This window comes from Dermacentor silvarum, chromosome 2 (genome assembly GCF_013339745.2).
Source record: "Dermacentor silvarum isolate Dsil-2018 chromosome 2, BIME_Dsil_1.4, whole genome shotgun sequence".
Taxonomy (NCBI): Eukaryota; Metazoa; Arthropoda; class Arachnida; order Ixodida; family Ixodidae; genus Dermacentor; species Dermacentor silvarum.
Window position 1 is genome coordinate 139471559 of NC_051155.1, and position 52151 is coordinate 139523709.

General features: G+C 46.8%; 1 protein-coding gene across 1 annotated transcript; it reads left to right on the forward strand.

Moving 5' to 3' along the window:
• The first annotated feature begins 9933 nt into the window (after positions 1-9933).
• On the forward strand, positions 9934-27455 carry LOC119441114 (twist-related protein 2). Its single transcript, XM_037705806.2, has 2 exons — positions 9934-10815; positions 26949-27455. Exon 1 carries the CDS (start codon positions 10019-10021, stop codon positions 10763-10765), a length of 747 nt encoding a protein of 248 aa, XP_037561734.1. The 5' UTR covers positions 9934-10018; the 3' UTR covers positions 10766-10815; positions 26949-27455.
• Positions 27456-52151: the final 24696 nt, after the last annotated feature.

Genomic DNA, 52151 nt, shown 5'->3' on the forward strand with positions numbered 1-52151 from the left:
GGCTATCCCCGTTTGCTCTCTGATCCACACCACTCTCTTCCTGTCTCTTAACGTAAGGCCTAACATGTTTCGTTCCATCGCTCTTTGTGCAGTCCTTAACTCTAGCTTCTTTATATTAGCCTCCAAGTTCTTGCCCCATATGTTAGCACCGGTAGAATGCAATGATTGTACACTTTTCTTTTCAATGACAGTGGTAAGCTCCCAGTCAGGATGTGGTAATCCCTGCCGTATGCACTCCAACCCAGTTTTATTCTTCTGTAAATTTCTTTGTCACGGTCAGGGTCCCCTGTGAGTAATTAACCTAGATAAACGTACTCCTTTACAGACTCTAGAGACAGACTGGTGATCCTGAATTCTTGTTCCCTTGCCGGGCTATTGAACATTATGTTTGTCTTCTGCATATTCATCTTCAACCCCCCTCTCGGTTAAGGTCCTCGATCATGTTGTAATTCGTCCCTATTGTTGCTGAATAGGACAATGTCATCTGCAAATCGAAGGTTGCTCACTCCTAAGCCTTCCCAGTCTAAGAGCTTGAATACTTCTTCTAAGCATGCAGTGAATAGCATTGGAGAGATTGTGTCTCCTTGCCTGACCCCTTTCTTGATAGGTAACTTTCTACTTTTCTTGTGGAGAACCAAGGTATATATCTGTAGAATCCTTGTAGATATTTGCCAAGATATTCACGTATGCCTCCATACCCCTTGATTACGCAATGCCTCTATGACTGCTGGTATCTCTACTGAATCAAATGCCTTTTCATAATCTATGAAAGCCATATAGTGAGGTTGATTGTACTCCGCAGATTTCTCGATTACCTGATTGATGACATGGATATGATCCATCTTAGAATATCTCTTCCTGTAGCCCGCCTCTTCTCTTGGTTGACTGAAGTCAAGTGTGGCCCTGATTCTATTGAAAATTATCTTGGTGAATATTTTATACAATACTGAAAGCAAGCTAATTTGTCTATAATTCTTCAATTCATTAACCTCTCTCTTCTTATGGATCAGTATAATGTTGGCGTTCTTCCAGCTCTCTGGTAAAGTTGAAGTCGCTATATCTACTGGCAAACGTATGTACTCCTATATCCCCTATTCCTTCCGCCTTTCATTTCCCCTTCAATTTCCGCCAGTGCAGGGTAACAAACCAAAATCTTTCCGGGTTAACCTCCCTGCCTTTCCCACCCCATTTCTCTCTCTCTCTCTCTCTCTCTCTCTCTATGTGCTCCTGTGTATGGCTCCTGCATATGGCTCTGACAACCTCGTCGCACTGCTGCTCGCGCCGAGTTGCATGTGGACGAAATTAGAGATTGATAGCGTAGCACGCGGGATGTATATTGCTACAGTTCTGGATGCTATTTGGTAGCGTTTAGCGTGCTGTAAGCAATCTGTGCCAAGCAAGGCGCGGCTTATCAAGTGTGCAGGAGGGCTGGCAGCTGAGTGAAAGTGGGTGCCTACTAGAACATATCCAACCAGTCCGAATATTGAACTAGACGATGAGCTCTACAATGTCAGATATCCGACCTTGTCAGACTTCTCGGGACAATTATAATCTTACGATCGCTGGATATTCAGACAAGCTGACGCCTAAAATCGAGGTTTCAGCTAGGTTTTAAGAATCCGGGATCTAAACGCTCTCTCAGGCTCATTTGTCCACAGTTCGGTATATGCTACAATACTGTTATCCAGAGAGCTTTGAACGCATCTTGAGCAAGTGGGTGATTCATACCATGCGGGAATCCTCTGGAACGTATGGACTGTGAATAAGGTACACATAATGAGAACTAGGGTGCTTTCGTACATATATGCGTCCTTCTGTGTGTCTTCATGCGTGGCTTTATGCGTACTCACAGTCCGTGTCTTCTACGCATCCCCGCACAATATCGATGGACAGTTCTGACCGCGGGGCCGTTGGCAAGGCGTCCACGGCGCCCATTCTCTGCAATGAACGGCATCTCGACGACCACAGGCGCCACCTAAGAAGTGTCCTCCATGTCGTCCTTAATCATCTTGGTAAGCGCGGTAATTTTCACGTTTCTGTATAGCGTAAATATACGTCAAGTCATTCTCAGATCTGACTCCGTTTCACTGAGCTTTGCAGCCGTATAGCGCCTGGCGGACAGGGTCGTCGCTATAGCCCGTATACAGCGAAAAATCCTATAGCTCGTCGAAAGAAATTCGTTGCAAGGAAGATGGAGCAATAGTTAGAAGCAGTCTCTATAGCCAGGACAAGTATATAGAAAGTACTTCATCATCATCACAGCGCTTCTACTACGGCCTGTATTATGATGCTGCGTATACAAGGATTGTTCACGGAGCTCTGTTTGAATTCAAAGAAAGAAACGCAGGTTCCAAGCGATTATTCCTGTACGTCATAAACTATATAAATTACGCCGCTTCAGTGTCAGTTTCATGTTCCTGCCAAAACCTGCTCGCGCCTGCTGCACTATCCCTGCACTAGCTCTAGAGATTATTATTAGTGTTATTATTTGGTTTGAAAACATATATACACTTGAACGAAATAAAAATAAAGCAAGAAGAAGCAGGCTGGCATTTGCCACCGGAAGGGGCACAGCGCGCGCCCGCCTACTCTTCAGGAAGGAGGGGACAGAAACATAAAAACGGAAGCGAAAGAGAAGGGAAGGAAAGAAAATGAAAGAACAAGGTGACAAATCGCAAAGACTAAAGTAAAACAGTGACAAACTCATGTAAGTTCAGGAAAGGCTGTGAACTCATATACTGAACGATGGCTGCACTATATGAAACGAATGGCCAAACGACGAGCGGATGCAGGCGCCATGTTGCACCGGTTCGTTCCACGTGGAACGAATAGTGAAACGCAACACCGTCCTGGGGACCATGTTATGTATACACAATCTTAATTAAGGATTCCTTTCATATTCCATACTTTTTCCCCTTCGTCATCGGCTGGTATGACGTCAGGTCTTCGCTATATATTTTCTTGATCAGCCAGTTGCTGATGGGATCGAAGGAAATGAAATCTTGCATCGTACGACCGCTGGCGGGGCCTCATCATTTTCTTTGAGTAATGTTTGCTCTCCGCGGCACTGACAACTGCCGCTGAGTGTCAGTGCCGTGCGCTACATTTTATTGCGATAACAATGATAGGGGCCCTCCAGGCGAATTTCCACAGTCGGAGTCGGCATCGCCGTGATGTTCCATATAAAGTGTAAGTGCGAAACATGGCACCTTATGCTGAGGTGCGAGCGAAAGCTTGCGAGGGTGAGCCGAGAAGGATGGTGGCTTGGGGCGGCGGTTTCTTCTCGAGTTTGCAAGCGAGGAGGGTGGGGAGGGTGCGCGCCGTCTTCGCCGTGCGCAAGAGGGGGGGGGGGGGGGGAGATTGGGGCACGTCAGTGCGCCCCTCCAGCTTCGGCGGCTGGGCGCGGCCGCGCGCGTCCTATTTTGGAGGCAATCTACGCTGGGTCCCAAGGCTAGTAGACATGGGATAGCTGATGGCTTCGTGTGCGCTGTGTTCTCGCGCGCCTATAGTTCGGGTTGAAGCGAGAGGTGGCACGAAGGGAAATTCGCTCGCCGCTTCTGCCGCTCTTCATCACGCAAGCGTTCTGACAGCGGGTTCCTGCGGTCATCGAGTGAGATGTGTTCATGTTTGCCTGTGCGCGCGTGGCAACGTGCTCGTTAATTTAGTTAGCAAGCGAATCTTTACAGCAGTTTATGCAGCTGATAAAACGACTAATCTTACTTCTGTCTAATAATTGGCTATCGCAATCAATGCTTCGCCTGTTGGTCGAAACTGTGACTTCTGACTCTACTCGAAGCTATCAAATTCAAGGTCCAATGAGACCAGAAAGCATTGCCACGCGTACACTGTTTTACGTTTTGCCAGTTACCGTTTTCAGCGGATTGCCGCTGTTATCAAGTCACCGCTCAGAGCAAGATGCGCCTACTCATTGTTCTTGAACGTTGCCGTCAAACCAGTACCGAAATAGACATACGTCAAATCCTATTTTGCGCATGACGCGAATAGTGCTGTGCATTCTCGAGCGCGTGTGAGCCCCAGTGATTATACTCTAGAATTTATAGTGAGACATGCATAACTATTGTGGATGGACTGGAATGGTGAGATTACATGATAGCGTTGAACCTCACTCATGACATTATGTTGTTACGATGGGTTGGGTTTATTTAATAATGAACTGATGAAAGCAGGAGAAGGGTTGCCGAGCCGCTCCGTCCTTGCTGTCGCTTTAGCGTAACTACATATATACTATGTATAGGTTACAGCGTTGCTTGCCTTTCTGGTCACTAGTTCCCCCCATAAACAGTTAGATACTGCCACTTTTGTCAGCATTTCTGGTTCTTCACCGTCTAGCACTGACAGTATGTATTAGCTACATTTAATACCGATTATACGTATTACCACGTGATGCGTTTGCTTTACTTTCTTATCCTTCTCATCGCCACTGGCGTGCAGTCGTTTTCTTTTTTTGTTTCGGTTCGCCTAAGACTGATGTTGAACTGTTATCGCCCCATCTGAGTGTGTCCACAGCGCGACGCTTCTAGCTCCTTCACGAAGCTTCGCCGTGCTTATTGTGAAGAACTATCTGCGTCATGTGCAAAAAGAAGCGGTCGAAGTCCGCTTCGATACCGATTCGACGATTGCCGGTTGTGGTAGTCGCTCAGCGTTGCTCAATCTGTGGGCACTATTTCACCCAGTAAGCTGTTTACCATTGAGCCGTCGTTTCTCCGTGCTTCATCACTATACACCGCGACAGTACATACGAAACACAAAATTAATTCTGTCATCCGGTTATGGAGGTATTTTGCTTCACGTTTATAAGACATTACTATTAACCATTTGAGAGCTCATAAACAGTATACTAATTAACTGAGGTGATCAATGAGCCTCAAGCAAAAAGGTACACGATATTCTCGTGACATTATCATCGTTCTTTGAAAGCCGCAATAGTAGTCGCTCTGACCTATATTATACCATGCGCAAGAAGACCCTTATGCAGACAGACAGACAGTCTGTCTGTCTGTCTGTCTGTCTGTCTGTGGCGAAAGGTGACCTCGTATTACTAGTTCATCTGGCATCTTTCTTTACTTATCTTCATTTTCTTACCCAAAGACTGACGATTGCTCAATAGTTTCCCCGGCTCGCATACGCAGCAACGGCGAATATCCGTCACGCGGCAGATTGTCTGTCGCGCTAAAGCGCTGCATCATCTGTCACATACTGGTCTGTTCGCGTTTCTTCTTTGGCGCACCGCGCCGTCTTGTTTTCTTTTGAATGCCGACTTCTCTTTTCTTTCTCTCTCTCTCTCTCTCTCTCTCGTTTGACCAGATAATTAATTAACGACGGCGGGGGCAGCGGCGGCGTGCGGCCTTTTCCGCGGGCGAGGCTGAAGAGAAAGTGCGAAGCACGGCCTCGGCTCCCCGACCCTTTCTTCGTTTGTTTCCTCCCCCTCCCCGCCTTGCCCCCCCCCCCCCCCTCCCCCATACGAGATCAGCGGCGCCGGCGACCACCAATGGACCATCGAGGAACGGCCAGTGGGTCATCGTGAAAGCGGACAAAACGCTCCGTTCTCCCTCCTGTATATAGTCAAACTTGGAAGGTGCTGCAGTGGTGGGCGTGACAAAAAAAAAAAAAAAAAAGGGGGGGGGGGGGGGGGAAGAACGGAGTGAAGGCATCCGTGCGGGCTTTAGGTATCGTTCCCTCCTCCACTGTGCCGCCGCGCCGCTCTCTTCCTTTCTCCGTTTTTTTTTTTTTTTTTTTTTTACCCCCGCAAAGTGAGCACCTACAAAGGGCGAAAACGCCGAAACAATAGAAGGGTCATTCTTCGAATAACCCTTCTTCCTCCTCCCGTCGCTCGTCACTTCTCTCTCGCAGTCGGCTTCAAGAGCAGCGCAGCCCCGAGCCGACTCGCCAGCCCCGATCGGGAGTCTCGTTAGCCACCCTAGATGCGCTGCTCTGGTCGCGCGCCGGCGGCGCCCGACGGCAGGCGCGACGCCCGGGCAGCGGCGGCGCCGCCTTCTGACATTCCGCGAAAGTTCTTTTTTTTTTCTTTTTCTTTTTTTTTCTTTCTTTTTTTTTTTTGTGTGCACGGCATCCGAAAGCCGCCGCGGTCACTGCGGCTGGCCGGCCCGTCGCCTGCCTCGCTCGTCCCTTCGTATCGCACACTTCACTGCTTTGACTCACGCCGCAGAGATAGTGATTGAGCATCGTATCTGTGCCAGAAGTATTTCTAGGCCAAGAAACTTCATAGATGGGGTAGCTTGAAGAGACGACTGGAGAATAAAGGAGAGTCAGTGCATTTCAGATGTGTGACGTACGTGTGACGCGCAGAAGAGGTACGCGGTGATCTGTTCGAACGCGTTATTTGTTTACGCGCAATTTTCGTCCCGCAACAAAACATTAAGTATATCATATTTTAATGCAATCAGTTCAAAGCACGCTCGAAGCCGTGCTCTAGTGGTGCAGGTTACCTTGAGCAGGACTCCTCGAACTATCTCGGAAATCGAAAAGGGATGGTAAATTGGTATCATAAACATCAGCTGCACGCGTCGGTCGTAGAACTACAGGCCACACCGTGACAGTCTCGTCGAAATCTGAGCGTGTTAAGAACTCTATGGTATAATAGGTTGAGAAAGCGGGCACTCCACTTTCCGGAGAGAGGCGTTGCAGCAAATTACGAGGCTTATCCCACGTCTAATGCCAACAGGCACGAACTAAAGGATGCATGTAAAAAAAAACGGATAACTAGAAGTGCGTGAATATTCGAAATGTCGAACAAAAATAATCCTCAGGTCTTACGTGCCAAAACCACAACACGATTATGAGGCAGGCCGTAGTGTGGGACTCCTAAATATAACCTCGACCACCCGGGGTTGATTATATAGCGTGCACCCAATGCATGGTACAGATGCGTTTTTGTATTTCGCTTCTATCGAAATGCGATCACCGTGACCGGTGTCAGATGCCACGCCCTCGAGCTTAGCAGCGCAATGATATATGGTGGCTAGCAACGCCATAGCCGCTACACCACCACGACGTGTATAAATTTCGAGTACGCATCAAACAGTTTCTGCTGTTATATTCGTATTCGAGTTGAGACTTCTTTATTTGAATTTGTCGAATATTCGGATTCAGAAACGAATATAGTTAAGTGTTGGTATCTCGTATACTCGACCGGTTCGAATATAAAAGATAAAACGAGGTCCGGTTTCGTTACATTTTGCTCCTTCAACGAATACAGCTAACACTCCGTACAGCTCGTCTCTAGGAGCACGTACAACAGTACGATTGTACGTGCATCATGGTGAATGGCTATTCCCGTGTTTCATTAGTAGGGAAATTTTAGGATTTGCGCACCCAAATTTAGGAGACGCAGACCATAGTGCTGACAATTAGCGCTTCCTTGGGCATGGGTCCTGCTGCTCCACTAGCGCCCCAAGTACCCGCGGGCACCGTCCGTGGATGGCGTCCAGGCCTCCACGACGGATCTATATGGCAGGACAACACCGGCGATCTTGCTCGGGTCATCGTCATGCTCTCACAAGCCAGCGCCTGGAGTAGCATGTCATTCGAACAGCCAGGCTGACATCTCCAGCGTATCATTAAAGCTTGTATCTCTCCCTCGCACACAAAAGCTCCAAAACATGGCGAGCTCCTTCGTTTCCAGCATCGGCTGCGCCACACTTGCACCGCATACCGAGACAGAGGTTCCCGAGTTCCACGGTTTTCTGGAAGACCCTGCCATCTGGGTCCGCACCGTGGAATCTGTTGCCCTCCAACACTCTTGTCCAGAGACTCGCAAGAAATATCTCACGGAAAAGCACAGCTCAAGCCTGGCGTCGCTTCTAAGGGAGCACGTATGCTACAGGCTAACCTGGAGTGCGGCGCGGACATTTGCATTTGCAGCACTCCCAAGCGCATATGACGCTCGGTTCATGAAAATGCGGTCACGGCGGCAAGCTGAGAGTGAGGATCGTTGCGGCGAATCGAGCGCACTGGCGAAGCTTGATTCGTCTGCGGCAACGCTGCGAAGATACACCCTACGAGTGAGCAGACGGTTTCGCTGCTTGCACGGCATGTCAGCATGCAGCCGGCCGCTCTTCAATGTCCAGGACCTCCTGGCGTGCTTTCTCAACGGTGACCGTTCCGAAACAGCCAGTGCCGTCCACCAGAGCCATGTTCGGCAACTTCTCATTCCCAGAGCCATTTGCGGCAGCAGCGTGGCCGAGTGTAATGAAGAACAGCAGCTCAAAGTTAGCTGTACAATCAGTTTAAGGCTATGCATGAATCCCTTATAAGGCGTTCACAAACAGTTTTTATCTCCCAGTCGGATTTGTTTTTTGGCTTGTATACTGGCCGCGATTCCACACACCTCAAATTATTTTATGCAAACTCTCCCCGTCCAAATTCGTGAGGTGACGCCTGTTTATTGCAACACCAATTCCATTAAAGTTCAGTTCGATGATATTTTCTCGAAAAATGCAAAGGCACTATCTCACCGCATGCGAACCTTTTTCTTGAATGATTACTTCTTGCCCTAACACCCTAATCCCTAATACCCTAACATCCTTACCGGTATAGTATATAGATCACGTTATTCCTTTTCCTTGACAGTAATACCCTCGATAGTAATTGCACCACATTATTTTCCCTTTTCTCATTAGGTTATTCTCTTTCTCATTAAAATCGAGGATCCGGGTAACACTCTTCAAAGTCTATATAGTTAACTGCGACAGTATGGGAACTTGGTTCATTCTCAAGGCATCCCTAAAGTAGGCACTACACAAGATACCTCTTAGTGAGTTGTTCTATATACAGTATGAGTGCGTCATGGGCTTCTTCCGCGTATGCGCGAACATGATAATTCAGCGCACTAAGTTGTGAACGTGCAATGACCTATCACGCATCATTCTGTGCTATAAACTGTTCTAAAATATCTGAAGCCAGCGAGCATACCTCCTAGACGACCCTCTCTGCAATGGATAGTTTTCAACGATTAAAATAAAGGACCAACGTCGCGTGAAGCGTTCTTTACGCCATCGAGAAAGTCGACAGGCAGGTCGTACAGTAAACATTGGAAGGTCGCAGTTATTTCCTGTTAAACTGGCAGGGAGTAACACGGGACAAAAACAAAGTTAGATCAATAACGAAACAAATTATGATGCACGCATCACTATTACTTCATTCCGATGTAATGCTCGTTGGGTCTGTTATAGATACGAATGACTTTTGCTCGTAAATCACTCCCTTCTCCTTCTTTTCTTCGGCTGAGCATGTATATATAAGATGCACAACAAAGCAAGTAATCGTAAATAAGAGGACCCGATAGGTCAACGTCCCTTAACTTTGCCTCAAACGCAGTTACAACCCTAAATCTTTTATTTGCTAGAGAAACAACGCCTTCAGGGAAACCACTGATACAACGACGCCCTGACGCTAATCTCCTGCCTTTTTCCTTATCCTTATCATCCGTTTACTTTATCAGGTTTTCTCCTCTCGCACTTTCCCACAAGTCCGTGGCCGTAGAATATAGTCCTCGACGCCGATAAAGACGTATTCCTGGATATCTTCGGAACAGTGTTTGGACGTGGCACTAAGTTGACCAACAAGCGGTGCCTTGAAGGACTGCAAGCAAGTTGTTGAAGTTAGAAACGCAACCGCAACCACCGCAAATGAAAACAAACTAGCGCGCTCGCGTGGGAGGCCGCGCGCGGGCCCAGAGAGAAAGAGGATGAGGAGGAGGACACCGCACGGGAAAGTGAGTAAGGGGGAGAGAGTTCCTTCGTGAGTGGGGCTTGACTTAGCGTTGCCGCGCCCCGAGCATCCCCATTGGTCTTGGACCACCAACCAAGCCCGGCCCCCTTCAAGTTCTCCCGCTCTTGCCGAAGGACCCGGAGTTTTTAAGAAGCCGGGCGACGTCGGTCCGCTATAGTCGCGTGCCACTGCCTCGCCGTCGGTCCTAGCCGGCCTCCACGAGATCCGTGTTTTTTTGTTTCTTGGGAAGCCACCCTGTTTCCGCGACATGCCTCACACGCCGAGCGTGTTTCCTTCTGCGGTGCTGGAGGACAGCTGCCTGCCCTCGCCAGCGGCCGATACCCACTACGCCGTCCTGCAGGCTTCGTATCAGCAAAACTTGTCTCATCAGCAGCATCACCAGCACGGCCACGTCCCCCACGTCATCGTCCAGCACCCGGTGCCTCAGCTGGTGTCCAACGGCGACGCGTGCCACCCTCGCCTTCACCAACAGCAGCATCGGCTGCCCTCCCCGAACGGCGCCGAAGAGCGATCGCCCGTCGGAGAGCACCTGCAGGGAATCGTCAAGCGCCAGCGCAAACCGTCGCAGCAGCAGCAGCAACAACAACAACACCACCACCACCACCAGCAGCACAGTTTAAAGAGGAACGACTCGGACGGCGAGTCGTCGTCCTCGTCGTCGGACGGTTCGCGGTCGCGCAAGCGTCCCTGTCACAGCTTCGAGGAACTGCAGTCGCAGCGCATGCTGGCCAACGTGCGCGAGCGGCAGCGGACGCAGTCGCTGAACGAGGCGTTCGCGTCGCTGCGCAAGATCATCCCGACCATGCCGTCGGACAAGCTGAGCAAGATCCAGACCCTCAAGCTGGCCTCCATGTACATCTCCTTCCTGTTCGAGGTGCTCAACAGCGACGAGACCGAGAGCAAACTGAGCAGCCAGTGCAGCTTCATCGCGAACGAACACCTCAGCTACGCCTTCTCCGTCTGGAGGATGGAAGGCGAGTGGTCCACGCTCTGATCGCCAACGGCACCGCTGCTGCTGCTGCGGCGACGTAAATTATTTGCAAGGTGAGTGTGTGTGTGTGTCTGCTTCTCGCATGTTTGGCGTCGCTTTGCCTTTTTCATGCCGGTTTGCCACTCAACCGAATTCGATAAGCGAAATGTGGGCTCTTCGAGTGACGCTATAGGCGGCCAGGTTTAAATAGTGGGAAGGAAATATGTTGATTAAACTATAAGCGCTGAGGTGCGTCTGATGCGGCGACCTGGTTATTTGCTGTTGCTGTCAACGCAAAATAAAGATGGCCGATCCCTGAAAATGTTTAATCGAAAGCGTGTGTCGGCCGACCCTGACAACAGAGCACGATATGCGTCCTCGCAAAGGGTGTCTAACGGCGGACTGATATTACACGTACACAATGTAATCGAATGTATGGGTTGACAGATCCTGTTAACGGTTTGATAGGGTGTATCTTTTCGGCCAGTTGGTATTCCATGATTAGCAAATGATATTGTTTAGCGCGGGAAAGGGGAAATCGAGATGAGTTCTAGAAGATAACATAAGGGTTAAATGCAGTTTGTTTACTCGCACTAAACGTATGCATATGGTTGAGAAAAGAAAAGAAAACGCGCTTAAAATCTTTTACTCTTCTCAATAACGCTATCGCATTATATAGTCACTCAGGTGTTGCATGATGGCCTATATAAATCACGCTATATTGCCGCTTCTTGTGCAACCTTGTTGACCCACGTACCCGCAGAGAGAGAGAGGAAAAGAAAAGGGGGGGGGGGGGGGGGCAGGAAGTATATATGCGTTTTACAGCTGTAGTTTTCGTATGTATATAGATTAAACTGTAGTGTCATTTCTCCAGTTTTTGATGCGTTTGCCTTGGTCACCTATATATAGGGTTGCTGCGCATAAAATAAGTCGAGCCCGTGGTAACTCAGAAACATAAACTTTTTTCCCCACGTCATTGTTATGAGGATGCTCTATACGTTCCTTTAAAAGCCGCACCGTACTATACACCTTGTACAATGCGTTATACATTTATCGGCAGCGCTCGCATGCGAGGCATGCGCGTTACTGTATAGTATAATAGTCCGTTACCGCAAGCACTGCTAGATGCGGTCATCTTCATTGCCGGTACTGAGATTCGGACAGCTATCTGAAACGTATAACATAACAGGACGTCATCGTTCCATGCGGATGAATGAGCGGAGCTTTACTTCTTTTTTTTTTCTTTTTTTTCTTTCTTTTTTGCGGGTTTCTTTTTTTTTTTTTTTTGTACGCAGACATTGCTTGCGTATTTTTGAACGCGGCCAGTCGCAACGCGAAGCACACTCAGTGGCAAGTTGAGACAGCAGCATCAGATGTCCTCCAATTGGTACACGTTTACATGCGCCATCGAATCTCCGCGTCTTGGCCTTCCTGTCCGTCCTCCTCCTTTGTGTCCTTCGCCTTGCTCAGGTGCTTCCTCTGCGTGAAACTCTCCAAGCTACTGAGGGATCTATTGGTTCATAAAGTGCGGTTACACCGATCTACATCTGTGAAGTGGTCTATATAGTGGCTCATTCCTTCCACGGCGTATCGACTCAACACAGAACGGAGGGGACAAGCAGAACGGGGTATTGTGTATTGACGGGCCGGTATACGTTGGACATATGATCCGAGAATTGCCTGTGTTATTGCCTTTTCGAGAGAAAGAGGGAAGAAATAAAGAGAAGGAAGGGGTACCAGAGCTACCCTATACCCTGGGCTTGGCTACCCTACACTGAGGGAGAGGAACATGGAATGGAAATACGAGTGATAAAGGAAGAAATTCACTGGAACACTGTTCCCAACGCTCGTCGGTCCAAAAGACTGTAAAAATTACACTCTTATGCATTATGAAGGCCGTTGGTCTTCGTTTCAATCTTTTCAGACTACTCGTTTGTGCTGTGACCTGCGAAGTTTTTGTTCGTGTGGTGCGTGACCGCGGCGTTCTCATTGTTGCCAAGCAACTAGACCACCTCCTCTTTGTGTTGATGACATTCTTCGGGTCACTGTTTCTTGAATCACGGAGGGGAAGAAATGCAGGTGCATCACACTCACTAAAAAGTTATACGTATTTTTTTGAAGAGCATGTCTTGCCTTCTTGACTTGACGTTCAAATGTTAAACGCTTGCACGGAAGGGCATCAGCCGGTCTCGGTAACGCTGGCAGCCGCTTCGTGTCCGTGTATGTCACGGCCATTTCCATCCATAGACCGCCTTTTTTTTTCTTCTACTTTTTTTTTTTTGAGAACGCCGGTGATCCAGCTCTGGAATTTAGACAATGCCAGCCAGCTCGATGATAACCCTGTGGCCAGGTCGCGACTTTACAGTTACTAGTAGGTACAGGGGGGGCGTGGCACTGCGGGTCCCGTGACTTTCGCGTGGAGGGACCGCCAGTAGTTTGTGCGCAGGCACGAATACAAGCGGGTGCGAGAGAGAAAATCTGGGGGCTTTTGCTCCTTGAATTCTGACTTTGCCTAGGTACTACGGCGGAGAACTTTCCTTGGTCCTTTTGATGATCCACATATAATCTCACTATCAGGGAGGGAGCAGTCTACCTGGCTGGAGCAGTATTTCTTTTTCTTTGGGGTCTTGCTACGCTGTGCTCCGCAACACCGACCGCCGCTTCGCGTCGGCGCCCGGCACCGGGGCATAAACGAGAGCAGTATCCGCTTGTGCCGACAGAGCCACCTACAAGGTACTAAATGTGTTTCAACACGTAGAAGTGCTTTCGTTCACGCGAATCTCCTGAATGGTGCAGTATGCACTGATAACCAATACATGAGCACGGAGTGCTTTGGAATAGAAGTTATCCGATTCGTCGTCAATCTCACAGGTTCAATGATCCCCTCGCTACTATCGTACGATTTCCTGTTATACCGTTGGAACGAAAAACGCAACAAACTCACCAGAAACATCATAGGAGCACATGAGCAAAATTTGTGCACGGCGCCATCAACGCAAACGCACATGCCAGCTAGCCTAGGGACAAACGCATACAAAACGAGCAACGCAAGTTCTCCGCCGTAGTACCTATAGGCAAAGTCAGATACGCAAGGAGCAAAAGCCCCCAGATGTTCTCTCTCGCACTCGCTTGTACTCGCGCCTGCGCACAAACTACCGGCGGTCCCTCCAAAGACCGTCTCGTTCAAAAGCCTACATGCCGCACCACCACTACTGCACGGCTTTTCGCCGCTAGAACAAACGCTAGAATAATAAAGCGCGGGCGGCGTGGCCCAGACACCGCCAGACATTTAACGCGCCTTGTAAAAAGTCCCTAAACGATTCGGTCTCTAGGCACCTAGGAGCTGCGCTCGGCAAGGTTGCTTCGTCGCTGCGTCTCCACGATTGCCATGGCAACGCATGTTAAGCTGAAGTCACGGGACCCACAGTGCCACGCCCCCGCTGTACCTATACTAGCAATTGTAAAGTCGCGGCCAGGTCAGGGCCACCGGTGGCAATCGTGGCCCAGGTTGATTTGCCTCGATGAAGGGGGCAAAGGTCAGGGCTCATGTCTTGATGAGCGAGTTAGCTGCAGTTGTATGTATAGCGCCTGCGCGGCCATCTTCGGCATATTGGTCCCTATATACCGATGCACTAATTAGCATCACATATCCTACAACCAACTCGTCCCAGCAACCAGTTCTAACGAATTACGTCTTCGCGCCGCCATCGAGAAGAAGAAGAGGGGGAACCGAGGGACTCGATTTTCGGTAACCTAAAAACCAGGATGAATTCATGAAGCTTCTCGTTGGTAAGTGCTCTTTCCCCACTGGCCGGCCGTCATCGCTAGTACGCCCGGCATCAGGACTGTCTACCATTTGATTTTAAGAATGCTTGCGTAGGAGCTTTTTGTGACTAAACGGGCTCAGATGCAGCCAATTGGCAATCAAGCCTAAGAAAGCACGAGGAAAATGAAAACAATAATATTATTATTACTTGTACTTTCGAGGTGAGCGAAATTTTGAATTTGAGACAACCCCGTTATTCCTCTGTCGCGCTAAACTTTAATGCTGTTGATATATAGACGCATGTTTCTTTTCCTTTGATTTTCTCGTAATTGTTCGGCGTATAGTTTATAACGAAGCGACGCCCAAGCAATGACTGTAGCACAGAGGCGACTCTAAAGGAGGCGGCCGTATAGAGCGACTGGTTATACTTCGTAAGCTTCTCAATTACCCGAGGAATAACAGATGTAGTACATTATTGAACATTATTTTTTTAAAGCCAGCTACTCGCTGATTTGACTGAGTTCAAGTGTTGACCTGGTTCTATTCGAAACCACTTCACTGTATATGTGTAGCACCAAAATGAATGTAACGGGCCTATAATTGTTCAGTCAGTTAACGTCTCCTTTATTACGAATAATTATCATATATATGTTGCCATTCTTCCAAGTCTCCGCAGGGGTGCGTTTAAAGCTACGAAGCATTGCCTATAAATGTTCGGAAGTTTCTTAAGTACCATGTCCGCCCCCTTTTATTGTCAGATCGACTTTTGCCCCATCTTCTGCTATACATTTACTCGTGCACATATCTCGCAATTTCCGCATAACTTCGTCTCTAATTAGACCCTGAACTTCCATTTCTTCTCTGTAACTGCGTGAAATCATGACTTCGTGGCTTTTCTGGGTACTGTAGAGTCTGGCAGACAATTCCTCGGCAGCCTTTATAATATCACACCCAAATTGCTGAAGTCACTGCCTTGTCCATCTTTGACTGCATATCTTTGACTGCATCTTTGACTGTTCTTGTCAATGCGAAACATAATCTTTTGTTGATTTCAGGCTTCCTCTGTTCATTACTGCTTCCTCAATCTTTCCTATCTGTTAATTTTTAATGGTGCGTATGTTCCGCTTGGTGACCAGTTTAGAAATGCCAGCATTTCCAACCTGATATCTGGGGTTTTTGTAATTCTATGCTCGGTGCTTCTTTTTATCAGGTCCTGTGGTGTTTGTGAGAGCTTGTCTGTCTCCTGACTTGAAGCCCTATACCCCGACTGCAACGCTGAAAATTGCAGTTAAAGTTATTACTGGAAAGAAGATAAATTATTCATGGTCTACTTGGCAATCATTTAGCAACCAAAATGCACTAGGTAAAACAACAGAGCGCACCATCCAGCCCGGCGTTGAAGAACTTGATTGAGTACATACGACAGTGTCGTAAATAGAATTGCCGACGTTCTCAAACACACAGTTCAACTTGAGCATCATGGAGAAATATCGGTGCGCAAGTGTTATAACTCCTATAATCGAAGACACGTGCAACCGAAGAGGGAAATACAACTGCAGATATAGATTACCAGAAATTGTGGATCATACTGAAACTCCAGGTCCATTTTCAAAGGGAAAACTAAAGCTGATTGGCGCGCATGCATAAACAACGACACGAAGTGCTCGCTATACAACGAATTAAAAAATATCCCGGCTGCAAACAATTGCACATGTTGCAATTTGTTGGTTCGTAATTTAGCTCACTTCAAGTTCTGTATAGTGCGTTATACTGTGCGTTAACTGAAAATAACGGTAGTTATCGCAAGCTTTCCCTTCTTTCGTGCTTCCTTCCCACGCTGTTTACTCACCGCGCAACGAAGCGAAGCGAAACGTGTCGACAAGAGTTTCAGACACGTTCTTCCTGCTCAACAGGCATTACGGCCTCGTTGAGAACTCGGCAGACCCGATACCCAATTCCACGCAGCCTCCGCAACGCCACAGAACGACCCTCTAAACTCGGCACCAAAGCCGTCAACGAGGCAGTTTAGTTGTCTCCCACCGGCCGTGCGCGGAAGATACATGCGTACGCGATAAGAAAGACTAACCGCGCACGCAACCGAGAGCAAGCACCGTTTGGAGCAGCAGAGGAGTGGCACGGGAAACGCGTGGTCTGGGGCGCTTCTCTGCTAGTGAACAACAATCGACAGGGTTCGCACTGTCCGACACACCCTCCTCACCCGTGCCCAGGCTCGCAGTCCAGAAAGACTCCATCACGCAGAGGTCCCCGTTTCCGTGAGTGGCCGAGAGAGTGCAGAGCCTGCGGAGAGGGAGGGAGGGAGGGTTTCGCTCGCAGTATCTTCTTCTGTTCCGAACGCCACGCTTGGGGGGACGACGGGCAGCTCGAGGACCAAGTGCGCGCGGAGTCGACCCCTGCGGTTCACATGTCAGCGACGCCGTAACGGCATCTGAGAGCGTGTATGCCACAAACGCACTCCCGAGGCCGTCGCGGGGCGACCGTTCGGTACAGCCCATAAACTACACGGTTTCCTGACCATGTGACGCGCGGCAGCGCGCGCACGGACACATTTATGTGGCGCGCTTGCCAAAAGCCTTGTTGGGACGGCTTCTCAGCTCGATGGACGCGTAGTTCTTGGACAGCGCTGCTTGTTCCGTTGCAGGAGGAAAGAAGAACGAAGGAAAAGGAGGGACACGGAGGGAACAGCTAGAGCGCTGAAAATGCGTATATGTGAGGCTTGTTTTAGCGGTGTTCTGTTCGCAATGTATTTTCGGTATTATTGCAGTCCTTCCATGTTGACTTCCCAATAGTGATGCAGCACTATCGATAGTACTATCGATAGTTGAGCCACTATCGAACTATCAATATTGAAAAAAAAACTATCGATAGCACTATCGATAGTAATTTCGGTATAGTACTACCGAGATAATGAAATCAACCGCGCGAACTTAGCGCAGCATTGGTTTCCCGTGTGCGTGGTATATGGTGGGGGTGGTAACTATGACAGGACTCTTGGTTATCGCAGCCTAACGATCACCGAGCTCTGCAGATCTACCCTACTAACAGTTGCTGGATAAAATGTTAGTTTCGCAAATGTCCTTGTTGTGCCTGGCAACAGCTACCCGAGGTGCACCGTTTGGCACGCCTACTTCTGAGCTGAATTCGAGTGGAAATATTACTTCAGCACGTGTGCTTGCTGGGTGTCGAGGTCAGTGCTTGAACTGAATCGAAGGTACATAGACATAAAAGCAAGGAACGCACACGTTGCCCTTGACCCAGCAGTTGCGCACTATTATTTGTTCCGCAGCACACCACTCCAGCGCGCTAAACAAATCTGCTCACGAATGTATACGTACATACAAAAACGTACAAGGACTCGCGATGGTACTATCGATAGTAACACCGATTGCACTATCGATGGTAACACTATCGATTGCACTATCGATAGTTTCAAAAACACTATCGATGCTATCGATGGTAAATTTACCGATAGTTTTGCATCAATGCTTCCCATACAAGCACGGAAGAGAGAGAGAGGGGAGCCGAAGCAAAATATTTGTCTTCGTACGGTCAAACCTCGACTTAACAAAACCTGCTTTTACGAAATCTTAAATTTAACGAAGTACGTACTTTTGATTCCCTGGTAATGCCTAATGTCGGAGCAGTGAAATGAATTCAGTGCCTTTCCCGATTTAACCAAGTTTTATGGGGAAATAATGCTAAAATATGAGTATGTAAGGTTTCAGTTCTGTATTTGAGTATGTAAGGTTCAGTTCGCCATTGAAGTGTTAAGAACGTTTGCCGCTGGCCATGAAGGAACACAAGACAAGCCCCTAATGCGTGCGCAGTAAAAATATTAACCCTTCTTTATTCACGGCAATATTTAAAACATTCCCTATCAAGGAATTTCTCCTATACGGTGTCCCTCATAATCATGCACTGTGAAATTTCGGAACGTAAACCCAACATTTTTATTCTGTTAAGTTAAATGTCAAATTTGTCAGCTGAACTCGCACTGCTCGCAAAATTTTCTTCCCGTAATATGGTTTCGAAATTATCTGCTAGCCTCCGCCTTTGCTCTTCTTTGACTGACAGACGTCAATCACACCTTGTCGCGCGACTGCCATGCGACTGGCCGCTCGAGACACTTTGCATGTATTCGCGGGCTTCTTTCACGCTCCGAAAAGCACTTTTATGTAGCTTGTATTGAGCAACAGAAAGCTGTATCGGAAGTTTTTCATGTTGCTCTGCAATTTCCTCATTGACACTTTTCATCAAATTATAATATTTGAGACTTTGATTGATTAATTGACTAATTATGTAGTTAGGCGATGCAAAAATAATCTGAGTATCTCCAAGCGACGGCAAACAACTTTACCTTGGTTCTGACCAGCTATGTACCATTTGCATACCTTTAAAGTTTGGCTCAAGTTACTTGAAACACCCTGTATGATCTGTCTATGCACGATGACCATTATCACCGTCACACGAGGCTTGGCACGTCAGAAAAGATGCAAGAGCAACTGACGTGGTGGCGATGCCAAGTTTGAAGTTCTCACACTACGCAGCGTTCGCTCGTGTCTGGCAAGTCGTGTACCGGTACAAAAGAACAGCATTGAATTTTTATGGGGAAGCTTGAGTTTCAACATATATCAAGTTCGGAGAACGTTTGCTGCGCCAAAACGGCCCGAATAGGAGAAAATCTATCGAAATTCGTGATTTGCACTGTCGTAAAAGCGTGGAAGCTGGCACATAATTAAAAAAAGGGAACTCCGTCCTGCATTTTACCCACTAGCACTAGGAATGCGTATTAAAGTACTAAGAGAATGCAAGTCTAAATCGGTTTAAGTTTGCTCATTGGTGCTCCTTTCGATCACGTTCAAACATGGCTGCTGGACGCATACCGGCTACCGAAGGCCTCACAAAGTTGACATTATAAATATTTACTGTAAGCAGAGCAGCATTATAGAGCTGCTTCTAGAGGAACCGGGGTGATTCGAGTCAAGAAACGAGAAAACGACACGCACTCCTCTGCCGCTTCCGTACCTCTGGGCGTTTCTCGCCTTGGCATCGTGCCACTAAGAGAAGTGGCCGGCACAACGGCGCCAGCAGTGGCGGGGCAGTTTTGTGCGATCACATAAAGTACAGAAAGTGCGCTTCCTCGGCGTTCATTATCGCCTAACAACGCCATATGTGCCTCGTTCCTCTAAAACGAAAACGCAAAAAAAAAAAAAAAAAATGCAGCGCCGGGCGCTGTCACGAGCGCATCTCTCGCTTAAATCACTGCAAAGTGTTCTTCGATGCTGCAGCAGAAGAGCGTATGACAAGAAAAACACGCAAATAGACAAGAACGGGATGGGGGGAGGGGGGGGGGGGGGACTGTGGAGCGAATTCTACGGATGTCCGCGGGCTCTGTTTTCCTGGAAAGGTTCCAAGGGGCCATCGTGGACTATTTGACAGGCCCTTGCCCCATTAGTGTTCCGCGTATACACGGAGACAAAACGCCAGCGCGTCACCGTTGTCTCGGCCAGGTCCCCGCGAGCGCGTCAAAACAAACATGTTCGCGGGACCACGGAGAAAATGCCAAGAGCAAGGATGGAGATAAAGCAAAAGTAAATGCACTTCCATTGACAGCGGAAGGGGCTGTTCTTGCCGCTAGCCCTAACCGACCTATTTTCAAACGACGTTGTATTTTCTTCTTCTCTTCTTCTTCTTCTTCTTCTTCTTCTTCTTCTTCTTCTTATTATTATTATTATTATTATTATTATTATTATTATTATTATTATTATTATTATTATTATTATTATTATTATTATTATTATTATTATTATTGCAGAGAATGTTTTCCTCGGCAATTTACCGCCACTTTCCCGAATCGGGAATGTCTGTTTTTAACGACTGTTTCTAGCCTCGTTCATGGGCCAATCCCGAAGATAGTGCAGTCTAAAACCATGCTGATTATGATGACTGATGATGGTGATGTTGGCGATGCTACTGCTGATGATGATGACGATAACTGATGACAAAAAGTTGGAAGGCAACTCAACCTCTAGCTGACGTCGATCAAACGTTGTCACTCCAGCGCGGATCTCACAATATGGAAATCATATTCTATTCTAGCCCCCATCTCGCACACGAAGACATCGCCTTTCATCAAATTTAACTAGAGGTTGAATCCCTTCCAACTCATTATTATTATGATTGCTAGATCACTTAAAAGACAGAAAAAAAAAAAGGAACGTCGTCATTTGTTGGCTTCGAACCACGATCCCCACGCCTATGAAACGGGTGCACTTTCTCACTTCGCAAGCGTATTGCATTGCTAAAGAGAGAGAAAGAGAGAAAGTCGTGTTGTAACCTTATTATCCTTGTTCACAAAATGGTTTCAACGGGTCACATTAAACGTAGCTAGTATCGAAGAATATAAAGTCTCTTATTCCGTAAACTAAACCTCATACCACCACTATAAGACAGGAGTTGTAATTGATCACGTATTCGCTATAGGTACACAAAATCTGAGGTTAGTAAAATATGCATCGCATTTTAGCGCACAGCGTCCACTACTCGCTGTCAAGGGCAATTCATAATCTTCCATTTCTCTTTTTCTCTTCGATTTAAGTATTTATCCGTCTATCACCGCGACCTGTTCTGCTTAAATACCTTGGTCCATATTCACGATTTTCTCTTTTTTTATGTGCACTAAATTGTAGGCTCGAAAGAGCAGCCACCGGCGACTCATGAAAGCGAACATATGATGGTAACTAGCCAGTAACGAATGTTTCGTGTCGAACGAATAAAACAAATCAGTAATGCTTTGTAAATTCGGTAAATGCACAATCTTCGTAAATCGAAATGCTTCGTAAGTACACTTCAGACACAATCGCATATTGCAAACTTTCGCGCACCTTTGATCAAATTTACCTAGCTGGTTGAATCTCTTTCAACTTTTTATTATTAGTATTGCTAGAGCCATAGAACACACAGCCATTCTATTTGCTAAGCATGAGATCGTGGGCTTCATTTCCAGGCAGCAGCCACGAATTTCGGCGACAGCGAAATGCAAAAAAAAAATAATAATAAAAAATAAAGTAGAAACATTTGTGCATTTAAACTTAAATAACGCCATCTGATCAAAATTATTCCGGAGTATCCCACTACGACGTGCCTCATAATAAGATTGTGGTTGTGGTACGTAAAGTCCTAGATTTTTTTTTCTTCAGCTTTCTCTTTCTGTAGCGAGACAACGTGTATATACGCGTAGTTTGTGTGACGTCACAGTAGACCTGACGTAGCTGCACACGTAGAGATGGCGCATGCCCTTTAGAGCTGCTGTGGTGAAGGAGGGGAGCCTGCGCCGGATACCAAGAAAAACAAACCATCCATGGCGACGCGTGTTTTGACAGCGACGTACGGCAGCGCGCGCAGGGATTACGCAGTGCCTGGCGCGCCCCAGAATATAGGTGGGAGGCCTAAATCCCGTCCACGACAGGGTAAATATAAGAGGCCCTGCGTGGCATGACGTAGGCCTGCTGTGGGCTCTCGATCACTGCCGAGTTTGAACAGAACGCCGTCCACGGTGTTAGCAAGGTCTTTTATCTACAAGCCGATGGATTGCACGCAATTTGCGGATATATATTTGAGGAACAGCTTAATGTTGGGCCAAGTGGCACGTGATAGCATATTGAACACAGGATACAGGCGGGACTTGTAATGCAGTTGCATTACTGTATCTATGTTAGCTTGAATTTGCATTACTACTCCTGTCAGCAAATAAGTCATTGTATTCTCCAATTTCGTTTCTCTTCATGTTATCTTCGTCCTTCTTTTTTCTCTTATTTTCTTCTTCTTTTTTTCTTTTTGTACTCTCTCGCTTCACGGTGCCGGTTTTCAAGCTATTCAACATATTCTCTACTGGAACATATCCTGCATGTTTACTGTATATTTAAATTCTTGCTTTCTCTCTCCCCTTTCACTCCCTATGTCGTGCCAAGGTTTCGGATTCTGGGCCCTTGGGGCAGATGGATGAAATGACTTGTGTCCAATGCATCGCGGCGCTATATATAGACAGGCATCTCCTATTGTCCTCAAGTCTTCACATGCGCTCTTACCACAATTGCGTGGAGATTATGGCCTGTGTTAAAGAAGCTGTGCATGCGCCGTGCAACCGTAGATCGGTTCATGGTTGCGGGCAGTGCAAGGGGGCGAGCATGAAGGAAGCGAGTCGAAAAACACGGTGCTGAACTGCAAAAGAATATATATGTACACACTGAGCGCATCGCGTGATGCACAATCAAAAACAAGGAAAGAAGTGAGAGGAAAATTGAACAAAGTTTAAAAAATACATAACTAAGTAAACATCCGAGAGGCAAAATAAAAAAAAAACAACTCTAGGTTTTATCCCGTCGATAACGACTTTTTCAAGCCTACAATAGGAGTAGGCCATGCACTCTTGGGAATGACTACGTTTCCGTTGAATCTTGGGCATGAACCGGGAGCCTGTTTCTTTGTGAGTTGGTGGGCCGGTGGTAACCTGGAGTAAATTGGGCTGACACGACAGCGCGCATCTTAGACTGGTTCGCAAGAAGGAGCACCGGTGCCGCTAAATCAAGATACCGGGCATATCATTCGCTGAAAACTGCCAGCCTGTGACATACAGTCGCCTTGCGCATCGCAACATCGCGAAAGCATCAACCCAAACTATCGCTATCCGCGCCTGAAACCCCCTCAATACCATCGCATCAGCTATCTGATAATATATTCAATTGGAACTGCGTTATACTAGATACACTCGAACTACCCAGTCACTCTTAAACATATAGTGACTTGCGACTCGTGCAATACTGAAGCAATTAACTGTTGACTCCACAAGCGGCACTCATCGCTGTTTAATTATGGCGGACAAACTTTCAACCAAAGTGCAGATGATTAATTGTAGTGTACTCGTTCAACTTCCGCCATTTCTGCGATAGACGTTGTAGCCGATGTGTCCGCGCAAAGCGAGCAGACGAGATGCCTTGTAGACTTCTGCGCTTCAAGCAGACGAAACTGTATCCGGATGACGAATCGTGACAGAGACCGTCTGTCACGATCAAATCAGCGCGACCGCACCCAGTTCTCTCGAAAAAAGAAAGGAAGAAAGAACCAAGTAAAACTTACGAGGTGTAGGTTTACCCTGTAGTCATACAGGGAGGTGCTGAAAAAGGGGAGTGGAGGGGGAACGCTGAGGAGGAGGCGCTGCCGGCTGCTGTCGCCACTCTTGTGATGCAGCAGGAGTACAGTCACTCCTCGTACAGTCGGGGCTACGTCGAGGATAGGGAAAAAAAAGGAAACAAAAGAAAGAAACGGAACTACGATAATCAGTGAACAAAATGATGGCGCCTCTTGATGACGAGAAGCGTTAAGTCGACGACTGTCTGGTGCCACTGTGCGACGGAGCTTCGCTCTGTCGAACTTAGCGCGCTGGGAAACGAAAGATAAAAAACAGGAAAGAGAGAGAGACAGAACTAACAGCGGTTTGAGAAGGACGAAACACAACGACTATAGAGAAGCCGGTACCGAAGAAAAAAATTAAAAGATGAACAAAACGAAGAGAACGCTTCTGCTCCGAAGAAACACGAAGACAGCCCCGCGCGGAAGCCTTCGCTCTGAACAGCGGCACGCACGCACGGAACCAGCTCCCCGTTGGTTGCGACCCGTGGTTCTAATGGGAGGGAGGCTTCCACAGTACGCCGTCGCCATATCGTATGTCGTCACCCGTCCCCCTTCGTCGTCGTCGTCCGTTCCGCCGTCGCCGCCGACTGCAGCGATCTCGGCGCCCGACGGCCTCTCCTAATGACAGCGCACTGTTGGAGCAGAGCCCAAGCAAGGAAGCCGGGCATTTGCTGCCGTCCGGAGACCGGTACGCTTTGCGTGTGGCCCCCACTGCAGACGAGATGCCGACTCCACTATGAACTGCTTCCAGTCCGTGAATTACGCCGGTTTCACCTACAGTCCAATCATCTGCACCGTTTTTCAAAAGTCAGACATGACATCCACGTGCGCACTTTTCGCACATACCGTTTTGAACGCGCAGATCGCAGCCGTCGCGGTTTCTGCACTTTCGCCGAGGTACCCAGGCAGCCGACTCAATTACTGTCGGCGTACACGCTTAACTAATGCACATGGTCTCAATAATTTCACGTCCGCTCGTACTCACCTTGACTCACTCACACACACACTTGAACACGCTAATGGAATGGGGCTCATTTAGATTCAGTTCTAATTGCAGAGAATTATTGCGATGTCTATCTGCCCATATATAATGAGTCTTGGTATCAATGGCGGCCATTACGAGCGCTTACTCACCGACAGATAGAAAACGTCAGTTACACTGTAGTTTTGCATTAAGCGTACACGCTCAATGAAATAATGATAATAAACACTGTGAGAGGGGAAAAAATTGAAAAGCGGCTCATGGCTTTAACTCGTCGATAACAACATTTACAAGCCTAATGTAGGACGAGGTGGAAGGCCTGAGTCCGCCGGCGCCATGATAAAACTGGAATTGTGGCCATCTGTCATTCAAGGACACGCGCTGGCGGTGGTATCCATGCACTTTTTTGGAAACTACTAAGTTTCCGGAGTATCTTGGGCACAAAACAGGAGCGGGTTTCTTTGTGAGCTGGACAGTGTCACACAAGGTGGGCCCCGGTAATTTGAAAAAGTTGGCTGACACGACAGCCCTTCTGAAACGACACCGCTTCAATTGTTAGAGTGTACGAGCTACTACTGCCAGTCTTCTTATACTCTATGGTATGCATCTTGTGCATGCAAGTAAACTCGGACGATGAAGTCCGGTGACGAGCGCTGGCTGACAACGTTCTAGCCCCTGTTACTTTTAACCATTTCCTTGAGGAAGTATAAGATGAGGCAACTCGCCGAATGTATGCAGTAAGGGTTGACGCATTGCTGTATCGACCTGCAGAACGAAAGTTCAAATCCCAAGGCCGTCGTGACAAGTTTCTTGTTTTCTTTCGAAACGGGTCCCGTAATGATCTGCGTCGCACGTACTTACAACATGACACCGCCGTAATATCACCGCATTACCGCATCGCTCCAAATGGACCATGAGCGTGCAGTTTTGGGCCGTGTATGGGCGCGAAAGCGGTGATGCCACGTTGTCGCCGGCCGTCCACGCTGTCGGCGCCAAAGCACCGGGGCGTCGTCGGGAGGGCGCGGCGTAAAAACGAAAATAGAAGAAAGAAAAATAGAAAAGAAAGCGTGAAAGTGTAGGTCACAGTGACTTGGGCGGGTGAGCTTCTAAAGAAGCTCGCGTCGCCTTCCCCTTCTTCCTCAGCAGCGGTGTCCTCCAAGCCGCAAACGGGGCCCATTCATCTTAGTCGCCGCCTCGGGACAGGACCGCGCTGCCGGAGTTGACTGGGCATGCCTGCCTTGATACGCACGCATCCTTCCCATCAATCCCGTTCGCTCGGAAAGATGGAGTGCGTTGATAGCGCGGGCGCCGTTATATACGGCTTTGCACCCACTCCTTCTGCGCGCGTGCGTGTTCGTGCGGTTTGTTGCGCCGAACAGCGCGTATATACACAGTGTCCGTGTATATATGTGCCCCCGAGGGGGATCCTAAGAGGCATCGGACGTGCGAAGGATGATGAGGCTTTATTGTCGAGGGCGGGAAATGTATCGCTTTCGCGCGCTGTTGGCTCGAGGAGTGGCGACAACACAGATTGCCGCACTCTCACGCTTTTATTTCTTCTTTTAATCGTTTTCGTGCGTCGCAGAGCCGTGACAATATCTGCCGCTGTGTGCGGCTTCCACGTCGGCCTAAGAATGTGAAGCGTCAGCAGCCGCGTTCGAATGACCTAATGAGCACGCAACGCACGACGCAACACTGAAATGCTTGCTTCTGTTCCTGCGTGCACTTCGCTACCTTGATTTCACGATCGCAGTGTGTGGATTGAATAGATTAATGCTATTTGTGCGAGTAACAGGGAAATTTCGTTAACACTGTACATTGGTGACGAAATTACCTCGCGAAATTTATTCGATACTCTCTTTTATTCTGGCGCGTATACGGCATAGACTCTAACAGCTTCCATGTACGATGGTGCTGCTGGACACGTTTCAGCGGATAACGCTTTGCGTTCTTGAACTTCCCAGTTCGTCTCAATAAACAAGAATGTGTACTGAAAGTGTGGTTATCATTCTCTATGTATTTGAGGCGCGAGGTATAGCTTTGAAATATACACTGTTTGACCACTTCGTCGCGGCCCCTTTCTGCTGCGGATGAACCCACATGCATTACTAGGCACGCCCAACCACACTAACACCACGCTCAAGGCGTATACAGTATAGCATCCTTCAGTGTGATATTTGGGCGTACATAGGCACGATGTTTTAACTCGGCATCATTTATATCTCACGTGCTTCTTGTTTCTGTGTTCGCAGGAACTATCTCTCGTGGCCGGACCACTTTCTTCACACCGTGCCTCGATGAACGAGCGGAGACTCGTCGATGCGTCTTCGAGTCACGCGAATCTGCGAAAGACAACGACGAAGCGAGCGACTCGTCCCTCAGAAAGCGTCCGCAGTCTTCTCTGTGCCGCAGACCGCAACGTCAAGTGTTTTGCTCATTGTACAACCGGGGGAGAAAAGCTCGAGGAACACGTGTGCGTCGAAACAACAAGGACAACGAGAAAGGACTCAATTCCGTCTCAACGCAGTTGCACAGCCAGGAACCGAGTGATGCACTGTCGCGTTCACACATGGAGCTTCGGTTTACACTTGAATGTCGAATGTTGCAAACACGACTAACGGGAAATAGTGGCAATTTCTCTGTGACTTCGCTCCACCAATATTTGTACCCATCTCCGACTGTGCCTTCCGGCCCACACCTGACCGAATTCGCGATTATGAAATTATTTTTTGGGGTCAGTAGAACTGTTTGGTATTGACTAACTGCATTCACTAAAACACCTTCGTCATTATGATCGACCGGAGCTTGACACTGGGGGAAGGAAAAAGGGGAGAGAGAGATAGTGTAGAGTTATCAAAGCAGCTGGATGAATGCGTGCAGATCTGTTTCACACAAAAGAAAGACGGGCTTTTATTGTTCTGTATTTCCTGCGAGCATCTGTAAGGGAGCAGAAATCAGGAGTGTCGACTTGACTAATTGGTTGTTTGATTGAGTTCAACACCCCAAAACAACTCTGGGGCTATGAGGAGGGCCATAGCGGAGGGTTCCAAGTTAATTTTGACTACATGGGGAGATATCTTTATAACGTGCAACTAAATATCAGCCCTTGAGCGTTGTGGCACTTCTCTCCGATCTAAATGCGGCCGCCGCTGTTGGGATTCGAACCATCGACCTCGTGCTCAGAATGAGCAGGATGCCATAGCAACTGAGCCAGTAAATGAGTATGGACTTACGTGCACCAATGAATAATATCATACCACGCGAAATTAAAAATAAAACAAATGTGCATTTAATTTACAGGATCGAAGCACCCGAAATAACATTATGTACCACAAAATGAGAAGAAAGAAATTACGCATGAAGGAAGAGGAGCAAGAAGGTTCCTGAAAAAAAAAAAGTAAGAAGCTTCACCGTTTGAAGCCTTCTCTATTTAGACAGTTATCGTTTTATTGTAGGAGTGTTCAGCAAATGTGTGTTTGAAGTCGCCGGTCGACGCAGGCTTTCCTCGGAAGGAAGCCCGAACGTGTGGGCTGCAATACAGATCAAGCAGCACTAACGAAGAAATAATTAACTCAAGTTAACCAAAACAAAGCCAACCGCAAACAACAACCTAAAGCATAAACAATGACCAAAGAAAACTCTCAGCAAACAACAGCGCGCGTTCTGCAGTAGAACTAAAGTGAAATGTGGAGAAAGAAGTGCCCTACTCAAATTCTCTGCGACTTACAACGTGATGTGAAGATGAATGCGAGTACTATTCAATGTCTAAGTGACAAGATAACGCGCATTTATTGAATTTCAATGTGCCAAAGAAACTCCAAAGAGCGACCTCGTGTCTCACCGACTGCCAAAGACCTTGTGATATAGATGGCCATTTCCGAAGGCAATGTGTATTTATGTATTTCCCGTGTATCTTATGGACCGCCATATCTACGACAGGTTATCACCTAAGTGCAATATCGGTCATGACTTATGTACGCTGCGTGCCAAATTTTCGCACTGACTATAGGTACGTTGTTAATTCTCACAGTACGCCACACGTGTATATATAATGTCTTAAACGGCAGCTTCGCAAATTAATTATCAGGCCAATATCTCGCCACCGCATTATCGTGGGCATTTTACAGATGTCGCGAAGAGTGCAATATTTTGGGGGTAATTTTCAATTTTTTTTCATGTCTTCTGTCCTCTTCGTTGTCTTTGTGTCTGTGCTGATCTGTCATCGCAAATGTTTCTTCTCTGTAACGTGCCTGACCAAATTGCAACTAGCAGATCATGTAGATAAAACATATACATTGTTTTCGCTCATTTCGCTTTTCGTACGCTTGTTTTCGTTACACCGCATGCTTTATTGCAGCAGGCGTATGCATAGCAAGTTGCACGTTGTTTTATGTGTCCTTGTAAGCAGTCTTGTATTCCTTCCGCGTCTTGTAAGAAAGTGCAATGATGAAACCTTCGACTTGCCTGTGCCCGGGACCTATCGCAATATTGTTATGTAAATACAGTCATATGCTCGCGCAATGTTAATATTCTTGTTAATACATGAAGTCCTCGTGAAGACATCAATAAAGATCTACTATTTTTTATACGTGCTAATGCTGTTTCCAGGAGTGTTTCTTATGCATGTATGTATGTATGTATGTATGTATGTATGTATGTATGTATGTATGTATGTATGTATGTATGTATGTATGTATGTATGTATGTATGTATGTATGTATGTATGTTGTATGTATGTATGTGTATGTATGTATGTATGTATGTATGTATGTATGTATGTATGTATGTATGTATGTATGTATGTATGTATGTATGTATGTATGTATGTATGTATGTATGTATGTATGTATGTATGTATGTATGTATGTATGTATGTATGTATGTGTGTATGTATGTATGTATGTATGTATGTATGTATGTATGTATGTATGTATGCATATGCGCGTGCGTTTGTGCATATAATCAGAAAAAAAAAAGAGCAATGCACATCTTGCTGGAACGAACAATGCAAAAGGAAGCAATTGTTAAGTGGCAGTAAGACTGTCCTTTGACGAAATTATTATTTCGCTTTCATTTTATTAGTCTTCTCTGGAATAGAGCGGCTGGATGAATTTCGCACAAGAAAGTTCTGTGCCTTTCTTATGATTCCGAAGGTCAAGCTGTAGTTGCAAGGTTTCCCGGTCATCGCATGTTCAGAACCGGCACGCAGCGACTTGCACGAAACCAATTTCCGTCCCGCGTTTGTTAGTGTGTTGCTTTTCCCCCTAAGAATAAATTCTAGAAAACAAAGCAGATAAATAAAGAAAGGCATCGGCCTGAATTTCGAAGATAGGCGAGACTTCATCCGATCTAAACATTTACGCGTCACGTGATCTCTTTCCTCAGACTGCTCGTCTACCCTCGGTGTAATCAGTCTCCAGCAATAACTATATAAAAGAAAATGTATTCACCACCGGATAACGCTCTAGCCTCGGTATCCATTCTCTGCTGCATATTTTCTGGCCACTAGCGTGAAAGATAGCCACTCTAAGCCTATTTAAACCTAAACTAACAGCGATGTACAAAGCTAAAAACTACGTGCCCGACAGAATGAGATATGGCGGCAAAGTTTTTTGTTTGTTTTTGTATTTTTTAGCCACGCAGTGTTATCGTACGGAAGCACCTAGCCGCGCATGAAATATTTTGCCCGGTAAATCAAAGGAGGTGCGAGAAAGAGGACTCCTGTATTACCGCGCTGCTGATAAAGAAATGCGACAGGGCTAAAGCTTTCAAGTGACAGGTATATTGAGTGAGCTCCGATTAAGACGAACTGAAGTAACCAAGAAAGTCTCTTCGTCTGATCAGAAATGTGTCTTAACAGAAGTTATTCACGGAAAATAAATTCCACTTAGATGCACCCAAACATTCAAATAAAAAAGGCACACATATAAAGAGAGATTTCTTGCACCGGCATGATTCAAAGCGCAGTTCTTGGCACTCTGATTTGGGACACTCAATATTTTTGCTCGGAAACGCTCGTGCGTACTATCTCAGGAGCTGAAAGTTCACCCTACTCTGTCAGAATACCCTCACCGGATGAAAAATAAAACGTATCAATGTGTTGACGGCATTATTATTAGTTGCAATGTGTGCGAGCAACACGGGTTCTTGTTGCTCATACAGTCCTCACCATCATTAACAACCTTCAAAGGCACCTCGATTGGACTTCCTCTTTCAATGCTGCCATTGCGTCAGCCCCGCATATTTTCCCATAATTCTCGACGTTGGCATATTTGTCTGGCCGCAAAGAGACTAATCGCTTCTAATGGTCGCTCAGGGCTCTCACTCAGCTGAGTAACAGGAAACCGACCAAGCAGTAGCATATTATTCTGCATGTAAGGAACGAAGTAACTGCGTGTCCCCGGTTACGATCGTTGACGTCTGTTTTACGCACGTTGCACGGCGACGGATTGGCCTAGCGGAATATTGTGAATGTACGTGGCGTCATTGAGCAACTGGCTGCTCGAACTTGTCCTCTGGATCAGCCGCGATCTGAGCGCCCGTGTCGGCGATCACCCTGCCATTGTTCAGGATAAGCTGGCGCGGCAAGTAGCCTCGCCTTGTGTCTGAAGTTTCGGCATAGTTGTATACCCGCTGTATAGATGCTCTGGCGCTTGCGATAACATTCGCTTGCTCAGCGCATGGTCCGCCTGGGTGTACTGCCTGGTGACCTCGCATATGGCTGGCAGCAGTCGGTATAGAGATCCAATAGTTGGGGCAGGAGTTCAGAGCAACGTGAACCTGCATGACTGAGCATGTGGCAGACCTCGTGGTACTGTAGAGGGCCTCGGTGAATTGGCTTCGCATTTGTCGTCGCTCACGAGCTCTTCAATCTTGGCGTTCGCTTCAGCGAGGCAATGTAAGGCCTTTGTATTAGATTTGCAAGTGGATATAGGCTTCGGATCGGTTGCTTGAAAGACTTCGGTAGGTGTAGCGATTACTCGTGTAGCGACACCTCGAATGAGGCCGCGCTAAGGGCGTAATCGGTCCGTGACGGGTTGTGCGGATGGCAGTCGCCTTCCCGGGTCTCACGGAACCGAAACTATGCTGAAGACGGACACTGACGTCCATCGGATGCGTCTTATTGGTGCTGACTAAGATGGCGCTGGCACGAGCCCTCGCATCACGCGTTCTCGACCTCTTCTTTCCCTACAATTTTCAACAGGCATATCCAAGCTTAACTTCGTCTGGTTTAACCTTATCTAATTCATTAGATATACACATATGACTGCATGGATCGAGTCTACTGCATAAACACCACAATATCTGGTCGAAACTGCGCATTAATGTGTATAGTTTCATGCTTGGCGCACTAAGAGCAAGTGCCTCAAGCCTCTAGTCACGCGGAAATTTTGCGTGTATTCGCGGGCTTCCTTCATGCTCGGAAGAATGCTTTTATATAGCACGTATTGAACAACATAAAGCTGTATCGGGACTTTTTCATGTTGCTCTACAATTCTCTCATTAACACTTTTAATCTAATTATAATAATTGAGAAGTTGATTAATCAATTAGGACTAATTATGTAATTAGGCGGAATGCAAAAAACAAACTGAGTATCTCCAAGCGACGGCAAACAACATTACCTTGGTTCTGCCCAGCTACGTAGCATTTGCATATTTTAAAATTTTGGTGCATGCATGATAGTTCGGACACCCTGCATAAAGGTTCCATGGAAGAAAAATAACAAGAACAAGATATTTATTCAAACAGTGGCAACTTAACTCAGAAAACAAAGTAGCAAGAAAAATACGACCTGATACGTCCACTCACTGTTAAACCCGAGCCTATCCGCGGCAAATTCGTAGTCAAAACGAAATTTGAAGGCAATTCAAAGTATACACATCAATCACTTCTGCAGGAAAATCCACACAATTCCAGCATCTCTAACGTGGCAGCTTCGTTTAGAAGTTGGATACATCACGCGGATCAAGATTTATCTGCAGAGATTGACCAGCCAGTTAACCATTGAATCGCGTCTCCACTAAGCGGCAAGCATCTAGACCAGTCTCCTGCGATAGTGCAGGTTTCCAGTCGCATTTGGCCGTCCCAACAGTGAACGCCAAATTTACACGAAGGCGAAATACAGAAGCGTTCGTGTACTTAGATTAAGGTGCACGTGGTTCTGTAACGAAAAACCACAGAATTATTATTTTTTTTTTTAATGAGTAGAGGCTCAGGCTTGTTGGTGTCTTTTTGACGAGCGAAAAACGGGCGCGCAAACAAAGACGCCGTTGCATGTACATAGATCAGCGCTGTGGTATATCGTATCTGTCGCTTCAGGCTTTCATGTGGGCCTTGTTTTCACAACCACCATCACAACCTGTCTCGCAGTCCTGTCTATTTTGAAAAAAAAAAAAAAAAGCGCTGTACCTGGATGACCTGTATCGCGAGGCATTATAAAGGCCGGGATTGTTGCTTGTAAGAACAATAATTTGCTGCTAAGCGCAATCGCGATACAGTTGTAGGCTTTCCAACGACCGATGCTATATTTCCAGCGCTATAGTGCACACGGACGCGCAAAACTCGAACACAAGAACAGCTACGAATGCACATGCGCCTATAGGTCGCTCACACGCCACAAACACTTGGACATAAGCATATATGCGTGAACAGTGTAATTGACAAATGAATCGCGAACAAGATACTTCAAAGCAGAACACCTTTCGCAAGTAATAAGTCAATAATTCGAGAGCACGGCCTCACACCGTTACTTGTCCGGTCGGCGAAAATGGTGTAGGCTTCACAACGACAACATTGTGTGAATTGGCGAAAGGACTAACAAACGAACCCCATGTTCGCATTTCAACTGCCCCCCCTCCCCCCCCTCCCCACACACACACACATACACACACATACGCACGCACGCACTGACATACCGACACACGCACGTATACACACACACACACACACACACTGACATACAGATATACAGACCAGACATACACAAGCAAACGCGCGCAGGAATTACACGCAAGGAAAAATTCGCAGCGGTAGAAGGTGTACAGAGAAGCGCTAAAGTAACCAGTGTCTCAAAATTGGTTTCAAAAGGCCGCCGAGTTATCGAGAAGACGGCAGGCAGTTTTTTGCTTTGGCGCCACCGAGAGAAAGAACCGGTCACCAAACGACACTGCCGCGGATGACAAAGACCGCGGCCGAGCTGCCACGACGAGGTCGCTTTTGCCGCTGCGCACGTACTACAGCCGCAGTCTCCGGGGCCAGCAAGGACGACGCCTACAAGAACGACGACGACGACGAGCACGAAGATCTCCGGGCGTGAGCGCGCTCTCTCCCTCGGGGGAGCGAGGCTGGATTAAGGCGGCGCGCACATCGTCGCCGTCGGCTCCCCCCCACTCAAACTTCGCGCGGCAGGAGGAAATCCGATCTTCTCTGCGGGGGAAGTCATCATCGCCGACGGAGGTCGAGGGACCGGAGGCGCGGCCAAAGGCTTTCAGCTGCCGGTGTTACTTGAGACGCGATTACGGACCGGCGAAGAAGAGAGCGAGGAGAGGAGGGGGGGGGGGGGGGGATGTGTACCGCCGGTGCGAGCGCTCATTTCAAAGAAAGCAAATATTGGGAAACGTTCAACAGAAGAAGGCCATGGCGAAAGAAAGTAGCCGAGAGGTTGACGGTTTTGCTGCAGCGCGAGGCTGGCGCGAAACGACGCACAGATAGAGAGGAGGAGAGGGAAACCGAGAGATAAGAAGCGCAGCAATAGCGAGTCGGAATATGACGAAGGCGCGGCGATGTGTTTGCGGGACTTGAGTCATATCTTTCTCGCGTCTGCGTACATAACGTGTCGTTTTCTCCGTCTTGTGCAGACGTTTACGATTTCTAAGCGCGTTTTGAAGAAATGAGATCACGTCCCTATAACTGCGGCGTTTGTGAGCGGAGATTAAAGAAGTAAATGCTGCTATGTCGCGAGAGCGTGTTGAGCTGAATATTGCGAGAGTCACAAACTAGAAAAACACACCAAACATGTAAACGCGTTCTTATTTAGAATGCCTAAAGATTACCGGAAAGATGCTATGCTCGAGCCGTGCGACGACGCGGTTCTCAGTAAAACATGAAGAAACTTACCATGCACTGGTTGAATTTGTACAGTTTCCAAATGCCATAACATGCACAAGAATTTGTGAACCAGTCACTGAGCAGGAGGGATTGTGCTTGAAACAAGCCAATAAAAAAATAAAAAACAAGAAATTAGTGTCGTGCGATAATTTCTCGAATTCCTCCCTCGTGACAGCTAACGCTTGGAGAAGCTGGGTTAGACTGTGCTGCCTTCGGGATCGGCCCATATTTTTTGTTAGATACCTCCAAAGTGGGTGAAGTTCGCCTATAATTCTATCGCCTTAAAATAGCGTTCTTTATTTGCGTAGCGAAATTAGTGACATCTGGAGGGCCTTGCATATTGGCAGGCTATTGCAACTGCTACTCTCTCAGTTGCCCGCTAAATTTAGCGGAGAACTTTAGATTGTGAAACCGGAAGTCATGTGAGAGCTTTTTGTGTTAACTTGATGCGTACAATCGTGTTTATTTTCATCCTATTCAACGAGTAATCGTACGCAATGTTTATGTTTGCGCCACCTCGTAGGTCACAGGTTTCTTTCTCGTTCAGTCTTTACGCTTATGCCATTCACAAGTTAACCCATACCGAAATGCAAATACCCATAGAGTTTCATACAATTACTAGATAGAACTGTGACGCTAGGTGTAGCTGCAAGCAGATCAGTTCGGGCAGCATGGGAATGCATGGATTTGCCTAAACTTTGTCCTTCTGGCTTTAATTGGCTTCGAGACTTTGCGAAGTGACCATTTTTAAGAAAGTACGGCGATATAAATAATTAAATAAGAATTATTGAAATTGTCCTACGGCAGGATCTGAACACAGGAGCTTCATGCAGCACAGAAGCCCGACATTGAAACCACTACGCCACGGACGGATGGACAAGCGGAACCACTGGAATTAGCAGCGATTATGCGCGCTTGCAGAGTCTTATTACCTTCTGCATTAAGAAAGTATAAATTGCTTTGCCATCTTTCTGCAATTTATGCCCAGATAACGCTTAACAAATGAAGCCACAAGAATGTCTGAATCCACGCGCCCGAAGATAAGACAAATCCATGTACGGGATCCCTATCATTCCCGTGGTGGCTGGATGATGGCAGCCCAGAATACGAAACGTGATATAACTGAGGAGTTCGGGACAGGTGAGCATACCGTGAAGTATAGTTCGAAAAGAAACAGATCGAAGGTCAGCGCGATTACGTCGGCAGCGAAGTAAGGGCAGTGTCAATAATCCAACAGTGCTAGAACAAGGTTCAGTGTCCGTGTTAGCCAAGCAGTGATGATATATGCGTATAAACTTTTTCCGGACCCGATCTATAATGTCACTGTTGGTTCTATAAATGGCGCCATTCCAGACGAGCGACGAGTATTCGAATTTTATAATGATCAATTAATCAATCAATCAATCAATCAATCATGTTTATTTAACGTGCTCAGGAACAACCGTAAGGTCTGAGGGCTGGCGCACGCATACATAATAATAATAATAATAATAATAATAATAATAATAATAATAATAATAATAATAATAATAATAATAATAATAATAATAATAATAATAATAATAATAATAATAATAATAATAATAATAATAATAACGCTGACGACGACAACAACTGCCTGTATATTTTGTTTGTTTTTCCTTTTTTTTGCGCGCAAACCAGGTAATACAGAGTTTAGCAACATCTCCTTTTTAAACATGGAGTACAAAAGGCATATACACTTTCCATGTGTTTAGAACTCTATAGTCTTCATCAGGAACAGTTGCTTCCTGACATTTTTTTTTTTTCCTTTCGAAGCGCGCACTATATATGCAAAACTACCGCCTTCCTTTCGGAAATCCCATGCACCGTCTCGATCACTGCACATGTCCCTCGCCTCCGAAAGTGACAGTTCACGGAAGATCGCATTGCCTGCCTGTTGTCACATCCGTCGTTCTGTGTCCCGGAAGGGACTCGCGGAAGCTGTTCATTAGCTGTCCGAGCAGGAAGGAGAAGACCGGGAATACGAGTCAGTCCGTAGCGCGCCCACCGCAACAGCCACGCACGTCCGCGGGAGGAGGGTGCAACGCGCTCCAAATCTGCGCAGGCCGGCCGGCAGAGGTCAGCTCAGAGCGTCTGGCTCGCGCGGGTCCCAGTCTGGAGCAACTCGAGCCTCGAGCAGGGGTTCCTGCATAGGAGAGCGTGGGACTCCGTCCCACTCCACGGTCAGGCTCATTAGAGCGCATTAGCGACGCACTCTCTCTCTCTCTCTCCACGGCCAACGACGGCTGAGCCGGCAGTGAGCTGGAGACTCGCGGGCGCCTCGTAGACGTGAAAGCCTATGCAGGAAATCAGAAATCGAAACACATTTAGAACTAATTAAAAAATCACTAATTAACTTCTTAGTTATTTACTTTACAACACACATTGCAATTCACGAATTGTAACCTGTGTTATTGCAAGGTGTATTGACTTGTAATTCAGGAATGGATATTCCACTATGGATCACATCCATGTCATCAATCAGGTAATTGAGAAATCTGCGGAGTACAACCAACCTCTCTATATGGCTTTTATAGGTTATGAAAGGGCATTTGATTCAGAGAGATACCAGCAGTCATAGAGGCATTGCGTAATCAATGAGTACAGGAGGCATACGTGAATATCTTAGGAAATATCTACAAAGATTCCACAGCTACCATGGTTCTCCACAAGAAAAGTAGAAAGTTACCTGTCAAGAAAGGGATCAGGTAAAGAGAGACAATCGCTCCAATGCTATTCACGACATACATAGAAGTACTCAAGTTATTAGACTGGGAAGGCTTAAGAAGTAGGATCGACGGCGAATATCCCAACAATCTTAGCTTTGCAGATGACATTGTCCTGTTCACAAATCGTGGGGATGCATTGCAACAAATGATTGAGGTTGAATATTAATATGCAGAAGACAAAGGTAATGTTCAATAGCCTGATGAGGGAACAAGAATTCATGATCGCCCCTAGAGTATGTGCAGGCGTATGTTTATCGAGATAAATTACTCACAGGAGACCCTGATCATGGCATGGAAATTTACAGAAGAATAAAAATGGGTTGGAGTGCATACGGCCGGCATTGTCAAATCATGGCTGGGAGCTTTTCAATGTCACTGAAAAGAAACGTTTAGTTGAAAAGAAAAGTGTACAATCATTGCATCCTACCGGTGCTAACAAATGGGGCACAACGTGGAGGTTAACAAAGAAGCTCGATAACAAGTTAAGGACAGTGCAAAGAGCGATGACAAAAAAAAAAAAAAAAATTCAGAGACGATTTGGTTGCGCCAACCACGGAATATCTTGCGAAAGCACAGTTTTGAGGACCAAATTAGTTATTTTCTTGCACCAAGTTGGGCATTGCTAGGCCGTTGATTGAACTGTTGCTAGTTAAATGTTTTGCAGTCGCGATGTAGTTGTTAAGCTGTTGGTTAATTGCACACACGATACGCATAGTGACGTACACTAGGTTGCATAATGCATACGGGGTTACTCTGAGGGCACAGGAGGAGGAGGATTGCACAGGCCGTCCCCGAGAAAAGCGCGGGCGCATCCTCTTCGCGTGAACGCGCGGAGCTGTATGAAGTGGCTTCACACAGACAGAGGCGAAACCCAGGTTGGCAGGCTAGTAGTTTTTTCGCACTAAAATGTTGGTCGGAGCGTTAAGAGACAGAGAGAGAGCGGTGTGGACGAGAGAGCAAACTGGGGATAGCCGATATTCTAGTTGACATTAAAAGAAATAAATATGGAGCTGGGCAGGCCATGTAATGCGTAGGGTAGATAACTGGTGGACCATTAGAGTTACAGAATGGGTGCGAAGGGAAGGGAAGTGCAGTCGAGGACGGCAGAAAATTAGGTGGGGTGATGAAATTAGGAAATTTGCATTTGCAAGTTGGGGGCGACTCAGCTAGCGCAAGGCAGAGGTAATTGGAGATCGCAGGGAGAGGCCTTCTCCTGCAGTGGACATAAAAACTCTATGTTGCCTAGAACCAAAGTGCAGCGAAACACCATCAGAATTGGAGTACGCTTAAGCTTCGATCGCCTTTAAGAGTGGAACGCGATAGCATTCAGAGATCCCTGGCTGCTTATCAGGCTTTTTTCTCGTATATTCAAATTACAATCCGACGCTATCACGTCTGTAGGTTGTGGTTAAGTCGTACTTTATGATTTTTCTAACGGATTTTACTTCGAGAAATTCAATTTTTGTTCCCTAACGCCTTGCGCAACGCGAAGGGCCCGCCCGGTCGATGTGGTTCGGGATGATCTGGTTCGGCATGATTATTTCCGCCAGACGCCGATGCTTACGCCGACGCCGACACCAGATTTTCTGTGACACGGGGCCCTTAACGCGCGTTGAAATATAAGCTGACGCTGATGATGATGATCCTCTTGGAATGAATTTCCTGAATGACACCAGTTTGGAGATAGGCGTCATCAAACTCGCCGTAAAAAATGCACTGTTGCTCCACTTACTTTTTTTAACAAAACGATTTTGTATGCATTGAAGCACAAAATTAACTGGAACGCCATGTATTTTGTCCTGCACTTTGAGAAATAATATTTCTAAACTGATGTCCTTGTGGAAATTAATTTCAAATGGATACGTCTTGCAATCTCACCGGCTACATTTTGTAAATTGCAACATGAGTAGTTAATTAAGAAGGTAATTAGTGGATTTTAGTTGATTAGTTGGATATATGTTTCAATTTCTCAGGCTAGTAATGTCCGTCTCATATAATAATCCAGCCCAAGGACAAGAATTCTACTATCTGGAACGGGTGATTTAAAAAAAAAAAATCAGTAACACGTAAAAATGATTGCCCCGTATAGTGACTTCTACCACCCCTACAGGTATGCCGGTGACCGGTTTTGTTTTTAGTTTAAATAAAATTCTGGGGTCTTAGTACCAAAACGACGATCTGATTATGAGGCACGCCGATGTGGAGGACTACGGATTAATTTTGTCCACCTGGGGTTCCTCAACGTGCACCCAATGCACGGTACACGAGTGTTCTTGCATTTCGCCCCCATTGAAATGGGGCTGCCGTGGCCGGGATTCGATCCCGCAACCTCTGGCTTAGCAGGGCAACACCAAAGCCACCACGGAGGGTCGACCGATTTTGTTCTCCATGGAGTTATAGAGAGACAGAGATTGGTTGGCAGGTAAGTGGAAAGTTTGCTGACCGCACCGTAACTGTTTAGCGCGTGGCTGATACCTGAACATCGGGCACCAGTCTGGTGCAAGAGACCGCAAAGAAAGAACAAACGATAGCTTAATATGTTCACCCTACAACAATTATCCATTTTCCAGCGCATGATTCCTTTATTAAAGGGACCCTTTATTAAAGGCTTGGTAGCTATTGGGTTGAGCTGCTAAGCACGAGGTCCACGGGTTCGATTCCCGGCTACGGAGGCCGCATTTAGATGGGGGCGAAACGCAAAATAACGCTCGTGTACCCTGCATTGAGTGCACGGTAAAGATTCAGAGGTGGTCGAAGTCAATGTGGAAGTCCCCTACTATACATGTGCCTCAGATAGTGGTTTTGGCACGCGAAACCCAAGAATGTTTATTATCATTAAAGCAAAACATTATATGTATTCATCCCCGTGGATTGGCGCGTCTGCTTTTTAGATTTCTCGCTGAGTAAGCGGGCCGATACCGGAGACTGTGGTATCCGCAGTCGCGTGGGTCGCGCGGTGGGGGGCCTCGCGTCGACAGGAATGTAAATCGTTATGCTGCAAAACATGTTGCAGAAAATGAGCATTTACACCATGTGCGTTATCACGAAGCCACGTGACACAAAACTCGCCGTGCGATGGGAGAACGTTAGCAGTTTCTTGTGCGTACTTGGATATAAAAATCACACGCAGCAGCAGCAGTGCGCTGGATCAAGACTAATTTGTTTACCCTTCTGTTTAGCTTGTGCGTGAAGGCGACGGAACGTTTATCAATGCGATTAGCATTCTTAGGGTACTTCACGCAGTTTCCGGGGTCGATCGGTTGGTCGACCTTGGTCGGTCGCGATCAAGGTCACTGCGCAATGAGCAGCGACAGCGCAAATCAGCTCTAATCCTGAGCACGAAGAGAAAGCTGAGATTAGAAAGGCCTAAAAAGGCCGACAGAGAGAAAGCAGTGATGTGTACTATGTAGTCCCCGGAATATAAGTGTATGCATAGTTTCCTAAATTTATACCTAAAGGGAAACTGGCGCTATATACCATGTTGTCACACGCATGCGAATGCCAGGATATTGTGGCTTCGGATTGGTATCTTTCTCGGAGAGCCAAGACAGCGTGAAAGTATATTAAATACCTTACGCACGTACGTTTTACATTCGTAAAAAATACCATGAAAAAAAAGAAAACGTCTGGCTAGCGCAGCGCTTCGTCTGTCACAATGGTTCGTTCTTCCATAACATCAGTAGCATTACAAGTTATAACAGCTTGTAAAATGATATGTTTTACTATTATGTAGATAGATGTCACTGATAGGAAAGACAGAGAGGTCGACCTGAGTTCGTGTGCTCTAGTCTACTACTCTGCACTGGGGAAGAGGGGAGGGGTGTGAAAGTACTGGGATGGATGATGATGATGATAAGAGGAGTGGTGAGTGCTTATGTACATTCGACGGTGGCCCTGCTAGAGCCGCTCATCTAACTTCTTGTCCTGCAGAAGCTTCAACAGTGCTTTAGTTGCCCGCATTGAAGTTGCAGTGTCAGGCCATGGGTTGAGGATAGCGTCCTCCGACCGTGGTTGCCTGCCAACGCTGGCTAGAGAACTTTCCAACGTCCTTCGCTTCAACATATATGCCGGGCAATCGCACAATACGTGTTCCAGCGTTTCAGGCTTCTGGCAGTGCTCACAATCAGGGCTGCTCGACTGGCCGATGAGGTGTGCGTAGCGACGGGTGAAAGCAACGCCCAGCCGAATCCTGCGTAGCAATGACGCTTTGCTCCGCGTAACATTCGGGGGTAAACAGAATTTACCGTCTGGGTCGATCATATGCAGGCGTCTGTGGATGTTGTCAGCATGGGCTCTGTATGTCTTTGTAAGGTCTTGCATGAGTGCTTTGATCATTGAGTTGGTGTCAGGTCGCGAGTATGCAATCCGTAGCTCATCGGAGGAAGAGAATGCCGATCTTGCCTCGCTGTCAGTGAGTTCATTGCCAATCACACCACAATGACTAGGCACCCACTGAAAAGTGTTCACGTGGCCACCTAGCTCGGCACTGGGATGAAGTTCGGAGATTTCCAGCACGAGCAGGTAATATGGTCCTTTGTTTAAAAAAAGTATTTTAGCACATGTAGGGCTGATTTGGCATCCCAGAACACCGACCATTTATGAGGTGTCTGCGTTCTCATAAAACGGACAGCCTCCCGTATTGCCGCAAGTTCCGCTGTCGTAGATGTCGACTTGTGGTCCAATTGAAATCTCCGACTAATTCCAAGTTGCGGGATAACAAATGCTGCCATTGTGGCAGATGGTGTGACCAAACCATATATACTTGTACAGTCCCACTATATAATGTGAATACATAAGACAGGGTGAGCTGCTTCAAGCCAATGGAGGAAACGTGGGATTTCTTCGTAATTCCAGGTATTTGAAGCCTCACTAGTGGTCTCGGTAATGTCCAGGGAGGTGTCTTGGGGATGCTGGTGGCGTGGAAACCTTGCAGGTATAATGCTGTGTAATTGCTTCAGAAAAAGCACAGGCAAGGTTGGTTCTCGGAAATGTTGACAGAGGATGGTGTGAGCTGGCGAAGATCGGTTCGCACAGGCTCACAATACCTGTATACGTCGATTGGGCAAGCCCGTGCTTCCGCTATTGTGCCCTTAGATGACGTGCAACGTGCCAAGCCAAGGCTTGGCACGTTGCACGTCACTGCGCCTGGAGAGCGCAGTGTTTGTGCCTGAAGTGCGCACGCAGTGTTTGTGCCTGAAGGCGCAGTGCGCACGTCACTGCGCCTTCAGGCGCAGTGTTTGTTCCTGAAGGCTCTCCAGTGTGCGCATACAAGATGACACCATGTTACATAGCACATACATGCTGCAGCGTATGTAACCCACAAAAAGTGCCTGGTACACTTACAGCGAACTTAGTTCAGAGAGGCCCCATGTCTGTCCAGATATAACAGGAAGAACATGTATGAAATTTGTCAGTTTAGCCCTAAGCGCAGTAACATGTTTTGTCCAAGAAAGATTGCGGTCTATTATCACACCAAGAAATCTGTGGTGGGTAACTAAAGGGAGCCCCGTACCGTCGACAACGGTGGGATATTGTGACATTGATTTGCGCGTAAATGCCAACACTGCACACTTAGTTGCTGTGAGTTGTAGGCCTCTACGGTGCAAGTAATTCGCCGTGATGGTAGCCGTATGTTGAAGCCTTGCACGCACTTGTGGATGTGTGACCCCAGATGACTAGATCCAAATGTCATCCGCGTACAGGCTGATATACGTTGTGTCAGGTAGCTCGTCTGCAAGGCCCAGCAGTTACTATTATGTAAAATTATTTTTTTCATTAACCATGACAACTCGTGCGGGGTTGTGAAATTAGTATATCAAACGTGAACAGTACCGGCGGCTGCTAAAGTTGGACAGAGGACTACACAACGTGATTTTGTGAGGGATCGGCCCTTAAGGCCGTCCCTAACTCTCTCCTGTCATCACACAATAAAGTTTTTCACCACAACCACCACCACGGTGTGAGTTTCAGTCATGCTTTTAATGAGAAACATTCATCTCCGAGTGCAGCCACTTTCTGCAAACAGGCGGGCGGGCGGGATATCTCTTTGTTTCCGGTGATAACGCAGTTTAAAATTAAGTTTCAGTGGGGCCACTGGGTATGAGCCACTGAGCTTTACTTTTGCTTTCAATCTTATACCTTGCCATTAGAAACTTTCTGTGTTATTTATAAATATAAACGCTACAACCTATAATCTCTACATAACCGTTCGATCCGCAACAGTTACGTTAGTCAAACAATCATTCCCTACAAATTATGAATGCTTCGCATTGCGTAGACGTCCACTACAGTTGAGTCTGCCAATTCTTGTTGTTGTTTTGTGTTTCGTTGACTTAGTTGTTATAACAATTGTGAGTAAACAATAATAAAAAACGTAATATGGGCAAACAAAGACTATATAAAGATTAATTTCTATGAAAGCATTATTTGTGCGGGAATGAGTATGTTTGAGCCCGAGACATGCTCGGGACGAGCCTCACACACCAGCATACTGGCATTCCCATGGCGGCCGAGCGCCCGGACAGTTAAGAAATTCGCATAAACTACGGCGCCAGAATACCCTTTAGGCAATATTGTAAGAAATTATATGAGTACATGAAGGGGGCTATTGAGACACCATCTCTGACGACATCGCATAGCTGTACGCATCAATGCGTCAACTTGGATGATGAGGTTGTTGTTGGCTGTATACTGGGAAATATAGCCTTAAAGTAGCTGTCGGCCATTACACCACCCGTGCACTGGTTTTGTTTTCAGTGTGAGGGGGAGGTAACCCTATAGTTATACGTCACTAATAAATGCGATCAACGCAGGAAAAGGGCACGGCAGAGAGAGCACAAGCACAACTTCCGCGCCATCGTCAAGGTGCACCCTCTTTTTTCCGTATACAATTTTTATTGCTACCATGAGATATGCTAAAACGTTGTTACTCTTCGTAATCAATTCTGTATTTCGTTTTGTTAACGTTCTTTTCTTTTCGCTTGTGTACTGCATTATTGTGCGCTACTGTTGCTTTGGCTTGTGAACTATCACAATTGTTCTTGTACAGGAGGTACAGGAGGTCCCGGTATAGTCTTTGACTATGGGACATCCTTCTGTATGCTAAATACCTGTAATATGACCGAACTTTTAATAATAAATTATGATTATGATTTCGATTCTGTTTTCACCCTCTCTTTCTGGCTCTATGGTAAGTTTCGGTCTGACAACAAGAACAACAGCAACAAGACGACCACGAGAAGCTAGAATTCGTAAGCACTCGTTACAAATAGGAAAGCGAGGAAAATAAATGCAGGACGAAAGTTCGTAAAATTATTACTCGTTCGTCCCACCTAACGGAGGAACGGCATAATCGTCATCATACACTGCTTGAATACACTGCTTGAATACACTGCTAAATACACTTCTTCAATTATGAAACCCAGAAAACTTTCGCTATAGCTAAAGCAACCCGTCACGAAACACCATCCATGCGATGAGACCCCTTAGGTTTTGACTTTCGAGGAGATAGCCATCAGTATGGTGGCGCACAGCAATATCGCAACGAAACTCGTCCGTCGTGGAAGCTCGCCGGTGCAGGAAAGATAGATGGGTCCGCTCTGTCAGCGAAAATGCACGCGCAGAGGCATGAACAAGTACCCTGCGAGAGAACAAAGTTCCTGTTGGCGCTTGCGTGACACTGGAAAGACCACGCGCATCAAACCCAACGCACAGGAGACTGCTTACAGTTATAACGGTTACTCGAGGCCATCAAACTGCCTGCAGGCACCCATTTCCACCGTCCCACGAAGAAATTCCCGCTCACGTCAAGCCTGCGGAATCGGTCATAAAACATCCGTGCGCCACTGCCCGCCACGGTTATCTCCCGAATCGCAACATTTCTAAGCTTTTAAACAACAAACAAACCCAAAAATCGTCCAGGGGTAAGCAGGAAGACGTGCCACTACATAGAGAAACGCACGCAGCCCGGTTCCCAACCACGGGTGCGGATCTTCGACCTCATGGCCTTGAAGTCCGCCTCTCCGAAGCACCACCCTGGGAACACCGACGCGACGTGCGACCGTGGACCTCGAAGGGAGAAGGAAAAGGATCGAAATAAAAGCCAACAAAGACAGCCAAGACACTGAAAAAGAGAGAGGGTGGGGAGGAGAGAAGACGAAATGGAGAAACGCCGCCGGGGCGGCAGAACAGATTCACCCTGCGCCCACTTTATTACGGTCTACGCGCCCGAGCTCGCACACCGAGGCGACGCTCGCATCTTTGCGCAGACCGCAAGAGAAAGTGCAGCCCGGGGCCCAGAGGTGGCTTTCTATCTCTCTCCCCCGCCTCCCGCGTGCTGTGGGCCCTATAGCTGATGGCGCGAGTTCGTTCTTCACGGCCATGGGGGAGAGGAAGGGGGGGAGGGGTGGCGCGACAGTCAAGCTGTTTCGCGGGATGACGAGTTTGTGCCGTGTTCGTTCGCGTACAGTATGCTCTTGAGTCGTTATGCATGGCGCGAAAGACGTTGCTGACAATGTTAGATGTTAGAACTGAATACATTATGCACGAGACACTTCAACGCAAAAGAAAGAAAAAAAATAGAAGAAATGAAATAAACTTCATAAGAAACATAATCAAAATAAAGTAAACTAACAAAACAAAAAAAGCGACAGGCTTGGCTAGGAGTATCACAACGAAATAAAAAGCCCAATGTTTCACCAATGGAGTGGGGGGTGATTGAATGACGAAGCCCGTGTGCATGATGCATGTATATGCGTCTATGCATGTATGTACCTCACCACGCAGCATACTGAAGGCCCCTGTGCTCATATTTGACCGGTGCCAACAGCCTGCGAAAAAGAAAAGGCGGGAAATCATCGCAAAGGTGTAATGTGACCCATGGCATTGTAACTGCATGATAAAAAATGCATTCGCGGTATTTTCTTCTCTCTAAAAGCTCATGACCACAAGAAAACACACCTCTGGTGAGAAATGAGCACATATATCAGCCAAGTGCTTAAAGTGCTCCGTCTCCAAAAGTGTCGTCAAGGCACAAATCAACATATGCGCGTATTTCGATTAGCCTCTCAACACAAGTATAAGTATAGGTCGGGCTGATACAAGAATTAATAACATCAGTAACCTAGGAAACGATATATCTATTAAAGCCAACGTTTTTACCTATAGGTCATCCATCTTCTCATTTCGAAATCACCAAGTTGCCTCTCCAACGTTAAATGGGCACACAGCATGTGCGGTAAGAAATCTGGCGTGTTATGCTGAGCCACGCCACTGCTTTAGCATTGAAAAAAATAAAGAAGAAAGCGCGCGGCATTCGCATCGAATTGATTCACGATATCAAAACTCCTGCACTCCCATTTCGCAAGAGGCGCCTCTTCTTTCCGAGAATGCCCTCGGCACGTGAGGAGGCGTCTAAGAGGAACAGCCCATCCGTAACAGCTAGACGGACGAGTGGTGCATATTGGAACGAGGAGAAGCGAAATAGGAGCGCGTGCACAGAGAATGACGGGGGAAGATGAATAAGCCATGACTTGCATACGACCCGGTCTCTCGGTGACATTAGGTGCAGAGGAGCGCGGCAGCACCAACAGCATACGCTCGGCATGGTCCAAAATAGCCGTGGATTCCTCCGAGATACTTCCGCCGCGCCGCCGCCGCCGGCGCTGCTATATGTTGCCGCCCTGCAAGCAACCGGGGCGCCTCGCGTATATGCCGTTCGCTATAGCTCGTTGTCGGAGGTCAGGGTATATAGTCGCCAAAGCTTGAGCGACGGGTCGCGACTGCGTCTATAGCGTGAAAGAAAGCGCTGCATTCCTGAGCGCGAAGATGGGTCTTCTATATGCGAGAGAACCACGGCCTAGAAGTTACAGGGCTGTGCGCTTGTTGTCACGCGAACGCAGTGTGTGGCAGGATTTTCCGCTTCTTGTTTACGGACCCACGATGCAAGTCTGCGCAGGAGCGTTCCTTCTCTGTCATTGCTGAAATGAAAATCTATGTACACGATTGGGTATATCCCTACATCCTTAAGGAGAGAGAGAGATAAAACTTTATTTTGTCCATGATGGGGTCTGGGGGCGGCGGGGGTTGGGAGACTAACCCCCAGGCCTCCCCTTCCTCAGACGGCGGCCAGCCCTTGTTTTCTGGCGGCGTCTTCGGCCATCCGGACGGCCCAGAGCTGCTCTTCTGGGTCCAAGCTGAGCAGCAAAGTCTCCCACTGCTCGGCCGTAGTTATGATGTGTGTAGTGTTAGTGCGGTGAGTGTTGGTGGGTGTAGCTTTCGGGCATGCCCAGATGATGTGATCGAGGTCAGCGCGGGCCTCGCAGGCTTTGCAGAGTGGGGAGTATGCATCGGGGTAAATTCGGTGGTATAGCACGGGGTTTGGGAAAGTTCGCGTCTGAAGTAGTCGCCAAGTATGTTCATGTGAGTGTGTCAATTGATTGTACACTTTTCTTTTCAACGACAGTGGTAAGCTCCCAGCCGGGATTTAGTAATGCTTGCCGTATACACTCCAACCCATTTTTATTCTTCTGGGAATTTTTGTGACGATCATTAGTCATTGCATGTCAATTGAAACGATTCCCTGTGTCGTCGACAAAAGACTTCGCAGCTGAAGGTGACGAAGGGACTACTTAGGTTTTTAAAAGAAACGGGTGTGGACAAGCGGCTGTGACAGTGATGTCACGTACCAAGCAAGAGTGACGGACTGTGACTGACGATGTGTGTGCTATGCTATGTGCTCTCTCTCTCCTCCCCATCTTTCATTCCCCCTCATCCCGCTCCCATGTGTAGGGTAGCAAACCGGTTGTGCTGAACTAGTTAACCTCCGTGCGTTTCCTTCTCCACTCTTTCCTTCCTTCCTTATATACACGATTTTCTGGCACCATTTGAGGGCAACGGCTATGCTCCTTCACACTAATTATTAATTCATTAATTTAAAAATACTATTACAAAAAGTCAAAACAAGACAGTGGTTCACTGGAAGGTGGCGAGTAGAAACGATCGACAATGGTTGAACAATGGCTATAGCTTCGGAGCCAACCAATCGGCAGGTCTCCTCGACAAAGCATTGCCTCTATAGACATCCCTTGCTCGAACAGACTTGATTATTACAAGAAAAATCGTAGATTACGCATAGGAACTGCAAGATTTCAAGCCGAGTTGTGAATCGCAATGCTAATAAGCTGTGCGCACACTTCATTGCGTATATCGAGGTATACTTCCACTATGCACCCTGAGCCAGCTCTTAGATGTGAGAGATGATGATGTTGATGATGATGACGACGATTATAATTTTCATACAGTGGCACATATACCCATCGTGGGGGAATGCCAATTGGCGGTAGAACGTATGACAAGAGACCGGGGGGGGGGGATTTTAGTAATAATAATAATGAAAATGATAAAGCTAGGAAAAATGATGGACAATATTATTGTTCACACTCGCATGAACATCTCCTTAAGTATATAGGGATAAGAAGAACGTGTTGCTTAGAAAACAGTATCCGCAAGGATACTGCCTACAACGCTATACAGTACCCACAGCGGCCACGCAACCTTCATTGAAAGTAGTGATGACCAGGATACAGCGGCTCCGTCTATAACTAGCGATGAAGTTAGAAGCGCCTTGCAAGGCATGACACGGGGGAAAGCCGCAGGAGAACATGGAATAGCAGCCAACTTAATCGAAGCTGGAGGAGGTATCATGCTTAAAAAGCTGGCGGTTACACGCAATACCTCACGTCTTGAAGTGTACCATGGTACTGGAAGAATGCCAACATTATACTAGTGATTAAGAAGCGAGACACTAAAGAATTGAATAATTATATAGGCCCATTAGGTTCCTTTCAGTATTGTATAACACATTCACCAATATATTTTCAAATAGAATTAGGGCAACGCGTGTTTTCAATCAACCAAGAGAACAGACTGGCTTCAGGAAGGGATATTCTATATACAGTGAATCACGTCCATGTCATCAATCAGGTAATTGACAAATCTGCGGAGTACGGTCTACCTCCTTACATGGCTTTCATAGAGTATGAACATGCGTTTGATTAGTTGAGGTACCAGCAGTCATGGAGGCATTGCACAATGAAGACGCACAGGAGGCATACGTGAATTTTTTTGAAAAATATCTACAAAGATTCTAGATTCTACAGCTACCTTGTTTCTCCACATGAAATGTAGAACATTACCTATCAAGAAAGGGGTCAGGCAAAGAGGCACAATCTCCCCAATGCTATTCACTGCATGCTTAGAAACATTCAAGCTCTTAAACTGGGAAGGGTTAGAAGTGAGGATCAGCGGTTAATATCTCAGCAACCTTCGGTTTGCAGATTACATTGCCCTGTTCAGCAACACTGGGGATGAATTGCAACAAACGAAAGAGAACCTTAACCAAGAAAGTGTAAGAGTGGGGCTGAAGATTCATATGCAGAAGACAAAAGTAATGTTAAATAGCCTGGCAAGGGAGCAATAACTAATGATCGTCACAAAAATTCTCAGAAGATTAAAAATGGGTTGGAGTGTATACGGCAAGCATTACCAAATCCCGGCTGGGAGCTTGCCAATGTCTTTGAAAACAAAAGTGTACAATCATTGCATTCTACCGGTGCTTACATATGGGACAGACTTGGAAGTTAACAAAGAAACTTGAGTACAAGTTTTAAGTAAGTTAAGAACCGCGCAGAGAGCGATGGAACGAAAAATGTTACCGCGGTGTAATGTAAGAGAGTTGACATTGAGAGAAAAAAGGCGGAGCTGGGCAGGACATGTAAGGCGTAGGGAAGTTAACCGCCTGACCATTATAGTTACAGAATGGGTGCCAAGGAAAATGAAATGAAAGTCGAGGATCTATAGCAATAGATATGGGGTGACTTATGACAGCAGACTCAGTTGGCTACCGCATATTGAGCATGTTGTTGCAATAGGGGGCCATGCTCTCAGAATATTACGATGATTGAGCAATAATTAGTCGGGAATGCGAAGAGACACGCTACTAATGATATAAAGCATGCATGTCAGGCCAGTATTAGAATTTGGATGTGTTTTGTTCTCCGGAGGTGCCGCTTACAAAACTCGTCCCATTGTTCTAAAAGAAAGAGACGCGCTCCGCCTTTGCCTTGGCCTCTCCACAATACCAGGAATCTGGTGATGATGATGATGATGATGATTTATTGGCATCCCCTTTGAAACGGGGCGGCGACAAATAGTCACCTAGCCTGCTTGATTTAATCAGGTATACTATACATGTTCTTTATCTTGCATTTTTGTATACCTATCATTATTTTTCTTTTTCAAAAATTTACCTTGTACCGCTGCCTATGATTTTAAGAGATCAGGTCGCATCCATCTTTTCCCTACTTTTTTTCCACCAGTACTCTAATCGTCTCTTGCTGATCTCTACGGCTGATCTGTTTATGTTTCCTTCCACTTTAAACCCAAGCGCTTCTGGGAGTTGCACGTTACCTACGGTTCTCGCTGGGTGGATCCCGTCGCATTCCATTAGGATGTGCTGAGTGGTCTCTGGATCTTTACTGCAGCATACACATGTCTCATCTAATTCCGAATATTTGTTCCGATATGTTTTCGTCCTTAGGCAACCGGCTCGAGCCTCAAATAGCAAGGCACTGCCCTTTGTGTTATCGTACAGATTTTCCCTTCTAATTTCTTTCTTCTCATTCTTGTAAATCTCCATTGTCCTTTTCGTTTCCATTCTTTGCATCCAATTCACGGTCTCTATTTCTCTCACTTTCTTTCTGATGACCCCTGGTTGTCTATTTACAGTTTCGATTATCCTGTACTTGGTTGCCAACTTCCTTGACCTCTTCCTCCATTCTGTGTCCACGCTTTTCATGTAGAGATACTTGTGCACTTTAGCCGCCCATTTATTTTCATCCATGTTCCTGAGCCTTTCTTCAAAACTAATTTTGCTTTGTGCTTCTCTGACTTCAAAAGAGGCCCAACCCATGTCTCCATGCACTGCCTCATTTGTCGTATTACCGTGTGCTCCCAAAGCCAACCGGCCTACTGATCTTTGGTTAACTTCCAAACCCGCCAATATATCCGATTTTAAGCATATAATGGCATTTGCGAATGTTAGCGCTGGCACCATTACTCCTTTCCAGATTCCACGCACCACCTCATACTTATTGTGGCCCCACAGTGCTCTGTGTTTCATTAATGCTGCATTCCGCTTCCCCTTTATTTTCAGATTATCTTGGTGGTTGCTTGAGTAATTCTTTCCTTCGTTTATGTGTACGCCGAGGTACTTATATTGCTTCACTATGGGTATTACTTGCTGTTGAATTGACACCACGAAGTTACTCGTGTGCTCATTAAAGATCATAATCCCTGATTTCTCTGTGCTAAACTTAAGGCCTAGATTTGTCGCTGCGTTCCCACAGATATTCGCAAGTATCTGTAAATCTTTTTATTGTCCGCTAGTAGCACAATGTCGTCTGCGTACATCAGTCCAGGGATCTTCTGTTGCACCATTTGTCCATTACGCATGTAGGATAAATCAAAACCTAATTCGCTGTTTTCCAGTCGTCTTTCTATGCCCTTGACGTAAAGCGTGAACAACAATGGTGACAG

What these genes read in the sequence shown, in the direction of transcription:
- LOC119441114 (XM_037705806.2), top strand. Translation starts at nt 10,019, where the DNA reads ATGCCTCACACGCCGAGCGTGTTTCCTTCTGCGGTGCTGGAGGACAGC.